Source organism: Ursus arctos, unplaced genomic scaffold, assembly GCF_023065955.2.
Source record: "Ursus arctos isolate Adak ecotype North America unplaced genomic scaffold, UrsArc2.0 scaffold_7, whole genome shotgun sequence".
In the NCBI taxonomy this organism is placed as follows: Eukaryota; Metazoa; Chordata; class Mammalia; order Carnivora; family Ursidae; genus Ursus; species Ursus arctos.
The window spans coordinates 71,824,379-71,896,467 of NW_026623089.1; positions in this window are offsets into that span (position 1 = coordinate 71,824,379).

Sequence of the window (72,089 nt, forward strand, 5' to 3'; positions counted from 1 at the left end):
ACACAGAAAATATGTAATAATCTAGATATTTCAAATTCCTTTGCAATATAGCTTTTTTCTCAGTTATAAATCAGGTACAATAATTACAAAATCGGGTGAAGTCACCTACAATCAGTGGCCAAAACCAAATACATATCATGAAGATTCTAAACTGGACACTTTTTTAATGTTTTTTATGCACATTATATATGCTGACTTTCACAATTTTTATCAAGAAGCCAAATGTAAGATACATATACGTATATAGGTATATATATACACATCACATACATATCATAGCTAAGAATAGTGTTGCTGGATACCATGCTATGTGGTTGATTACACAATGACTGAATGTGGAAAATTCTACTTTCATCTCCTGGCACTTTGAGGAGGAGGGAAGTAAAGGGTGGGGAAATAAACTTAAGCAATGTGACATTAAATTACATCCCAAAGTCATTCTGATATGCCACTTTTGAAAGATTTTTTTTTTTTCTATCGTGGCTGGCCATTTGGGAAGAAATGATGATACATACTACATCTACCCAGTAATGTAAGCAAAATTCTAAAAATAAAAATTCTGAAAAGCAAATGGTTATTATGAGGTATAAATAAGAAGAGAAAATAGCACAAAATGTCAATTGGATTTTGAGGTTTGTATAAAAGCCATCAAGCAGTGGGTGTCCAATGCTTTCTTGACATTTGTGCTTATGTTAATTGCAAGATAAATAAAATGTGAGCATTTTAAATACAGAAAGGAAAATGCTGTTAACCTTCTGTAGACTGAACTTTATAAAGCTGTTCTAATGTGTAAATATTGCTGAAATTAAAGGACAGAGTATATATCTTTTTTTAAGAGACAATGATTCCAGTCTGACCCAAATTCATTTTATGTCTTGGGAAAGAGTTTGCAGTGCTTATATGGACATATTAGCCCAGTGATAAAGAACCATGGGTGGGCGCACAGTGGCACTTCCCAAAAGAAATAAGAGGCTATTGTACAAAAAAAGTAAAAGAATCTTGGGGTGCCTGGGTGGGTCAGTCGGTTTAGTATCTGACTCCTTATTTGGGCTCAGATCATGATACAGGGTCATGAGATCGAGTCCTGCATCTAGCCCCATGCTCAGCCTCAGCGTGGAGTCTGCTTGAGATTCCCTCTCCTTCTTCCCCTCTCCCAACTCGTGCTTGCTCTGCCTCTCTCAAATAATAATTTAAAAAGAATAAAAGAATTTAATGTGGTTCTGTTTTTCTAAAGTGAGCCATCCAAGGACTCTCTTTATGAATAATATTAAATGTTCAATCTGTATCATTTTATAATGCAACAAACCAACCATCTTCTTAAAATATATAGCTTATACTTTCCTGCTTCTATCATTATCTTTTTAAAAAGTGCATTTGTCATTATAGACAAGGACCAAAAAAAGAATTCTGTACAAAAAATAAATACATTTAGGATAGGGATATAAAGAATCAAACAAAAGGCCAAAACACAAATCAAAATACTGAAGAAAAGCTACATAGATTGGCCTAAGCAACTGAAAGAAGTTGGAGGGGAATGTTTTAAGATGGTGGGAAGATTATCTACAGGGGAAGTTCAGGGGAAGATATTTATACTAGTGCCTACCTCATTCAAACTAAGTAATTAAAGATAGGGAACCTCTGTGTGACACATGATTATCAGTCCTTAGCAATAAATATGCCTTTTTAATTTTATTTTAAGATTTATTATTCACTTGAGAGAGAGAGAGAGAGAGATTGAGAACATGAGCAGGGGCAAGGGTCAGAGAGAAGGAGAAATAGACTCTCACCGAGCAGGGAGCCACGCAGGGCCCAATCCCAGGACCCTGGCATCATGACCTGAGCCAAAGGCAGAATTTTAACCATCTGAGCCCCCCAGGTACACCTAGTGGTTGCAGTAGAAGTTCATATGTCATATGCTGAGAAATATATTATCTTTTTTAAAGAAATCCAAAGTCTTGGTGAAGCTGCTGCCTCTAATAAGTTTAATAAAAAACATATTTAATGGGGCACCTGGGTGGCTCAGTCGTTAAGCATCTGCCTTCGGCTCAGGGTGTGATCCCGGAGTCCTGGGATCGAGCCCCACATCAGGCTCCTCTGCTGGGAGCCTGCTTCTTCCTCTCCCACTCCCCCGCCTGTGTTCCCTCTCTTGCTGGCTGTCTCTCTCTCTCTGTCAAAGAAATAAATAAAATCTTAAAAAAATAATAAAAAAATATAAAACATATTTAAGGTATAAAGGTGGAAAATTCTTTCGTGCTAAAGTGACATGAACTCCATATGGCTCTGTATTTCCTTTACCTTCTGACCAGAATGTCTGTATCATAAGGAAAAATAATACTGTTCCCTAGAGTCCTAGTTCACATACTACCCCCTCAGAGAATATTTCCAGTATCCTTAGAGAAGGATAATTTGTCTTCTGTGTTTCTGTGTGTTACATTATATTACCCCCTAATAATCTTCCCATGGCATTAAAAATACGTATATTGTCTTTTCTCTTTTATTAGATGGCATGTTACATGAAGGAAGATTTTATTCATTTTGCACTTTAGTTTTTATGTCCCACATATAATGAAAGCTCAAAGAACACAGAGGAAATAATGGATGTAGTTCCTGGCCTAATGATTTGGAGTTTGAAATATATTACCATTTACTTATTCTTCCGCCACTGTTCTGCCTTTCTGGATTTCATCATTGATGTAAGGCATAAAAAATGCTTAATGCAGTGCCTGGCACATAGTAAACACTTTTTAAATAATCACACTCCTATTATTAAGTCTGCCCATTTAAGTAATTCTTCTCTCCACTTCTTCAAACACCCAGATCTTCCTACTCTGATACTGAAACCTGAGCCTCCGCTCTACAGATAGCCTTCTCATCTCAAAGCCTGGATAGATCACATTAGCATTTGTAAGTAAAAGTTATACTTTTGGGATGAGGTCAATACCAAGTTATCATACTCTTAATCACTGGAAGACTTTCCTCCCTCCCTCCTCCAAAATATATCTCCTGACTTGCCATTTACTTACAGTGTAAATAAGTATAATAAGAGAGAAACATGGAATTTTCTATAATAAATATAAGCTATGCTAAAAGAATATAAAATGAAGACAAATTAATCCTGCCTGGACCACAAAGGAAGGCACTACAGAGTTAGATTTTTGCAAAGTCTTGAAAGATGAATAGACAAGTGAATAAAGAATGAATAAGCCAAAAAAGCGGAGGCAAGAAATTTCATGGATTATATAGAAAACCATGATTGAGTCTGAATGACCAAATCATGGGGTTGGTGGAGAGCAGGATGTGAGGGATATGAAACCTCCAAAGTTGAAAGGAGCCATATTGCAAGGGTATTAAATGTTATGTGAAGGAGTGATCTATTGTTGACAAAGCCTATGTGAAGAGATTTGTATTTTATAGCAGTAACTAAAGGGAGAAAATTGATGTCCAGGGGAAGAGAATTGGTGCAAATCTGTTGTAGTAGTGCATTAATGATGATGAGGGCAAGTAACCATGGGTATGGAACAGGATAGATAGATTTGAGCACCATATTATGGTGGATTGCAGAAGTTAGAGGAAGTGCAGTCCACAATAAATACCCTCAGGTTCAGTAAATCACAAAACTCACTGAGGCTGTTATACTCCGAGGGTATGGTTATTACAGGATATGGATTAAAGCCAGCCCCAAGGAAAGAAACTCAAAATGCAGAGAAACATGGAGTTTCCAGGTGTCCTCTACCCGTGGAGTCATGGAAAACTCAGTGTTGATACCCAAATATCAATAGGATGTGATTTTAATAGTGAAAGGATAACCAAATATTTTGAGGGCTCCAAAAGGATTTTCAGTTCCTAGCTTCCATGAAACTAGACAGTTACCTCCTTCCCCTTCTTTTTCCTCCTCCTTCTCTTTTTCTTCTTCTCCTTTTCCTCCTCTACTTCCTCCTCGTCCTCCTCCTTCTTCCTCTTCCTGTCCTCTTCTTTCTCTTCTTCTCCTCCTTCTCTTTATCGCTCTTCCTCTTCCACCTCTTCTTTTTTCAACAAGACATACTTTTATTTTTCAGAAGTGAAAATGACAAGTGGCAACTTACCTTTGGAAAGGACATTAAAGAATATCAGGGTAATAAGCTAGCTATCTCATAGAGATAGTAGCCTAAGAAAGAGTGTTATCATACAGCTTTCAAAAAAATTCTATCAAATAAATCTCAGAATAATATGCTTTTAACTAAAACAGCAAAACAAAACCACCACCACCAACAAAAAATTATATAGATCCATTAAATGGTATGTGAAGAAGTAAAATGGAAAACTTGGAAATCCACATACTGAGAGTGCTCTTTTAAAATCAAGGAAGCCCAAATCCTACATTGAAATAGGAATGGAAATCAGTTAGGCTTCTAAAACTCTACAGTGTAAAACTTTAACAAATGTAAGGCAGGGTATCCAAGGTAAGATCAGTCTGCCCCCAGCCATCCAAGGGAAAGAGCCAGTGCAACTGCCGCTTGATACAAATAGCCATTTGCATTTCAGCAAGACCTGGGCTTAAGAAAACCAACTCCATTTCCAGTAAAATGTGTTTCGTTGCCACCAAAAGCCTTACAAATTATGTTGGGTGTTGAAAAACAAGGAACAAGAGCTGTGTATCTTGTACAGTTAACTGGTTCTTGTGTAGTGTCATTTCTTTTTGAATCTTTACAATTATACTCCCCCTCTTTAAGGTTCTCACACTTGAGCATCTCCTTTCCATCATGATAGTGGTGGCAGCAGCTCCCCACGGTCCTGTGGTCACTGATGAACCATACGACACCCAGGAGCTGGGCAGCCATAGCCTCCAGAGCAGATGGCCACCCTTACGGGGACTGGCCCCTAGTTACCTTCTTAAAAATTTGAAGACAAATGGAAGAACAACCTAAGAGATTGTTAGGGTAGAGATAACAAGCTGGTTTTAAAAATTAATGAAGTCCAAAATTTACAACATGAAGTTTGTGATTCTTATTGGACAAACTGAAAATATGAATGGCAAAATAGGAAAATGAGACCTACAGCAGAGATAGATGGATAGAAAGAGAACAAGAGAAAGAATAGTTGAACATAGTTGCCACTATACAATAGAAACTGTCTTATCTATTTTATGACTGACACACATTAGTATTATTCAGAGCAATAATATTGTTAATGATAATAAGAGTACAGTCTTCTAATTCATCTAGATCTAATGGCAAATAGCACAAACTTACTCCTCCATGTTACCTATGTAAACCAGCAGTATCATTCTATAATCATGAGGAAATCTATCATCTATATTCTTTAATAATCTAAGAGATATTTAAACAAATATACATTATCACCAGTTTTTAAATTTGAGCCCAGTTATCTTAAAGGAATCATACTTAGCAAGTTTAATTCTTACTTTTTAAGGTGAAGTGACAGCATTTGGATACATACTTGGAAAAAGAGATATAGCAATACCAAGTATGTTAGCTAAAGCCTGGATAAATTAATAGGTAGGTAGGTCTTGCTTTGTATAGTTAAGGAAGAAAGAAAACCAACCATGTTTTTTGAACTTTATTACAAGATACATAATTAATCAAGTACTATTTATTAATGTGCTTCAAGGCATTAAAAGCTTACTCTGGGGAATATGAAAGTATGAGCCATCAAACTTACTTTTAATGATTTTGAATTATGAGTACCATGTCTTATTAATAAACACAGTGAACAAGAAAAAAATTAAAGATTGTTTATAAATAAATTACATGATTTGTGACCAGCTGAGATGCAAGCAATATCTATTACAATCCATTGGGACTTCATTCCCTTTTCTCCCTAACAATATGGGACAATTGCCCCCACCCTTCTCTCACTGAAGTTGCCCTTGTCCCCCCTAATTAAAGCTGAATGCTTTTCCCTATCAAAACAAATGTCTCCTGTTGTTCTTCACTCCCTGTTAACCAGATCAGTCTAATAACTTGGTAGCATTATAAACCTCAGTATTTATTTTTTATTAATCTCTGTTAAGTAAAATATTTTACTTATTGCACTGATCTTATGCTTTTAATAAACTTTATTAAGACATGATTTTCCTAACTGTATAGTTCAGTTGGTCTCCGCAAATGTATTCTTCTAATGTCCTCCACAGTCAAAATACAGAATATGTCCATTACTTTAAAAAGTTTTCTCCTGTCCCTTTGAGGTCAATCTCTGCTCCCAGATCCAGGCAACTATTGAATTACTTTCTCTCATTGTAGTTACATTTTTTGATTTCTAGAATTTCAAATAAATGAAATACGAGAAATATTCTCATTCATTCTTAGTCTCTCTTACTTTTTAATGGTATTGAATGTATCAATAGTTCATTCTTTTTATTGCTGAATGATATTCCACTATATAGATATTGCAAATTATGTAGTCTTTTAAATTTTAGTGCTCTTTTTAAGTAGCCTCCGTGCCCAACGTGGGGCTTGAACTCACAACCCTGAGATCAAGAGTCACATGCTCTACTGACTGAGCCAGCCAGTTGCCCCTTAAATATTAGTACTTTTATAGTGATATCGCATCAAGATTTTAATATACATTTCCCTGGCTAATACGATATTAAAGATTTTTTCATATGATTAGAGAACATTTGAATATCTTCTTTCTTTTTTTTTAAGATTTATTTATTTATTTTAGAGAGAGACAGAGAGAGCAAGAGCACAAGTGGGAAGGGAAGAGGCAGAGGGAGAGAGAATCGCAAGCAGACTCCTCTTCTTCCTCCTCCTCCTCCACTGAGTGTGCATGGAGCCGAGGCAGGGCTCGATCTCACAACCGTGAGATCACAGCCTGACCCGAAACCAAAAGTCAGATGCTTAACTGCCTGTACCATCCAGGTGCCCCTCTAATATCGTCTTTCATAAAATATTTTCTAAACCTTTTGCCCTTTTACAAAAAGTGGCTGTTTGCCTTTATTATTGAGGCATAATTATTCTTTATATAATCTATCTAGATGCGTGTCTTCTGGCAGGTATAAATCTTGCAACTATTTTCTTCCAGTCTATACCATGCCTTTCATTTTCTCGATTGTGTTCTTCAGAGACCTGAAGATTTTTTAACTTTGAAGAAGCCCAATCTATAATTTTTATTCCTATGGTCCTAAGAAATCTTTGCCTACTCTGAGGGCATTAGGATTTTCTTCTTGAATTTCATAATTTCAGCTTTTATGTTTATGATCCATGTTGAATCTTTTTTAAATATATCATGTGAGATAAAAGCATATTTGAAATTTGGGTATGTGCTAGATATTTTATACTAGGAAATTATTGTTAATTTCCTTGGAAAAAATAATAGACTGAGATTATGTAGGAGAATGTTCTGATTTTTATATATGAAAGCTGAATTAGTTTGGAGTAAATATTACTATTTTCTGCAAATTATTCTGTTCACTCAGAAAAAGAAAAACAAAGAGTAAAACCCTGTATGTCTAGCTACCTAGATAGATAAATAAAGCAAATATTATTGAATCTAGGTAGGTACATTTATGTGCACAATACATGTTCAGATTTTTCTGCTTGAAAATTACCAAAATTAAAAATTAAAGAAATAAAAATAATGTTACAAAAGATTATATTCTGCCTTACTAGGATATACAAAATAGCATATTTCATGTAGGCTTAAGGATAATAATATTTAATATTAATAATAATAATTCTTTCAAAGGTCAAGAATTGGAGGAGCAGTGTGGGCAAGCAATTTAAGTAATTCTATTAGTTAACATATCTGAAGTCCAAGGTTCAGAGGTTTCTGTTCAGGAAACTCACCTTTGAAGAAGTAACATTGAATTTCTGTGACCTTCAGAATAAGATGTGAATATATTATCTAAAGTCTACTACTGAATCAAGATACTTTTCTAATTTGGGTTTATTAGGACTATTACAATAAATAATTTCTTTTTTTTATATTATGTATTCACACATATATAGTATTTCATTTGCCATTATTTCCTATTTTTACTGACTCTGCAGTACATTTGACCACCAAGATTTGCTTCCCCAAAACTGTAGCTATGGACTTTCTTTACACATTGGGAAAGAAATGTCTGTTAGTTTGCTACATACACTATGAAGTGTGAATGGTTTATATAGCTTTACTTTTTGCTCAAATCCTTGAGCACAGATCTTACTGGGATGCCTGCTGAGATCCCTGTCAAAATTTCACATCGTTTATTAATTTTTGATGCCTTCTGTAAGTCTTGCAATTTTGTATTTCTGGGAGATTGGATAATTTCAGAAACTTGCCCTGCTTTTTGTAAATGAATGAGCAGAGTTGTAATTATTATAACCCTTTATCCTTAGAAGAAAAAAATTCTCTGTGTGATATAAATAGAAAAACGTCATGTGTGTATCAGTGTGTATGTGTTTAATTCCTTTTAGAAATTGGAAATAATTTTTTAGAATGCTTTCTCTCCTCTCTCATTTAACTTAGGAAAAAAAAGTTGAAGTTCTTTTAGCACTGCTATTGATGTTTGTTTGATGAAATAGGAAGTCCTATACTTTTTAAAAACAAACTAGGCATTACTTATCCAGATTAAAGCAAACGAAGAAACATACACTTTGATATAATGTTACCACTTCAAAAATATAACCTAAGTTTTAAAAAGTGATTAAATTCTTTGTCAAACATGTACTAATTGCAGTATGGCAGACACTTGGGAAATATAGTAAAATTTTAACAATAGAAGATTATTACAAAAGACTGTTTATAGCCATTAAATTTTAATATTTTTTGCAACTAGCACGAGGTTTTCAGAACTATTTTATAGACCTATGAAGATAATGTTTAATATAAAAAATAGGGCGAAAAAATGTATATTCAATACGATTCCATCTTTTCCTCATACACATGAGCACAGAAATATCTGAAACTATATTAATTTAAATAACCATTATCTTGTAATAGAAGGATTATGAATAGTATAAATTTTCCACTTTATTTTTCTATAATTTTAAGCTATTTCAAAGATTTTGTAATGAGAAAATATACTTTTTACATATTTTTTTAGCAGGATTCATGTAGACTTACTGTCCACAGGTCCAACTAACCAGCTGCCTATTTTTGTAAATAAAGTTTTATTGGAACACAGCCACACTTATTATGTTAAAAATTGTCTATAACATCTTTCATACTACAAGGGCAGAGTTGAATAATTGCAACATCAAGAACTTATGGCCAGCCGGCACAGCCCAAAGTAAATACAAAATAATTATTTGTGTACCTTTACAGAAAAAGCTTTCAGTTTCATTAAGTTCATTAAGTTTCAAGTCAATCAAGATTTCTCAAAGTTTTACACACCACAAAGTGGATATAAAAACATTTATTATATAAATGACTTCATTTATCAGACAAATTTATTAAAATTCTATTTACCACTAAAATTATGACTTTATTTAATTACTATTTTAAAGTAGAAATTCACATTACTTGGAATGAAAACATATACAGGGGACTCCTTTAAACAAAATTAAAGCTTCAAATGCAAAAGCAAACTGTTTAAAAGTTTTCATTATCTTCACACTGTATCTCTTTAAAGAGATGACAGAGAACAGCCATAACAAATATTCTATCTTGAAAATGGCTAATACTTCAATTACGACCACTGTTTAAAGAACAGAGCTCGGCGAATATAAAAATAAACTAAAGATATAAAATATATATAAAATGAAATATTTTTTATTTTTATAAAAATTAAATATAAAATAAAGAATATAATAAAAAATAAAATAAAAGATAAAAATAAAATATAGAACATAAAAAGTATAATAAAGAACAAAATAAAAATAAAATAAAGGACATAGCTCAGGGCAGAGAACTTAGTGGCCTCTCTTTCCTTTTTACTATTATTCTGTCTCACTTTGAGTTCTGAGGTAATAGGAGAGATAGTAACTTCTCAACTATGTAAACCACAGGGTTCTTTGTGATTCACCATTCAGTTGTGCTCTTAAAAATTAAGGGGATGAAATCAATATATGTGCCAATGTGCAAAGGCCTAAAATCAGAGTTCTCAATTGAAAGTTCAGGATTCAATAAATGCTTCAGAAATTCCTTTCAATAAAGTGTTGCCTAGACATTACTATTGATTTTCTAAAGCGCTTTAGGAATCCTGATGGTTTGGAATATAATTCTCCAATTTTCCTAAATTCATGCTAGATTTCTTTTCCTCTTCTTCCCACTATAATTCTAGTATATTGACTTCCTATTTTATTCCTTCTCCCTCCTTAAGGAGGACTCAGCCCTCTTTGACAGAATGAAGGATCTGAAAGAACACTCTAATCAACAGGCTGCATGCTTGCTGCAGTCCCCAGATAATTCACATAGGTTACCAGGAGAGTAATTTCTGTTTTCTCAGGTCAGGTTTCTTTTCTTGTAACAGTGTTGACAGGCAAAATGGAGCCACAAGAATACATAAAACAGCTTGGCTAATTTTGAAGTGACCATGTTCAAATAAGTGAAAGAAATAATACATTTGTATTGCACCCAAGAAGTTCTCATCATGTTCAGAGGCTCAGTGTGATTTATTTTGCTAACTACTGGGTCTATGCTTTGTGATCCCATCCTTGGTCCACCTCACAAATCCCCCTCGAGCTCCTGTCCAGATCTTCAATCAGAGTGGAGCTAGCTAGATCACAAGATGATGAGCTGCTAATAACTCTTTTCTAAATGGACCTATTATTTATCTCATTATAATATCATTAGTATGTGAGAGTGGCCCTATTATCTGAACATCCAGTGCTTATGCAGTTTAATTTTTGTCTAGAACAGTTTTTAACTTAGTTGGGCTCCTACTGTGACCTTAGTCCATCTCATGGTTATGACCAGAAACATATAAATGTAATGTGTTTCTTATAATCTTGATTTGGAAGGTCAACCATGTAAATTTTTCCTCTTTATCTTACTGATCAGGTCAACTTAGCATAAAACTGAAAACATTTTCAGACACTCATATAACATGATTTACCGAGTTTAGAAGGCTTTTTATAGATATAAAATTGTAATGTATATAACTATATATGTACTTTAGGGGAGAAAAATTAATTTTTCCTCTGCCCTTCTGAGTTCTTGGCTGAGACCTCTCATGTAATGAAAGACAGATTAACAAAAGAAAAACAAACTGAAGTTTATTAACATGTATACTTCATGTATACATAGGAGATACCCAGGAAAGATAAGTAACCTGAAGAGGTGGCTTTAGAATTCAGGGTTAAATACCATCTTAACAGGGGAAGGGAGGGGGGAATGTAGGCCTCTTAGGGGAGATTAAGTGGTTTTTAGGAAAGATGAGTGAGTTCTTGGAAGAATAGATGGGAGGGGCACCTGGGTGGCTCAGTGGGCTGAGCATCCAACTCTTGCTTTCGGCTCAGGTCACCATCTCAGGGTCATGATCTCAGGGTCGTGAGATCAGGGCCTGGTGTTGGGCTCCACGCTGGGTGTGGAGCCTGCTTGGGATTCTCTCTCTCTCCCTCTCCCTCTGCCCCTCCCCCTTCTCAGAAAGAAAGAAAGAAAGAAAGAAAGAAAGAAAGAAAGAAAGAAAGAAAGAAAGGGAGGGAGAGAGAGAAAGAAAAGAAAAGAAAAGAAAGAAAAGAAAAGAAAAGAAAAGAGAAAAAAGAAAAAGAGGGAAAGAAGGAAATAAGGAAGTTGGGACGTCTGGTGGTTTGTGACACTGTCTGGTGTCTGGGTGTGATGTCTTCTTCAGGTGTCCTCTCTGGTGATGAAAATCAGTCCTCAGTCCTCCCTGGTGATAAAACTTCCAGGGAGGGGATCTATGACAATTAAGTTCGTTTTGAAGGATCTGTCTGTAGATGGGTGAGGAAGTTCAGAGAGAGTGTTGTTTCTCAAGTGCCTATAGCTCAAAATGATCAATAAGACAAACAGGCATGTTTTGAGTGGTATATTCTGTTGTCCTTCAGCATATATATACATTTAACAACATCATATTAGTATTTCATTTTGAATCATTAAGTTCTCTCATTCATATTTATCAGTTCCTATCAAACCAACTTAGATAAAATTAAAATGTACTTTTGTCTTTTGTGATAATTTTTTTGCTGTATTTAGTCCATGATCATCTTCCTTCTCCATATTTCTGTATCAAACTCTAAAAGTACCTTCTTCCTGCCCTCAGATTACCCATTAAAATGTACTATAATATTTTCTTTTCTTTGCAGCAGGACTTCCTAATCTGAATCAACATTTGTTCTTTCTCCCTCATCACAATATGTGTGTGCAGTATTGTATGCTGTATAACTTGGTTCACTCTTTTCTATTATAATTATTATTACAATTATTATTATAATCAATTAAGGCTAAGGTGTGTTTTGGAAATACAATTAAATGCAAAATTTCCTGTCAAACCAGAAAATCTCTTCACAAAGGTGGAAGAGAAAGAAAACAGTTATGTTATTGAATAAAAATTAAACCAGAATGTGATGCATATAAGATAGCTCATCCTTTTATTATAGGTAAGTAGGTAACACCCCGTGGCATACATGTTCTTAAGATAAACAATGACTAATCTGCAAGTAAGAAAGAGGACTAGACAACATTTATCCTGCAGAGTTCATCCTAAAAGCATCTAGCATTTGGGGTGACCATCTGTGCTAGTTAAATGGCTTTATCCAAAGGAAAAATAAACTTCTCAGGTCTTCATGACAGGGAGTAGTTTTGGAGCAAGGCACTGTAAGAGCTAAGTGCCTATAACTGGGAGATAGGAGCAGCATCTTTCTTGATTACATTTCAGAGAGATAGTTCCCAGGTCCTTGAGAAAGAGGCTTATTTAGCTTTTAAAAGATTCATATACATTTCAAAGAGACAGAAAAAGAATTACAATTGTAATTCTAAACCTGAAGCAAATGCTCTTAGAAAAAGGGGATACAGGGAATTTCTTTCCTTATTTTCAACAAGGAGAGGTTTTTGGTTTTTTTTTTTTTTTAATTTGTGTTTACCTATACAAGTGATAATGACTAATAATAATAAATATATAAGCTAATCCCTTTAGAATGTCTAGTTTCCGATTTGGGACAAGTGTAGATAGATACTTTTAAAATAAAGAACTGATACTGAATGTTAAAAATTGAAATTGTGATCTTTCAACAACATGGTAGCCTGGAAATGAGTATAAGCAAGATTTCTACTCCTAACTAGAAATGTTAAATAAAATTCAACAAATTTACTTTTCAAACACACCTACATTAAAACAAAATAGTACTTGTGCATGTGTCCACACACACATCCTTAAATGATGGTAGAAATGCATTGAGAATTTAAATTCAAAGTAATTAGATTAAATTCTGATGTTATGGTAGCCCAGGGGGCTTTATATGAAATTTGGAGTTTTTGAAATACACCAAAAGAAAGAAGATGTATATGGCCTTAGGGACATACCAGGCAGTAATCTAGAACTGAGACCCCAGCATGAAGTCCATATGCTGAAAATAATCCCCCAAAACACACACACACGCACACACACACACACACACACACACACACACACTCCATGAGTAGGCCATAGGGAAATTTGGCACAAGTGCCCCCAAAATATTCTACTATGAGGGAAAAAGTGTATTTGTATTAAAGAACCAATTATAATAAATATAAATGAAAAAAATATTTAATTTCCGTAAAAATATAAATATGTAAATTAGGTTAAGGGATGTAGAAAATATTGTGAGGTTGCTCAACATATAACTAAGTTTAATTTAGTAACAAGTAAAGAGATAGCTTCAGGAAAAAACTCAAGAGGAGACAGTTTTCTTTGATGAATACAGGAACAATGTTAAAATAAATTGTGCCCTTCTCTTGAACAGCACCAACAAAACTCTCATGGAGGTGGCAGAAAGCATTTAATGTTCAGGGTTCTGTAGTGTAAAACATATAGAAAGATTTTTTGTAAGATACAAAGTATAGCTCAATACTGGGTAAAGAGTTTCAGGAAGAATTTTCTTTCCTATAGTGAGTGTGCTATCTAACGTCTTCCACAAAGAACATATTCTAGAGAACATAATTTCCCACTCGATTATATTAAAATAGAAGAAAGGGCAAACAGGGAATTGAATGCATGCACTTTAGAAAAGAAACATAAAGAAGAACAAATTTTAACTTTATAGAGCAATTCTCATCTGTGGCATAATGTTTATTCAGTCATTTCCATTTTTACCACCTGCAAGACTGAGGTCACTTTATTTTAAAAGATTAGGAAATAAAGGATAATACAATATCAGGAGACCAAGTATATCTATTGAAACCAGAAAGGGAAGCACAGAGAAGTGTAAAAAGGAACCTTTAAAAGTCATTTTCTTTCTATGCCTTTTTTTTACCCCCTAATGGGATTCATCCTTTACAAAGATACTTTGGTTTGGCCTACATATCTGAATGGTATATAAAGTACTCCTAAATTCTAGGAACTGCCACAATTGCTGACTTGGTTTCTTAATTTTTCTGCTGTTCTGGAGTTATCCTAATGCTCTAGACCAACTGTTTTTCTTGCCTATATAATAGTGCTATAGTCTGTAATGGGTCTAGACCAACTTAAGTGACTGTGCGGACAAGGAAAAAGATTCCTTCTGACTATGAGGAATAGTCATAGAGGATGAGAAGTCCAGGATTTTGCAGTCTGTGATGAATAAAAAGGTCAGGAGGATTATAATATTATTTTGTTTCACTCTAAATGTGAAATGAAGAAAACCCATTTTCATGGGTATATACTCTTGTGCTGTCCAGCCCTGGAGTCTTAACTTACACAAAGAAAATCACTTTGAATATTCACCAGACCCATCCCCATTTCACCCACCTTTCAGCAAAACCCATACCCATCAGAAGACACAAAGGAGAACATTACAGACATGCACTTAGTTCTCTTTGGTCTAAAGGGGCATCTGTGAGGATGTTTGAGAACAAGTACAATAGACATATAGGATTCCTAGGGGTAGATGGGGTAAATTCTGCAATTTTATGTCACTCTGCCATGTTTGTTCTTTTTATTCCCCTCCGCTTGTCTGTGAAAATAGTAGTTGCTATAAAATAAATGTTAGAAAATAAAAGTTTCTGAAACTATGCAATAAACTAGAAAGTAAGATTCTGTAAAGGAAAGTATAGTGGCTTTCAAGTTGGCCAGATTTGAATCTCAGACTTTTCCAGGTAATGACTGTGTGACTTTCGCAAGTTAACTTCTCTGAACACTAACTTTATCACTATATATGTCATGTAGCACAGTGATTGACAGTGTTTCAAGAAATTGTCACTATATAAATACACTGCATTTAGCTTTGTCATTCTATCATTTGTTTTACCATATGAATAACAAGATGGGATATTCAGTTTACTTTAATGGTTTTAAAAGAATTTCAAACTAACACCAAACTAGAAATTGACATCTATTTTAATAACAATCCGCTTTCTATTCTGTATGAGATACTCTAGTGCACTGTCTCATGTCAACCTAACCTCATCTTTAATTACAGCTGTAGCTGCAGAGGACAACTCTCTCTGGGCCTTGACTAACAGTAACTACAGCACTTGATATATGGTTTCCAATCAGTAGAATGTTTTCTCTTCAATCCCACTTATGAAGGAAAATTAGTCCAATTCCCTTTTACATGAGAAGGAAAACAGTACATGTTTAGTGTCTTGTCCCAGGATGTGCTAACTGTCATGATTTCAGTCACAGTGTGGTCTAGAAGATCTTTATTTTCTTAATTTCTGAAGAATCTCATGCTAGTTCACTATATAATAACATGAAGTTGATTGGTTCTAGTGATCAAGCAATCCCATGTAAGATAGATACACGGCAGAATGTGGGAGAAAATTACTACAGAGATTAAAGTCCTGACTCATCAAAAAAGTGTTTAGGGGTTCAGTGGTTTGAAAGGTTATCAGGGCATTCCCTTAAAGGTAAAGAGCAAGTTGTAGCCCCCGCGCCTTTGCGGAAGAAGTTTAACAGTGGGTTTCTTTGGGTTTGGGAGATTGTATGTACTGTATTTGGATATACTGCTGAAAACTATTAGAGGGTGGAGGAAGATATTAGTTTTGAGTGGTACCTCACGACAGTGAGCTCTGCATTAGGTCCAGAATACAGTATAAGTGTTCTGGACTTAAACTTTTCTAAATGAGCTCAGTATCTTCCTCCAGGTATCCATGGTGGGTACAAGAGATTTGTGGAGTCTTCATCATGTCATTTGCAGCAGAAAATTACTTACTTTGTAGTAATTACTTACAAGATAGTTCTCTTGGTGAGCTATTGGTCCCTAATAGCATTCTGAAGTTATGATCATGTGACATTCGACTGTCGCTGCCTTTTAAAATGTTAGGAAACATCAGATATGCTAAGACTTAAGGGCACCAGATAGTTACAATAACAGTCTTTTGTATGGCAGAAATTGTCTGTTTTTTATTAGTCTGAACAGGTAACATGTTTACAAAGACATTCCATGAATAGGTAGTCCAGACTCTCATACCACCTGCCTCTTTTGCACTGATTGTTCACCCTTACCCACATCTGCGTCCTCAGAGGGAATCGTCTATGACTACATAACAGGAGTGGAAAATATCTTGGATCATGGATTTGTCTGGTATGTTGATGTGAGCTGTACACTGCATATCCTCTCAGAAGACACCCGAGAAGATAGAATGAATCTTTCCAATGAGCATTTCTGTGAGCAGTTTACTTGGTCTTTTCCATTGTCTAAGGTAAAGATACACATGGAATCAAGCAGAATCAAGCAGTGGTAAATGAATGTCAATCACGAGTGGCAGTGGGCAAGATAGAAAAATCAATAACAAGGATGTCAAGAAGTGGAATACACATAGACCTATGAGAGGGGGCTCAGAGCATGTAGATCTTGTGTTGCCTGCACATGCACACCACAGAGCATCTGCCGTCTGGCATTCCCTTGACAAATAGGTGGGCATAATGACAGCCAGCCTGCCTGTCCTTTTGATTACTCCTGGTGCAAAAATCCTGTGAATGCTGGGGTGGGGGGGAGGGCATGGTGGCAGGCAGGGTTATGTAATCCCTGCCCAAACAGCATAAGCACCTTCTCATTAAGAATGATGTAGGTAATGCCATGACTGATTGTCTGCCAAGAGCAACTACCGTTGATGAGCCTTCAATATGGTACCATAACTCGAGAAGACCAGCCAGCCATATATTGAGAAGTTAGTTACATCAGACCCATTTCATCCTGGAGGCTACAGGCATTCATTATTTTGGGATTTCCTTAATTTCTGTACCTCAGCTTGTACTACTTTCTAAGGGCTCACATATCTTCTTATGTATGTATCACATAACATCCTGCAGATCAAGGGGCTCATTTTATGATAAGGTATGACAGTGGGTGAGTTCATTGACTACCTATTATTCCATGTACTGTTTCATCCGAGAAAAGAAACAAAAACAGAAACAGGCCTAACAGAACAACGTAATGACCTATTAAGGGCTTTGTTAAACTACCATCTTGGAAACCACACCCAACTATATGCACTTTACATATACGAAGGCAATAGCCAACATATGGGTCTGTTTCCTCAATATCTAGAAGAAGAGATAAAAAGTTTGGTCCTTCTTAGCATTACCTCCAGAAACCTACTTGAAAATTTGTGCTTTCTACCTTGCAAACTTACGCTGTGCTGCATTTGAGGCTCTGTTTCTTAGCAAATGAGATATTCTTCCAACAGAAGATACAGTGAGATTTTTACTAGACCTGGAGTTATGACTACTACCTCGTTATTATGGACTCCCCATGCCAATGGGCCTCTGCCTTGGTGGGATAATCCAAGCTAAGGAATACTTTGTACTTAGTACAATGCAAAATATATCCTCCTCTTACAAATATTCATGTTTCAAGAACGCTTACAGATGCCAAATCTCATTAGAATCTGATGCAATTTCCACAATCAGACTTTAATAGCCATGTAATAAAGTAATTCTTTTGAAGTTAAAATACACTAATAAAACAGTAACAAATTCTAACTGACCAGATTACACTACAGATCTTACATGATTTTATCACTTATAAAGATAACATTAGATATAAGTGGAAGATTTAGTTAACCTAATACTAGTCAAGACAATTTTTTATTTTATCAGGTTGGTGTTAGGCTATTGTCATTCACAATTCTTATGGTAACACATTTTGCCAGTAAAACCTGTTGCTGTCCTAACAATCCAAATCTAAATTAGTGACTTTCTGCCATTTTGACTATAATCCACGACAGAAAATACATTTTACATCTTCAAAACACACACACACACGATAAATTTCCTCAAAATGCTTTATCTTTTCTGCTTTGCAATTAGCAGAAGTCAGCAATTGATTGCTGTCCTGTCAGGGACATCTGTTGTGATACCAAATCTGAAATTGTCAAGCAGAATGCTTCCCCCTGTAAGGAGAATTCTGTATTGATCAGAAGATCAAGGAGAGCCATTCTGGTGACATGCTTCACTTACATGCTTCATTTCTGAAGACATGTGAAGCTTGTTAATGGAAAACTTGTGTAACTTCCCCCAGAACATATTTAATGATAACAAACTTTCGAAGCCAATGCCCCCTGTATGAGTCGGGATTCTCCAGAATGAGAAGCTTTGTGGGATTTATAATCTATAAAGTATAGGAATTGGCTCATGTGATTATGGTGGCTGGGAAATTCCACAGTTCTTCTGCAAGCTGGAGCACAAGGAATGCTAGCAGTATAATTCAGCCTGAGTGTGGAGGCCTAAGACTCAGGTGAGCAGATGTTTGAGGACAGGAAAAGGTGGATGCCCCAGCTCAAGCATAAAGAAGAAATTTGCCCTTCCCTCTGCCTTTTGCTCTATTCAGGCCCTCAGGATTGGATGATGCCCATCTCCACTGGTGAGAGCAATCTTCTTTACTCAGTGTACCCATTCAAAAATAGTCTTTTCCAGGTACACCATTACAGAAACACGCAGAAATAACATTTTACCAGCTATTTGGACATCACTTAGCTTAGTCAAATTGACACAGAAAATGAACCATCACACCCTCAAACTTTGAATATAGAAGGGAATGCCCTATGTCATAGTACTTAAGTCTTCTAATGGAAAAAAAAAAAATAACAGATAAGCTTTGGAGTGAGTACTTCCTTTTTGTTTCTTCAAAACTGTGATACCTTTATCTAGATATCCATACTTAAATTCCTTTTGAAGTGATAGGACACAGTGTGGCATCTGTGGCAAATCATACAAATAAATCTTTCTCTCTACCTTCTGTCCTGCTTTGTATGTAATACTCCTTGTGTAGAATAAATCTGTGATAGCCATGCAAAGCAGATTTTCTACACCTACTTTTCTGACAATTCATTTACAAGTCAACAATAAACAAAACATAAAAAGGTACGCTTTCCTTCTCGATTGCGTTCCTCCTAAGCTTTAATATTTAATCATACACTTATTGAATATATTCTTTCATTTGAAAGGCACTGGATAGATGCCATAAATTCTAATCAAATTAAAATTATGCTACAATGTAATTAAGACAATTTGAAAATGGTTAATTCTAGACAGCACTTTTGTGTAATGGGAGCAGTAATAAGTAGTCTGTTATAAATATGAACACCCCAAAAGAGATGAATTACTTGTATTTTGACAAAGCATTATTTTTAGAGGGTCCTCATTAATAACCTAGCAAACAATATCATTGACAATTTAATAAAAATGCTTCAGCAGATACTTAGGTAGAAATTATTAAGTCATTTATATGCATTTGTGTGTGTGTACTATGCTAATTTCACAAGAGACCTGAATGTCTATGAAAAGAATGTCTTTATAATGTGAAACTTTGTCAGCTACATGTATTATGAGCCTTTCAGCAGTGATCTGTTTGTAGTGTACATAGATCAGGCTAGTATGCTAATGTCTTTTCAAGGCGAATGAGTGGTCAAATTCCCTGTTTGGCCACATCTTCCCCAAAGAAGGTGCATGTACATTTTGGTTTATTTCCTGAAAAATCCCTCTCACTCACCACTCACAAGTACAAACAAGTATGCAAATTTCTCCCATAGTTTTTTTACATTTAATTTTCTACCCTGAGATTATTTTTGCTTTTTATCTTCCCAAATAAAATTTGATACATTGAATGTTTCACCATTACGTAATTTTTGTGCAGTTATCTATATATGAACTGGTAGCTATTATCTATTAGGTACTCAATAAGTATATTTTGAATAAATTGTTCAGGGAGTAAATGTGACAGAACTGGGTTATCTTATTTGCTCAACCCTAAATTCACAAAAAGTAACTCAATTGCCAAAAAACAAAGAGTAAAAAGCAAATTTACCAACTTTGAATAGCACTCTAAAAATAATTCACTTGATTGTACCATGACATGTACTCTGAGAAGTGTCACATCCTTCCTCCTACCCTCTCTTTGTTGCTCCTGCTCTCCATTCTTCTCCCCACTCGCTCCTGCAGGTAACTGATCTCATTAATTTCTGATTTACTCTTCCCATGTGTGTATGCATGGATGTATATACTTTCTCTTTATTTATACAAAAAGAGCATCATACAGATATCCCTTTGCATTTTGCTCATTTCACTTAACAACTTAGCTTGGAAATCATTCCATGTCAGCTCATAAAAATCTTCCTTTATTTTATAGCAGGACACTACTCCATTATGTGGATGCACCAAATCTTTTTCAACTATTATACATTTGAACATTTAAGTTGTTTACAACATGTTGAAATTATAAGCTTTACTGCTATGAATAACTTTGTGCAGATGTGTTTTTATGTTATTGGAGTTGCAACCTCATGGTAAATTTCTGGGTGGGGGTCAGAAGCTAAGCCCATATGTGTATTATATAATGCAAAATGTCCCTTCATAAGGGTTTTCTAATTTATATTACCATCAGAAATGTGTGAGAGTTCTTTTTCCCAATCTCACCCACAGTTTTAATCATTTTTATTTTTTTACCAATTTTAGAGATGAGAAATGACGTCTCTGTGGAATTGAAATTTGCATTTTTCTATTCATGTGATTGAAAATCTTTTCATAGGTTTGAGGGTCATATATGTATTTTTGTGAAATGTGTGGTTACCTTTCTAACATGTTTTTCTATCATGAACCCATTAAGTTTTTTTTTAAATGTTAACTTTATTGAGATATAAATTGTATATCACAAATCAGCCGTTTAAAGTGTACAATAGGAAAAAATAAATAAAGTGTACAATAAAGTGGGTTTTAGTATATTCATGAGCCTGTGTAACCATTTGCACAGTCCATTTTAGAATTTTCTTATAACTTCAGAAAGAAACCCTAAACCCATTAGTGTCATTCTCCATTTACCCTCGATCTCCCATCCCCTACCAGCCCTACCTGACCACTAATATACTTTCTGTCTCTACAGATTTGCCTTTTCTAGATATTTCATATAATTGGAATCATAGAATATGTATATTTTGTGACCTATTTCTTCTACTTGACATATGTTTTCAAGGCTCATCTATGCTGGAGCATGTACCAATACTTCCTTTTTATTGCCAAATAATATTCCAGCGTATGGATAGACCACATTTTATTTATCCATTCATCAGTTGAAGGATGCTTTAGCTGTTTCTACTTCTTCACTATTGTGAATAGTGGTGCTACAAACATACATTACTATTTTTTGTGGGGATGTATGTTTTGATTTTGCGGGGGTGGGTGGTTAAATACTTAGAAGTAGAATTGCTGGATCATATGAAAATTCTAAGTTTTTGAGGAACTATTTCCTCATAAAAAACTCAGACTGTTTTCCAAAGTGGCAGCCCTATTTTTTGTTCCCACCAGCAGTGTCTGAGGGTACCAATTTCTCCACATCCTCACCAACACTTATTCTCTCTCTTTTTTATTTTAGTCATCTCAGTAGGTATGAAATGGTACCTCATTATGGTTCTTATTTGCATTTCTCTTGTAACCAGTGATGTTGAACATCTTTTCATGTTGGCCATTTGCATATCTTCTTTAAAGGAATGTCTTTTCAGATCCTTTGCCCATTAAAATATAAATTAAAAGATTTTGTTATTTTAGAGATGTTTTATGTTCACAGCAAAATTGAGAGAAAGGTAGAAAGATTTCCCCTATATTCCCTGCCCCCACACATGAACAGCTTCACCCATAATCAACATCCCCCATCAGAGTGGGACACTTGTAATCCATGAGGCTACATTGATGCATTGTAATCATCCAAAGTTCACAGTTTACATTAGGGTTCACTCTTGGTTTTGTACATGCTGTGGGTTTGGACAAATGTATAATGATATTTACTCACAATTGCAGTATCATATAGAATTAGTTTCATTGCCCTAAAAATCCTCTGAGCTCTGCCTATTTTTCCCTTCTTTCTTGCTAACCCTTGGTATTTGAATTTTACTGTCTCCATAGTTTTGCCTTTTCCAGAATGTCCTATAGTGGAATCATACAGTATGTAGCCTTTTTCTATGTGCTTCTTTCACTTAGTAATATGCGTTTAAGTTTCCTCCATGTCTTTTAATGGCTTGATAGCATTTCTTTTTAACATTGAAAAATATTCCATAATCTGAATGTTACAGTTTATCCAGTCAACTGCCTGAGAGCATCTTGGTTGCTTCCAGGTTTTGGCAGTAGTCAGTAAAGCTGCTCTAAACATCATGTGCAGGTTTTTCATGTGGACATAAATTTTCAACAGTAAAATTGCTATTGTAAAAATCTGTTTAATTTTATAAGAAATTGCCAAACTGTCTTCCAAAGTGGCCACACCATTTTGCATTTCCAGCAGCCATGAAGGAGAGTTCCTGTTGCTCCGTATGCTTGCCTACATACATTAATGTTTAAAGAATAAAATATTTAATTATCCAAGTGGCTTCCTGTGGATATTTATTTTCTACAACTGAATGTCATTTATAGTTAATTTGCAAAAGTAATACAGTAATCTGAGAAAGGTTAGGTTTGTAGATTTTTCAGAAGTTATGTGAATTACCAGATGTCATTTGCACTACTGAGTAGAGCCCAAGAACACATTATGAGTCAATCTATATTCAAATTTAGAGCTTTTCCAAATATGAAATATTCATGTTGCAAACAAACATTCTTTGGGGAGACTAAGCTATTAATATATTATCTTTTTTAGATGGGCAATGAGACTTCCATGTCCCAGTAACTCTGTATATGAATTAATAGGTATAAATATATTAATGTGAAATTTGAGTAATTGTGTGCATGTTAGAGAATTCTAGCTGCATTATATAAATGAAATTCAGTATGTGATCAGAAAGTCCAATTATTTTTTGAACTATGCCACTTATGCATCATTCACAGCTTAACATTTTTATTAGTATTATAATCTCTGATTAATTTTTATTTTCTCCTTGTCTGTTTGCATACTCATAAAATGATGTGGATTTCTCCACTTACTGTCTTTTCCCATATGATATCCTAAGCTGATTTTCATTTTACTACCTCAAAGAGACAAAACTGAAAATGTGTGTTTTATGTCTGGAAACTTCTGATCCTTTCTGACATTAGTAAAGTTATATAGGTACATTTACCCCAAATTGAAATATTTGAAATACCAGAGCTATTTACAAAGACAAATTTCAGAGCTTCCTCAAGACTTGAGCAAATAATACTTCCAGAGGATAAATGTACATGTTTTTCTCCTATTAGAGAACAATTAAGCTTATTCCTTCATTACCGTATAGTGAAGAATGATACTTTTATTTTTGTAAAGGAGGCAGTTTGGTTTTCTGGGCACTGACTCTTATTGATGGTTGAGCTTCAACCAACAATCACTGTATTTAAAGTTATTAAATTTGATAGACTCATAATTCTGCTGATAAGAAACTGTGTTAAATTGTAGCAGTTTGACCAAGTCCTTAACTTTTAGACTGTCTTTCAGTATTTGAATATAGCGATGTGAACATTAACTTTGATTAATTTAACTTCATCACTTAACCACAATTATAGTTCCCAGAGAGTGGGATTTAAAATATAAGATTGTATAGAAAAATCAAGCTTACTTAATCTTTTTTATTTATTAGGTAAAAATATTATCATAGACTTCCTAGAGTTTTTCAAGTGATTACTGTATTTAATGTTTTAATGGCACACTGGGAAATAAATGGAAGTGGCTACTATTATTATTCTAATTATCAAAATCTTCATTGTAGTTTGTATGTTTTTAAGTAGTGCTTTATAAAGAATTTGGCCTTTATGAAAAAGCAAGCAAGATTTCTAGATCAGTAAATATTTATACTTAGTAATGTATATGTAATATATATGAATATGTATGTAATATCTGTCTTTGTGTGTGTGTATATATATAAAACCATGCCTATTTTTACCCTATAGTAAGTAATTCTCATGGAATCTGGGGTTTTTTGGTGGAATAGAGGAATAGGTATAAAGAATGGCTATAAATAGAAGTATACTATAAATAAATAAATAAATAAATAAATAAATAGTCATTATTCACAGCTCACAGATAGCTTTTGGTTTTCCCCCCAAAAGCCATCAAATTTATTTTCCAAATTTTAATGATCAGACAACTTTAAGTGGAGTTTACCTTATGAGGAAGCAGAGCTCTTCCAAATGTGTTCCTGAAGTGTGCTTAGGGCAGACAAGTGTGTTTAATCATACTTCTCTTGGGAAGTAAGTCTACAGAAAGTCTGTTGGTTGCCAAGAAGGCTGGGCTCTCACATGTGAGATGGGCAAGAGTTCCTGTGAGGAGTCCTCTGGGGCCACGCTGGTCTGAGGGTCTTTCTGGTCTAAGCAGTCTCTTAGTCACCATCTTTCTGGCCCTGCTCAACCTTTTTAAAGTGTTCACTTTCCTTTGAGCTGAGTGAGGTGGTGTCCTGGGGGATATTCAGAATTGCTTTCATTCCCTGGCTAGTGACCTGCCCTGTCTTTTGTAAGGCTCTCCTATTTTCCTCCCCATCTCCTTCTGACCCCGTTCACTCTCCGGTCCCATTTCAGTTGAGCATCTGGACTTGATACATAAATGGGTGACATTTCAGATTCAGATCTTATCTTTCTTCTGTTTTGTGGCTGTTGGTCAATGTAGCCACAGACAGGAGTGCTAGAGCCCAGGGGTGGGTTTTAGACACCACAAAAGGAGTCGAGGAGATAAGCTCCCTGTTGGACCCATTTGTAATGTGCCATCCACCCAACTATCCCTTTCTCCTCTTCCACCACATGCAAGCATTGTAAAAAGACTGTAAAAAAAAATGTAAAACAAACGGATAAAATTCTACATAAAAATATGTTAAAAAGTTAAATCTCTATACATATATTAGATATTGTATTGCACATCTGAAACTAATGTAATGTTATATGTCAACTATATCTCCATTTAAGAAATATTCAAAAATAGTTAAATGTAAAAGAAAGCATATGTATTAAGGTCTGTGAAGAAACTGGACATCTATGTTAACAATATTTTTTTGCTCAGATTTAGGGGAAAATTTTTACTATCAATATAGCAGTATGAACAATAATAGAAAAAAATGAAATTAAAAAACCACTCTTTCACAGGTATAGCAATCTCACACACTTATATGATTCCACCAAACTTAAAAATAAAATAGCCAATTACTTAACCAGCAAAAAATGAGTTTATTTGGGAATAGCAGAGGAATTGCCATTTGGGACATGCAAACTACGGCAAAGCGTGGGCAAGTCTGAAGAATGAAGGGAGACAGCTCCTTTATAGAGAAGAGGGGGAGGTTGGGAAAAGTTGGCTGGAGGAGAGCAGGAGTTGGGGCTTCTCATTGACAGAGCAGTGACACTTTCTCAATTTCTCATTGGCTGAGTCGTTACAATTCAGGAGGGGAAAGTCCTTCTTCTTCCTGGAACAGGTAGAGGAAGCTTTGAGAAGTGGTAAGGGAGAACTTCCCTGAGCCGTTTTGAGTAGGTTTCTTTTTTTCATTTTCACACTGACTCATGTTGTCTTCTGAGATACTTCTTTATGTTCTCATTTTAGATTTCCTAAGAGCAAGCCAAGGGCCAGAAAGGTCCTGAAAAGATGTGTCAATGTCAATCAAGAAGTGACCAGATTAACATTTGAGTCTAGGTTTTCTAAATTCAGTGGTATGAACTTTAACTCTGCCGAGTCTTCCTCCGTGAATGATGTAGAAGGCTAATATCTGGGACTTGATAAAGACTGGTTGAAAGCTGGACCACATTTATCTAAATGTGATTGAGGTGACCTTAGGCTTTCAATCTTCTCATAAGCATACTACACTCACCGATATGCAACTACACTCCAGAGCATGAAATACATTCTGGCAAGCAGCTGGGCTAGCACATCCAGAATCCCTGAGAACAGAGGCTGGACCTGTTACTGTTGGCTGTGCTTCTAGTTTCAGACTAGTTCAATTCCCAGACACCAGGCTAGTCACACCTGTTGACCTAGAGTGGCACACCACCTGCCAGATCTGGTCTTTTTGATCATGGTGTCCACCTAGATTATATGCGAACATGTCCTATGGCCCTGTTGTTGATGAACACAAACCAGTTTTCTCAGGGGATAACACCATTACCCAGGTTCTTTAGTTCTGATTCTAACTTTGGCCAATTTCCAACCAATACTTTGTCCTAAATCTCTTACAGTCAAGTCCCAATAGCTTATATCAGTATTCATTTTAAATATTTAATTACACATCACTTCTCTGTATAATGCATTTTAATGAGATGTAGGCATTATTGTGTTCCTGAAAAAAAAGTATATAGAATCATATCTTAAATGAATCTGTGAAGGCCATTTGTTAATCTTATGATAATGCTTGTTTGGTTTTGGTAAGTCATCATATCAAAATTATATCCAAAAAGAGTAAATTGGGTTTTCAGGTTAATTTTTAAATTTACATTTCAAAGTATCATGCTCTCCTTGGATACTCTTATGGTCCATGTGTCTGTCAAATGGCTGTGTTTAACTACTAAGGCTTCATGCTATTTTGTTTAAAAGATATTCAGGCTTTCAAATTTTTTAAAGATGGGACTTTATTTAAACCAGGGGTCGGAAAACTATTTCGATATAGGGCCAAATAGCAAATATTGCAGGCTTTGAAGGTTCTTAGGTCTCTGTTGTAACTGGTTTAAGATCTAACTCTGCCATTGTTGCTGGAAGTGGCCAGCAAGTTGGTTGTGTGCCAATAGAATTTTACTTACAAAAACAGCGGTGGGCCAGACTTGCTGATCCCTGATTTTAAAAGTTCTGCACTTTGTGGAAAACTGACCTCACTAAGCATTAAGCATAAGATGACATACCTAAGAAACTACATTTAAAAAATATCTTAGGAATAAATCAACCAATTCCTGTTTGAAATCATTATTTTCATCCTTCTTACTTAAAAGTTTTTAAGATTTAAAATCTTATTTAAAAATAATATAATTTGTTTAGAAATTTAGCAATCACCATGAAATAATATAGATTCTTCATTCATGATACTTTGAGGATTTGAGTCGGTTAGAGGATTTGTTCCCACACCTTCTGCCCAACGGTAAAGGTACAGAATAGCAATCATTCCTCTCGCATGCTCCAAGGCATAGCACAGTATCAACTCTGCCTCTCGGGATGATTTAGGGAGAGGGAGACCCTGAGAAAAATGGTGAAGTAACTGAATTTTCAGTTTGATTCTGACCACTTTTCCTTTCTCTCTTATGTCCCCATTTTTGGCACATGATCTTTCCTCCCAGGTACATGTTCCAATGTGACAAACAAGCCCCTGCCATCCTGAGGCGTTCCTCCAGTGTCCGGGAAGCATCTCTTTCTATATTCCCTTTCTATGTTTTAAAACTTTAATTTGCAACATCAATTTGTTGAAGTGAGCTTTCCAACAGAGCTGTTAGTTATGGGCTAATTATGTAACTTATTTGCATTTTAATAAGGGATTCCTTAAGTTTGAATGCTTGATTGAATAAATCAGTCTCTGTTCATTGGCTTTTACAGTACTATGAAAAGAAGGATCTGCAGGTGATTGCTCACAAACCATATACTTTTGCTAGTATCCTATTTTATTTACACTTTATGACAGTCCTATTAAGGTGTTTGTTTGAAATCAAAACATTTCCCAGGATTCCCCTAACATTCCAGTTCACAGGTAGAGGAGGATGTAAGATATTCATCAGTCTAAAAGCAATTTATTTGTTTGTTTAATATTGTATTTTCTGGTCACTTTATAAATGTTTAAACTTTGGGTCATTTGCTTGGACTCTGTCAGAGTTCCACATTGATTTACTTTAATTCCCAGAAAGAACTCTTTTTTCATCAGAATGTTGCCTAAAGAACATTTGAGACAGGAACAAGAAAAGAAGCAAAGGATAGACGCCATTCTTGGGCCTTAAAGGGAAACCCAAAGGGAGACGCCAGGAGAGGGTGGTGATATCAGTTCCTGTGCCCCTTAGACTTGGGCAGAACACTGAGGGAGATAAATACCAGAGCAGTACGCAGACGTTTGAGCAGCTGCGATGGAGAGAACAAGATTTCTGTATCTGCATTTACATCTGAAAGACTGATCCAGTCTAAGACTCAGAATCTGAGAATATGGTCAGACTCAGCACAATGGCAGTGTGAAGTGGATATAGACTGTTCCTAAGCAGGGGTCACTAGGCTAGCTTCTTCCAGCTAAGGGCCGAACAGCACCCTAGAGAAGGAGGATTTGTAGGTAACACCAGTATGTCACTATAGTTCTAAATCCACATTATCAATGTCTAGAACGAGCAAAATTCCGAATCTGTGACATTGTACTACTTGATTCACATATATGGATGATTCTTAAGTATCCACTGACCCCTCAAATCAAAATTGTTGTGGTTCATGCTTAAAATGCATATTCTTGCACACTAGCAAGACATTCTGAATTAGAATCTATGCAGTTGTAGCTCATACAGCCTGTATTTAAACATGCATGCCAAGTGATTCTTATGCATAATGAAGCTGGCATATCATAGGAGAGATAATATAGTTGCCCTACTACCATTCTATAAGTAAGAACTGGTACCAGTATTTGAACACAGGGCTGCCTATAGAAACGATCAAAAACTCTGTGACATATGGATGTTATTTGAATTGTATGTTGCTTAGATGGTGGATTACAAAACACATATTTGAATGTAAAAACAAAGATCTTGAATTTTAAAGGCTAATTTTAACTGAATTGTATATTTTCTGTTTATGCTTCACGTCAGTGTGTTTTTTTTATCACTAATTTTTGTATAATAATGTGTATTTTTATAACTCATCCTTTTGCTGACCTAATGAGTTTCAAGTTAAATCTGTCCAATCAGGTATATTTAAATAGATATTCTTAAAGAGGTCCAATTGACAAGGTACTCTTGACCCTCTAAGGCACACATTTCTCAAACTTATAAAAGCAGGTCAGAGATGGTAGCTACACTTGTGGTGAGCATTACACAATGTGAAGAGTTTTCAGATCACTCTTTTGTACACCTGAAATTAATGTAACATTGTGTGTCAACTATATATCAATAAAAAATATATTAAAGTGTAAAAAAAAAAAGTTAAAGTAGGTCAGAAGTCAAGCCTGCAATGTATATAAATCCACGGACAACAAAGCTTTTCATCTACATTTACCATCCTTAATATTTGATGTAGAGAGAAGACCAATTAATGCTTTGGAAAGACATGAAGTTAGTCTTGGAGTTATCTCCTTGATGCATCTGCCAAAATGCAACCACATCTGACAAAATAATGTTGGTGGCAACAGATACTTCCTTGCCTTGATTAGATAGAATGCCAAGTGGCAGTTGCACTTTTTGGCTAGAAAATGGGCAGGTTCTACCACCTCTGATCCTTTATGTTGATACTAGACAAGTGACACTGGGCAAGAAATTTATCATCTGCATATGATACAGGAGAGATGCTATTTATAAACTTGGGTTTAGACTCTAATAATATAAGGTTTGAGGCACTTAATTGGCAATTTATTTGATGCTATAGGATAGAGGAAAGGAAGTATGTTCATACCCCGAAATTTCCACCTCTCACATTGCAGAAGGCAAAGGTTTCAGACAAGGGAATAATTTCCTTTGTGCATGACCTTGTGACAGGTTCACAGATAGATCATAATTACGTGTAGAAGAGTAGTTTTCAGAATATGATTTTTTTTAAACTTCCCTAGCTTAAATGGAATAGTTAATGCTTTTTCTGAAGATAAGTAATCTGTGATAACATCTTCTAGATGGCTTGCACCCATTTTGTTTGCTTTCCAGTTTAGGGGGATATCAAGGAAATATTCTGTTTATTTGCAACATCACCTTTTTGCTGATAACATAAAGAATTAAATAGGGAGACAAGAGTTCTTTGGTTAAGCCTAATAATCATTGACTGAAATGTAAACTCAAATTAAAAAGATCTAGCAGAGAAGGGAAATGGCTCTTCAATATTAGTAACCATCAGACATGCAGAGCTGTATTCATATAAATGCTAATTATAGAAGTGAGCCCTTCCATAATCACTAAAGGAATATAGCTAGGATGAATCATTTTGATGCAGTAGATATTTTGGAAACTAACCCACTTGTTTCCCCCTTCTTTTCTTAATAATTGCATATTTTATTAAAACATTAAATATTAAGCATTAAACATCTAATGTTTAAATTGCATTTCATTAAATCTATTTCTAAAACTGTGCTCTTTACTTGCTAGTAAGTGTTCTTGTGGAGACATCTGCCCACCACTCTGGTCCAAATACAGAGCATTATTAGACGGAACATGAATACATAAAATTTAAAAGGTGGATAAGCAAATCAAGATAAATATCTCAATAGGCCATGGACTGGAAAACATGAAAAATGTAAAGTGCTAAAGCCACAGACTATTCTTTAATCTATGATGGGGAGAGGCTACCTTCTCAAGTATAGAGCATTACAGAAATATAAACAGTAATCTCTGATTTTTCTTTAAGACCTCTGTTCATTAATAGAGGCTCCTGTAGAATAAGAATGCCTCGTTCATTGTACACAGACCTGAGCAGGCTTCCTTCCTGAAACGGAGTTCAGGCTCACAGGTTGAAACAGCAGCTAGTATAGCTTCAGAACAATAGTCTGGTCCAAAGTGCCTATTGGCTCAAATACTGGCTTTTTCCTTCATCCACTATCCAGGGCTCGCTACATAATTTGCAGGACCTGGTATAAAATGAAAATGTGGGCTCCTTGTTCAAAACACAGGAAAAAGGTAATGTTAAATGCAGTAGAATAAAAACCTTTTCCTTTTATCTGTGGTCTCTCTTTCGACTTGTTATTTAATTTTTGCTATTTAATGTCCTAATTTTAAAAAGTTTAAAAGTTAAAAATTAAATTATTGAAATACACTTCCATAATTCATCTTTACATTGTGCATTGCCAATTTAAAATGCAAATATAAAAGCATTTAACTCCCACACAGAATTACTACACTTGCACAGTTCATGTTTCATAGTATATACTGCATATATAGTTTATTTCCAGCAGTGGAAACACTGCACAAAACTGACTCTACTGCTGTATTGGACTATTAATATGCACACATCTTGCCCACACTCCCTGGTGGTAAGGAAGGACTGAAAGGAAATGAGCCATGAGTTCCTGAGCTTTCCTCCCCCTCTGTGTCTTCACTGTCAGCTCAAGCACTTGGCTAATATAGAGAAGTGATACCCCAGTAAGAAAGGGGTGAGTGGGTTCCCTCATTGCTCAGGCCCTCAGAGCTCCCAGACCTTCCTTCTGCTTTGAGACAAGTTCTGGGTGGAGCAGAAGGTGTGGTCTCTCAACGCTGTCAGCAGGTCTGCTCACACAGAACACATTGACCTAATGCTCATGTTGCATTTTCTGGAACTCGCACTCACTTTGGATTCTTGGGCATCCCCAAAGCTCCATGAGAACGGGGCACAAGGGCAGGATGCATTCACACACAGCCTCCATCATCCCTTCAGATCTTCATGACAGTACGCTAGTTGTAAGATAAAATTACTAAGAACTTTAAGACTGGGACAGCAGAGCATTAAGTCTAGAGCGGGGCCCTTCTGAGTGAGCGAACGTGTATGACCTGACCACTTGCCCCAGAAGCCCACCCTGCCACTGCTGCTTGGGAACAGGCTTCATGCACCCTCAGCAGAAGACCTGGTCTGGATGGTGAGCCTCTGGGGGCAGCTCGGACGAAACTGCAAGACAACTAATAGGAGGAGAAGGAAGGCTGGGCATCAAGATCAGTGTGCAGCCTGGGAACCAAAATTCCAGTTACGTGAGAGAACAAAATACAGTTAGGGGCTGCAAATTCATTCACTCTAGAAGATGAAAATAATTGTGAAAATGTAAAATTAAATTGAAATCATTATATTTAGGCTAGCAAAAAATAAGACAAATCTGTTGATACGCAGAAATAATTAAAACAGAAAGAAAGAAAAGAATAGATGGATGCAAAAACCCAAATAATTGGAAATAACCAAAATGCAAAATAAAATCATTTTAAAAAACTAAGCTATGACATAAAAAACACTAGGCTATAAATAATCCAAGCACAAATTAGTGGATAGGATTATAATACTGAGAAATACACTAGATTGAAGCATTGTATTTATAAATACACATATGTGTATATACACATGTCCAAAATATTCACAGAATTTACCACACTGATTCAGACTAGTATTTTTCAGGAGTTGGTATATACACCACACTGATTCAGACTAGTATTTTTCGGGAGTTGGCATATATACATTGTGTCTCCAGTTAAGTTTTGACAGCTTTAACTCTTAATGATACTGAGTCCAAGCCATTGTGCAAAAAGAAATTCCCTAGCGAAGTTATGAAATAAGTTGGAATAATTGCCTCTATAAAACTCTAAGTCTCCTTTTTGACATTTGACATCCTGCAATGGATGATTTTCTAGCATATTTGGAAAAACAGTCTGACTTTGTTCTGCCTTTCCAGCTTGAACTGTAAGGCTCCACATCATTTATTTCTTTAATTACTTGATCATATAAGGAAAGTACAAACATAATCAAAGCTGTCCCTGGCGAGGCAGATTTTCCACATGCTCTGTCCCAGCAGGGTTCTTCATGTAGCTTATAAACCCACTCCATTATATAATTATTTTCTAGGTTTCAGCTGGACCTTTTAATAGAGCTCTAATTTTAAGCTTCATTTCATCCTCTTCTATTACTTTCCTTAATACTTACATCAAGGGACCTCTTATTTACCTGTGCCCTGTGAATATGTGAATTAGGAAACACTGGCCAGATTCTGAGCATTACTGAAAAGTGGTTCTCTTATGTGTGAATGCACAGGCATTTGGAAAGAGGTGGCAGCAGAGATGCTACCCAGTGAAGAGGAATAATTTGTACATGAATAAAACCAATGAGCTATTAAAATCTGTGCCACTACAATGATCAAATTCAATGGAATTGTTAAATATTAAAGAAAACATTTGTGCTCAGACCATAGCACCAAATACAAAGTAAAATACTCCCCTGAAAATCTAAGACTCTAGTAAAATGGATGCAATTTCTCAACTGAATGGATAAAAAAATACTCATTGTTATCCTTATTTAATTTCCATGCTTAAAATCATCTTAATAATATCGAAGGTGTTTTATGGAGGATGTCATTTTTAATATTATATTTGATTTTCCAACCAGCTTATTATTCATATTTAGCTGAATACTGGGTGGTGGTTGTTCTGTTGTGGTGAATATGTATTTCGCTCTGTATGTGTAGATGTATATTTGCCAAAACATTTGGTAGGCGTAGATATCTAGCAGGCATCTTTGATACCTCTTCTTCCTTTACCCCTGGCATCTCATCAATCACCAAAACCTGATAGTTTTGCCTCATAAATGTTTCTCAAGTTTGGACATTTATTTCCATTTCCACTTAAAACCCCCTTCTACGATCCACAATTATTTCATACCAGAAATACTAGAAGTCTCCACATTGATTGTTGATTGTGTGAAAACCACCTGGCTGACAGGCTGCAGGCTATGAGAGAGGAACTTAGAACTGAATGCAAACCCTGACCCGTGAAACATCCCGTGAGTCACAAAACAGGCAGACCACCCCGAACCAAGACAGGCAAGACACATTAAGCACAAACTCTTTTCTATTCCCATATATGAATGATAAGACCTCCGCGAAACCGACCTAATAGTAATTTGGCATGAGGTCTTGTGTTCTAAAGAAGACAAGACCTGCCAAAGCCCTGCTAGAATGGGGACTAACTGTACCTTCCAAGTTCTCTCAGTTGACTTTCCCATCTGTCCCCTTCAGAGAAGCCCATGACTCACTGGGCTGCTTCCTATCTTGTGAAACAAGCTAATAAATCTAACTGTATTTTGTTTCCAGTATGTCCCTGGTGGTCTTTCTTCAGTGGGCTCAAACAACTGGAGATAAAATAAAATTTGGCAAGATCCTCTATGGACCAGAACCCTTGATGTGGTAATAGTTTGTGCATCTGATAGTTTTTGAGTCTTTATTCCCCAAGGCCACTGTGACTGTGTGAGATGTGGTTATGGTTAACTGAACTATAGATATGAACTAAAGTAATAGAAATATTGGCTAACAATTACTGATCATATGACATATGTTAAACTCTGTCTTAGGGACTTTGCAGGTATGATACCTTTTTTTTTTTTTAAAGATTTAAGTAATTTATTTATTTAGAGAAAGCACACAAGCCGGGGGAGGGGCAGAAGGAAAGGGAGAGAGCAGACTGTGAGCTGAGCGCCCAACTGACACAGGGTTCCATCTCACCACCCTGAAATCAAGACCTGAGCCAAAACCAAGTCAGATGCTCAAATGAGCCACCCCGGCACCTTCACAGATACGATACCATTTAATCCTCACAATGACCTTACGAGGCAGATAACTTAACCCTGTTTTACAGAAAAAGGAAATGGAGCACAGAGAAATTAAGTAACCTGCTAGAAGTCATACATTATTTTGTCTCTTGACAAAGGAAAGGGACGCAAGTATGCATAATACCCATGAATATGGATGTACAGTTTACAGACCAGCCTTCTGTCTTGCTCCACCTCTTGGCATAGTCATCTTATTTATCAGAATTTTTCATTCATACCAGAAAGAAAGACACTTAAAGGAGAACATAGCTCTTATTTTTTGTTTGTTTGATTGGTTTTCGTTTTTGTTTTTAAAGATAGTCATTTTTCTACTCTGAAAACATCCTGAGACACTGGAAGTTTGGAGAGCCATAGATGAACAGACATACAGACACATGGGTGGCTGGATTAATAACTGAAAGTCATCTTTTTCTTTTCTTTTGATCTCTGTATAACTTATCTAATTGCTTAAGCAAGTATTTTAAAGAATCCATCCTGGGAGGGGCAAAATATTTACAAATAGTAAATAATCACTAGAATTTAATCTCAACTATTGAAGATCACATGGAGATTCTAGATGTTAAAAGTGTTATATGTAGTCTCTTTTGATCTCTTATTCCCTGTTTTCCCTCTCGTTTTTTCTTTCTCTAATCACCTTTCAAATAAAACTTGTATTTTTCCCTTATGTGCACTTTTCCATCAGTTGCTCCTATTCTTTACTTTTTACCAAAGAATAGCATCAAAAATTGAATTTTGTGAATACCCTTTATTCCTAGTTATAAATTAGATTTCATTTTGTGTGTTTCAAACTATTTTTGATGATTATTACTGAAGCTAGATCTATAACATATTGCAACCTTGCTTGAAATCAGTGTGAAAAACAAATTAGCTATTCTCTGCAGAACATATGTATGCCTATATGGTAGGCATGGTAATCCAGACATACATTTTCATTTATTTGGTCTTGAGTAAAAATTGTCAATAGATTGAGGAATGTGAGATTAACAAAAGAATATGAAGTATACTCAAATTAGAAAAATATAAAAAGAGACTATTATCTCTTCTTTTGAATTTATATATGTCCTGGTTTCAAGCATTCAGTCCTATATAGATTCAAGGTTATAGCTTGGGGACTGTGCCTGCCCATTGCAGAGAGCTAATTTATTTTTCCCCAGAAATGGATTTCATTTTCCTTTGTGCATCATCAGCACATTTTTAAAGTTCTGATGGTAAATTTTGTAGTGGCAATGTGCGGTAGAATTTCATTTAATTTTGAGTTCCCAGGTTGACTAGCAATGCTAGTGGGGGTTTTATTATTATTTTATTTTCAAAAATGCATTACTGTTTGAAAACAGAAAATATCCAAAACAACTTATTTCAGGGGAATGGAGTTGGAGAAAGAGTGGAAAAGAAAGTAGAAAATAGTAGTTTAAAGTTGTTGTTGTTGTTGTTGTCGTCGTTTTCTCATTTCTGAAGCATAGAGTGTCTGTAGATGTTTTGGATAAGTAGTGGGATAAAATTTAGGTATTAAGTCTCCATATTTTATAAGTAAATCAGACCAAGTTATTTCCCTTAACATTTTTCTTTGTTCCTTTACTGAAGGAACTCTATATACTATCTTGTTTTCCAAGGTTTGGGGAAGTTTATTTTTAATGTGATTTTTATACCCCAAAATTATTAGGATTCAAATTTAACAACTGTAACAAAAAAGAAAAACAAAGAATATTCTTTCCTCTAAAAAATAATATAGAAGAAAGTAAGAAGAAACATATACTACAGTGACAACAAATTTCTCCACTGATGAGAACCAAAAATCTGTCTCAACTCCAAAGTAATAAAATCATATTATATACTTCTATTTTCAAAACAAAGTGCAGAGAAAGATTCCTGTTGTGGGAATTTGAGACCCAGGAAAACCAAGGAGCTTGGTTAGTTCTGTATTTACAGACAGCCAAATATGTCATATGAATTAATAGCTAAATTAATACTGCTGCTTGCAATATTGATTGCATGATTTTACCAAGGTTTGTACAATGTATACTTTTTAAGTTATAACTTGAGATTGATGTATTTCCTATACAAGAAGCCTTGTTTTTAGGATGATGAATGAAAGTTTACTGAGGGAAAGAATATAAATTTTCACCCATTTAGTAGACTATCCAGTTTTCAGGGAGTGGATGTTCTTTCAAGAAGAACAAAAGTGGGGAATCCTTACAAGTTCAGTAAGAAAATCAAATCTATGGTTCTAGGGGATGACCTGAAAACCCAAAAAGGGCACCTTGTTCTACTCTCTGGAACCTGTAACTATGTTAAATTGCATGGCAAAGGGAACTAAGTGTATGTACCTTGAGATGGGGACACTATCTTGGATCACTCGCATAGACCTAGTACAGTAACACAAATCCTTAAAAGCAGAAAGGGCAAGCAGAAATATTGGTTAGAGATACGGCATGAGAAGGATTCCCTTTCAATGTTGCCGTCTTTGAAGATGGAACCAAGGAGTGTGGTGGCCTCTAGAACCTGGGAACAACTCTTAGTTTATAGCCAGATAATAGGGGTCTTAGCTCTACAACCACAGGAAACTGAATTCTGCCAGCAATCTGAATGAGCAAGAAATGGATTTTTCTTTTCCTCCAGAAAGGAATCTAGGCTGCTGATGCCTTGATTTTAGCCTGGTGTTGAACTTCTCACCTATACCATTGTAAGATACAGTTTGTGTTGTTTTAAGCCACTAAATTTGTGGGTTTTGTTACTGCAGGAATAGAAAACTAATACACTGGGTGGCAAATATTTTACAGACATGAGATGGGAATGGGGAGAAGATAGAAAGCAGAAAAACAGAATTCAAAATCATGTTGTATTTGGTGTAACTGATGTCAAGCTTAATACAAACATTCAACATTATATGATGGATAAGTTATTTGGAAATAGATCCTGTGTTAACACTCAAGCCCAGCTACTTAGTTATTCATTAATTTTCCATATGCTTAGAGTCATAATTGCCTTCAGTGTACACATTACATGGAAAGACTCTCATTTGGATAAAATTAGAAAAGGCCTAGTGACCTTTCAAGTTGTAATGATTTTTTTTTTTACTCAAACATGAATCAACCTAGCCTGCTTCCAGGGAGGATTGACTCCAGGTCCAAGAAAACATGTCATGCTGGGGGTAAGATAGAGAATGCGTTTACAGTAAGGTTTAGGATATTTCACCAGCTGTACTGTGTCCTTCATTTCATATGAGTCAAACAATATCTGGACCAAAGAAAAGCTGTATTATAAAGGATTTTAGCAAATTAAAAAAAAAAAGAAATACTATTACAGTATCCTCTAAAGTCCTCAATTACTAGTTATATTTTCCAATTTTAAGCAGCAGTGCTTGTTGATGTTGGCAGGGAGTGGAGTGGAGGAGGGGGATGAAGACCATTAGAGAAGAAGATAGAACATGTGTTTGTAACTCAAATTCTTTGCTTTGAGAGGTCCAGTCTCATCCTTGTGAGCTGCTATTATTTGATGGCATTCAGGATGCCCATTAACAAACCTAAATTCAGGATTTACTAGAAAACATAGCACCCCAATCCAAACTTCAAAAGTGATATTGCATACTTTATTCAATTTTTATGACTATAGCCTTCTCCTAAGAAGACAGCTTTTGTATCAAGGTCTAGAAAATGATTTGTCTAGAACCATCCATCTAACATGGTTGCAAAATTTAAAAAAAAATAGGAAAGAAAGAGAAATAGATACAGAGAAACCATTATAAAATACAAGCTCATACTAAGGTCTGAAAGTTTGATACACTATCAGGTTAATGATAATTATATTTTAGTATTTGACTTCTATTTCATAATTCATATGAAAAGTAAGCCCTTAGGAGATAATTTATTTTATGCTGCTAAGATAACTTCTGCTAAGTGAATATTGACCTTTTATTGTACAAACATAGTATTTGACCATGAAATTTAAGAATTAAAGTTATGTGTAGGTATTTAAAAAAAATTTTTTTATTAACTGAAGTCCATATTTATTCAGATTAACTTAGTGTGTATTGTTTTAATTCAAGTATATATAATACACAGTGTTATATTAGTTTCAGGTATATAATGATTCAACAATTTATACATTTCTCAGTGCTCATCAAGATAAGCATACTCTTTTTTTTAAGGTTTTATTTAAATTCCAGTTAGTTAGCATACAATATTATATTAGTTTCAGGTGTATAATACAGTGATTCAGCACTTCCATACATCACCCTGTGCTCATCAGGACAAGTGCATTCCTTAATCCCCATCACCTATTTCACACATCCTCCCACCAACGTCCCCTCTGGTGTGTTCTCTATAGTTAAGTCTGTTTCTTGGTGCACCTCTCTCTCTCTCTCTCTCTTTTTTTCCCTTTGCTCATTTGTTTTCTTTTTTAAATTCCACATATTAGTGAAATCATATAGTAATTTGTCTTTCTCTGGCTGACTTATTTCACTTAGCATAATACTCTCTAGCTCCATCCATGTCATTGCAAATGGCAAGATTTCATTCTTTTTCTTGTGGATGAGTAATATTCCCTTGTATATATACACCATATCTTCTTTATGCACTCATTGGTACATGGGCATTAGGACAGTTTATAATTTGGCTATTGTAAATAATGTTGTTATAAACATTGGGACAACACCTGATGTTTCTTGTGTTGTTGATTTTAGTCATTCTGATGGGTATGAGGTGATATCTCATTGTAGCTTTGATTTGCATTTCCCTGATAATAAGTGATGTTGAGCATCTTTTCATGTGTCTTAGCCATTTGGATGTCTTCTTTGGAAAAATATCCATTCATGTCTTCTGTCCATTTTTTAAATTGTATTATTCATTTTTTGGTTGTTGACTTTCATAAGTTCTTTATATATTTTGGATACTAACCGTTAATTGGGTATATCATTTGCAAATGTCTTCTCCTATCCTATAGGTTGCCTGTTAGATTTGTTGATTGTTTCCTTTGTTGTGCAGAAGCTTTTTATTTTTATGTAGTCACAATGGTTTATTTTTGCTTTTGTTTCCTTTACCTCATGAAACATATCTAGAAATAAATTGCTATGGCGATGTTAAAGAAGTTACTGTGTGTGTTCTCCTCTAGGAGTTTTATGGTTTCAAGTATCACATTTAGGCCTTTAATCCATTTTGAATTTATTTTTGTGTATGGAATAAGAATGTGGTCCAGTTTCGTTCTTTAGTATGTAACTATTCCGTTTTCCCAACACCATTTGTTGAACAGTCTTTTTCCCAAGATTAATTAACCATATAATAGTGGGTTCATTTCTGGGTTTTCTATTCTGTTCTGTTGATCTATGTGTCTATTTTTGTGCCAGTACCATGCTTTTTTGATTGTTTTGTAATATATAACTGGAAGTCCAGAATTGTGATGCCTCCAGCTTTGCTTTTCTTTTTCAAGATGCTTTGGCTAGTCCAGGTCATTTGTGGTTCCATAGAAATTTTAGGCTAGTTTGTTCTAGCTCTGTGAAAAATGCTATTGGTACTTTGATAGGGATTACATTAGATGTGTAGATTGCTTTAGGTAGTATGGATGTTTTAACATTATTTGTTTTTCCAATCCATGAGCATGGAAGCTCTTTCCATTTTTTTTCTGTCATCTTCAATTTCTTTCATCAGTTTTTTGTCCATTCTGACACCTTTGTCTTTTTATGGGAGCATTTACTCCATATACAGTCAAAGTAATTATTGATAGATATGTACTTTTTCTCATGTTAGTACTTGTCCTTTTCTTTGTGAGCTCTTTGACCGACTGTTTACAGCAGAAATGTTCATGTTTGCTGCTTTTGTGTTTCCTGTCTTTATAGTGTCACTTTTGGTCTTTTTTTCCTTTCAGAGTGTCCCCTTTGATACCTCTTGCAGGGCTGGTTTAGTAGTCATGAACTCCTTTAGTTTTTATCTGTCTGTGAAACTCTTTATCTCTCCTTCTATTCTGAATGATAGCTTTGTTGGATAGCATATTCTTGGCTGCAAATTGTTCCCTTTCTGCACTTTGAATATATCATGCCGCTGCCTTCTGGCTTGCCAAGTTTCTGTTAAGAAATCTCCAGCTAGCTTTATGAGTTTTCCTTTGTAAGTTGCTACTTTCCCCTTGCTGCTTTTAGGAATATATGCCTTGCTACTCCAGCTTTCTTTTGACATCCATTTGCATGATAGACGTTTCTCTATCCCCTCACTCTCAATCTATAGGTATCTTTAGGTCTAAAATGAATCTCTTGTAGGCAGCATATAGATGGGTCTTGTTTTTTGTCCGTTCTGACACCTACATCTTTTTATGGGAGTGTTTACTCCATTCACAGTCAAAGTAATTGTTGATAGATATGTACTTTTTCTCATGTTAGTACTTGTCTTGTGGTTTTTCTTTATCTCCATATTTTGCAAATTTAATTACAGTATGTCTTGGTGTGAGCCTCCTTTTGTTGATGATGATGGGAGTTCTCTGTGCCTTTGGATCTGGATATCTGTCTCCTTCCCCAGATTAGGGAAGTTTTCAGCTATTATTCCTTCATAGAAATTTTCTCCCCCTTTCTCTCTCCTCTTCTCCTGGGACTCCTGTAATATGAGTGTTAGTATGTTTGATGGAGTCACGGAGTTCCCTACGTCTATTCTTGTGTTGCATAATTCTTTCTCTCTTTTGGCAGCTCATTGCTTTTCATTACTTTGTCTTCTAGGTCACTAATTAATTCCTCCACCTGTTCCAATCTGTTGTTCATTGCATTAAGTATATGTTAATCTCATTTATTGTATTCTTCATTTCTGATTAATCTTTTTTAACTCTTTTATCTCTGTGGTAAGATGTCTCTGATCGCTTCTTTTTTCAAGCCCAGTGAGTATCCTCATGACCTTTGCTTTGAATGCTCCATCAAGTGTGTTCTTATATCTGTTTTGCTTAGCTCTCTGGCAGTGGCCTTATCTTTTCTTTCTTTTGGGATAAGTTTGTCCATCTTGGCTTTTTGTGTATGTCTCTGCCTTCTACATGCTAGAAGTGCCAGTTATGTCTTCTGCTTCTGAAATGACCTTATGAAGAAGAGGTCATATAGTAGCCAGGGTCTGGTGCTTCAGGGAGTATCTCCAGTATGTGCTGCTTGTGTTATGCTATTGTGTTTTGGCTGCTCTGTCTTCAGGCCAGTCATGTGCAGAGGCTCTCATTGCCTGCTATGGGCATTGTTTGGGCCCTAACCTGAATGTGACTACTTTTAACTAAGTGTGTTCTGGTATGCTTGTGAAAGGAAACCTGTCACCACCTCCACCAGAAGTGAGGCTCTGAAAAACTCTCTGTTTGGGATATGTGGTATGGGTAGGGTTGCTGGTCTTCTGGGTGAAGAGCCTGCCACTGTGGGACCGATGTAAACATTTGTGAGAAAGGGCAGTTCCACTTGATCACATAGAGGTGGGGTTTAGTGTAGGCAAGTTAGGCAGCCAGTGTCCATTTTGTGCTGTTTCCTGCAGGTTGCTCTGTGTTTATCCTGAGGGGTAGGGGAGTAAAATGGTGCCATCCAGCTCCTTTGTTCCCTGAGAGGTATGTCTGTGAATTCGGCCCCTCAGAAACAAGCTCAAAGAAGAGCAATACTCTTCCCACTGTGTGCCGCTGGCATTTTTCAGATTACTGTTTCTATGACATCTGCCCCTCTCCTGTTAGCCTGCCTTGTCTCCAGAAGCAGTGCAGTGCCTTCTGAGCTCTATCCTAGCCAAGACTGCTGACCTTACAACTCCAGGCTTTAAGCCCCACTGGTTGCAATAACTCACAAAATTCTGTGTCTCTCACTTTCCAAGCCACTGGCTATGGTGAAGTGTCTTTGTGCATTCCCCTGTTGTGCTCTGTTCTCTCTTACCCTCTCCATGACCATGGCTCCCTTCCCTCCACAACAGCCAGGATCCATTTCTCCCCTAAATCATGTCTCCTCACTTGCTACCTTCTTCAGTGTGGCCTCTTCTCTCTCTGTTGTTGTGGAGTTTCTTCTGTCTTCAGGTCAATTTCTGGGGTATTTATGATAATTATCTAGTGGTATTCATGGGAGGAAATGGGCCTAGTGTCCTCCTACTCTAATGCCGTCTTCTTCCCTCTGCCAAGATAAGCATACTCTTAATCCCCTTTATCTGTTTCATTCATCCTCTACCCACCTCCCTTCTGGCAAACACTCTTAATCCCCTTTACTTATTTCATTCATCCACTACCCACCTCCCTTCTGGCAACCAACCCAGTTTGTTCTCTGTATTTAAGAGTCTTTTTTTTTTGTTTGTCTCTTTTGTTTGTTTGTTTTTGTTTTGTTTCTTAAATTCCACACATGAGTAAAGAAAAAAAATTCCACATCTGAGTGAAATCATATCATATTTGTCTTTTTCTGACTGACCAATTTTACTTAGCATTGTACCATCCAGGTTCATTCCTGTTCTTGCAATGGCAGGATTTCATGCTTTTTTCATGGCTGAGTAATATTTCATCATATATACACATCCCATCTTCAAAATATGGCATAGGTTTTAGCATTCTGCCGTATTCAGCATAGCATTCTGAATGCCCCGTAACCAAGGTTTCCTTTGTAATCTTTGATTTTCAGTGAAACTATCCAAGTGGCACTTTGAATTAATGTATATAACCAAGTTATCATTACCCTGTGAGTTGAATCAAACATTGAGCAGCTTGCTTGCACATGAAACTTTTTATTAGAGCTATGGTTAAAAGAATGTATTATTTTTTTCTTTTTGGTTAAATAATTTTCCTGATCTGATAGAATTTGAAGACACTTTTTTAGGACCAATAGTATACAGCTTGCTCTTATGTTCATATAAATTAAAAAATAGTAATAAACATAATAATTTTATATGAATACAAAAACATTCCAGCTTATAGTTCAAGTACTGAAATTTAGATATAGCTGAATAATTGTTAGAAAAGACATCATGAAGGCCAGCATGGTGCTTAGATAGAGAGGTCAAACCAATGAGCAGATACTAAGGCCACTGACACATGCATCATTCATGATGATGCTACGTTAAAAAAAAAAAAAAGATAAAATTTTCCCTTTTGTAGCCAAATATTTTCATCCTTATAATTAGTAGAAAACTGATATTATGAACCAATACTTTCACAGAAAAGGAAAATGCTGAATTGATTTTTGTTTTGTGAATTCTAGATAGTCTAGAATATTAACTTAGATCTTTTTAAGCAGTGCAGAATTTTTACTGAATCTTAGAATTTCATGGAATGTGTAATGTCAGTAATGATGCATACAAATATATTTAATATAGAAGTACAAAATATGAAGCTAAGCAAACAATATGTATGGTCATGCTACAAGGTGCCATGGAAGGATTAAAATAAAAACGTGTGATGCCTGGTTTTGGAGAAGAAAGTTAACATGTGTAATGATAAATATACTACAAATAGCAAAAAGAATGCACTGTTTTCATTTGAGACAGAATCATTTAAAATAATATTAACAAATGAAAACATTTTTTTACTTAGACAGTCAATTCAAAAACTCATTTAAGGACAATGTGTTCCATATTCAAATAACCTGTCAGTTTCCTGACAAAAATTTGCCACCAACCAAGATTACAATGATTAATGGCAGGTGGCCTCAAGGATTTTTTATTTCATTTGTATTTATCTGCTGTAGGACTCGACTCTTGCTTATGAAAATGTATATAAATTAATATCATCATGGAGATGATAGAATGCTGTCATGCTTATCATAACACTTGATTGTACTTACCGTATCGGTTATATCCAACTTCTGTATGGTACATTACTATTACCTAACTTCATACTTTGTTCAGATTTCATTAGTTATTCCTTAATGTCCGTTTTCCTTCCAGCATCCCATCTAGTATACCAAATTACATGTAGTTGTCATATCTCCTTATGCTCCTCTTGACTATGACAGTTTCTCAGATTTTGTTTTTGATGGCTTTGACAGTTTCGACAATTGCTGGGATGCATTTTGTAGAATGTCTCTCAATTTGGATTTGTATGATTTTTTTTCTTCATGGTTAAACCAGAGTTATGGGTATTTGAGAGGAAGTCCACATCAGTGAAGTTCCATTTTCAACTCATCATATCAAAGGTACTTGCCAACAATATGACTTATCACTGGTGATGTTTACATGATCATTGGCTCAAGAGAGTGTTTGCCAGGTTCTTAACTATGAAGTATTTTTTCTCATCCTTTCTCTACTAAGGGCACTGTCAGTGGCACTATTGCAGCCCTGTGTGTCTTCCTCCTTGGGGCTGAGCTCTATGCCACTGGAGTGTGACCCTCCCAGTCAGAGTGAGTTGCCTGGTCTGCACTGCCATCCAGCTGTGTGGGGCCCATTGTTTCTATTCCCTTATAACTGGGGATGGCTGCACTGGCCACACTAATGGCTGACCACCTGGACACTGCTCTGACCTTGCACTTGAGGCAGTCACATGAGCAGCACATCTGTTTGTTGAGTTGTAGATATGGAAACAGTTTTTATGAGCCATTTGATTTAGGTGTTTTCTGCATAAGGAGAACACTTCATGAGCATGTCAACAGCCACCTTGGCCTAATAAATGCTTTTAGCAAGCAGAGTACAAGGTGAATTTTTAACATTCATAATCTTATTCAGAAAATAGCACTTTTGAAATTAAATATTCAAGGAGATTTTAACCTTAAGGGTTTTTTTTTTCCTTGTTTTTTTGTTTTGTTTCCATTTCATCATCATAAAATTCAGGTATAGAATTATTTTGTATTGGTTTTTAAATGGTGACATGTGGGGTTATTTTGCTCACTGTAAATATATATATATATTTATATATGTTAACATATATAATAACATATATATGTTAATCTCTAGATGTTATATAAGTATATAAATTTCTACTACATACTTTATCCATAAATATTCACTGAGAGAGAGAGAGAGAGAGAGAAAGATTTGCCCACCAGTGCTATCTAGAAAAGTACAGCTGGGATGAGGCTCAGCAAAATAATGCTTGTCAATAAAACTCAAAATGTTTGCTTATTAAGACTGAAAGCTTTGCTCTCAGCACTAATTTCAAAACACCACCTACTGCTTAATGTCTGCATTGTCTTAACCACATGCTTTCTCTTATTCTCAGCTTCTTTGTGTGTAAAACACAGTGACTACTCATGAGACTGCTGAGGAAATGAGACAAGATAGTCTTTGTAAAGCAGTGAACAGTGCCTGAAATAGACCCTGGTGAGGTTAGTTATTACTGTTAATTAGTGCCTGTATTATTGATCAATATTTTGCTGCAAGGAAATGCTTCTAACTCCTTAAGACCTCTGCTATCTTGGTCCTTTGTGGAAGAAGTTCACGGAGTGCAAGATAACTAATGTTTAATGCCGAGAGTAGCAATAACCTTCTAACATATCTCAGTCTCCAAATTCTGCGAAGTTTTCTTTCTGATCGGAGACAGCAAAACTCTTTCATCTCTAGATAGACACACTCACTGATAGTGAGGGGTGTGCTGGGCAGAGGGAGCCTTGAGCTCAGGAGAAGCTCTCTGTTTCTGTGAACCCCTTTGTTTCAAGAAGGGGAAACACCTCTCACAGCTCAGTGACTGCTGGTGCTCTTCACAAGCTTTCCTGGAATGAAGCAAACTGCCTCTATTAGCTTTTAAATGCTGTATTGCTAACTTTTTTCCTTAAATAGTTTCTTAGAAGCCAAATGGGGTTCTGTAACTCTATCTACCAGAAGTTAAAATATTTGTATTTGGTCTGAAAGTGCTTTCAAGTCTTCACCCTTCTTTCTACCTGGGGTTCTAGATTTGCATTTTCCAATATTGAAAAAGAGAGAACTGCAGTTGTCTGCTGTTGGCCAAATGTTGAAAATGTGTGAAGTAGATAGAATTTGCTTCAGGGTGTTTTCTAAAATTTTGCTCATATTTTTATCCTTAGTTATCCTGTATCTAATCCCTGACTGATCTTGTTATCAGCTAGATATGTACTGATTCACACTATGATGCCACATTGCAATTCCCATTTCAATAGTGTCTATAATCCCAAAGTAATGCATCCTTAATGGGACAAGAAAAATAGGGGGCAATGGTTAATGGGAGAAGACTCTTTCTAACACACTTCGGATTATATAGCGTGAGCAATTAGCATGTCTAACTACTCACACCCTCAACCCTTCCATGACTGATAAGGCATCAGAGCTCCTAGTTGGAGTAGTAGTGCACAGCAGCGGAGCTAGAATGTGAATGCTGACACACATGTGTGTGCCTCTGTGCAGGTCTCTTGAATTCAGTTTCATTATCTGAAAAATGGGGATAAAATTTTTTTCTATAATATCATTGTAAGGATTTAACTGGAAATATATATATGACATATCACAGTATCTGCAAAAATATATCAAAATGGAACTATGTGACAAAGATTATAATCATTTTGCCTTGAAGATGAGAAAATTATGGTCCAGAAAGTTTTGGATGAGTTGCCTAAGTTACACAATGAGTTTATTGAGGGGAAAAAATGGACTAGAATTTAGGTATTCTCACTTCTGGGACATAATAATCTACTGACAATAAGAAATCTTGAAAATGAATTAGAAAGGTATAACATGTTCTAATTGTCCAGAAGTATTATATGTTGTTAGAATTAACATATTCAGAAAAAGAAGTTAATTTGGTGAACATATTGAAGATCAGATTTACAAATTTATTTACTGATTTTTCAGCCTGTCAATCACCAGTCTTTTTTTTCTTTCTCATCCATGATATAATTAATAATAATAGTATAATTATCACTGACCTCTGATACAAAATTTTTCTCAGATGCTCTAGATATTTTATATTAACTTAATGCTAAAAATTCACAAAAGGAAAATAAATAATAAATATAGAGGAGACAACTTGCAGAAAATAAATAGAAAACTTCTATAACCCTGAAATAAGCTTTTTCTTATTGCCTCTGTGTGTTTCTTTTACAGTTGGTGTTTTGTTTTAAGGTCTTTCCTGTTCTCCTGCTCACATCCTTCCTTCTTCCCCTCTGGGTGCATCTCCTGTTTCTCAACCTTGGTTAGGCTTTAGTTTCTTTGTTTGTCTTGTTTATAAAGGCTCTACTTTAAGACTAATAATATGCATTCTTTCTAATGATTAAAAAACTGCCTATTTCTAGTGTTCTTTTGGAATGTGTGCATTTTCAAAATTTGGTACCACCAAATATAGTCTTGAGTTTATTAAAGACATCCTATTTAAGGGACCAGAAATACTTAGTAATGCAATATTATCTGCAAAGCCTGCCCTATAGATAAGTTTAGCTCATTTTCCATCCTGTTATCTTTCTGCTCTGTATTTGGAAAACTACCTCAACATCCACTTTCATCAGCTTCATTATCATCATCATCATCGTCGTCGTCGTCATCATCATCATCATCATCATCATCATCATCATTATTTTGGTATATCATGTTACATTTTGAAGAGATCATTCAATTTTTTTTGAAGAGATCACTTAATTTTTTAAATCACAATTTCCTTTTTTCTATTCATTTTCTGTTTGCTATTGAGGTTTTTGTTTTTTGGGAGGGAGGGGAGTGACTTCAATACCTCATATTAGAACAGATAGAACTTTCTAGATCTGTCTGTATATTTCTTAACTTTTGCTCTTATTTTCCATGTTTTTTGTCCCTATAGTTTGGAAATTTTCCTTAATTTGTCTTTTGGGTATCTTTTCAACCATTCCAACTTTTTTCCCTGTAGGTTTTTTTTTTTTGTTTGTTTTTTGTTTTTTTTTTTTTTACAAAATATCTTCTACTCTTCTGATTTTATTCTTTTTTTCTGTCTTTAAATAGTACCCCAGGTTTGCTTTAGGGATACAGTATATTCTTGAATCTTTCTAACATACAAATTTGAATTTGAAAAGGGCTAAAAATGCTTTTCCATTTCTAAATGAGGAGAGTAGTGTGGGAATATCCAACCGGAATAATAGCCTAGCTCCGTGTAAGCCAAGTGGGCTCTATGATTAATTTGAGTAAGGAAGATAGAGGAGACTGTGCAGTCGGGGAATGGCTCTGGAGTAGGATAAACAAGGCAGTGTATAAGCACTAATGAAAGGATCGATGAGGGCAAAGGGTCTTGGCATGGGTAGATGACCACCCTTGCAAATGGCATCAACCCAAACGTAACTTTTCTGGGAAGTGGAGTCTGCTCTGACAGTGTTTAGCCTGTGTCTAACAGTTTGAAGCATGAGTGGCTGTGTATTTTTATCCAAATATTTCCAATATGTTGGAGAGCTTAGTAGAGTCCCTCTTGCCAGGAGAAGCAAATTTCAGGAAACAAACAGAATACAATTCACTTATTTATGTAGGTATTTTTAAATTTATTTGTTTTCCTGCCAAGAATTTAAACTTCCAACTGTGGCTTTCTAGGCTACGAGTTCCAGTGTGGTATTTTCACACTAGATACTACATGATGTTTTTATGTAGTGTAGTTTTTAGAAATATCATTTCTAGAATTTAATGACCATTCCCATGCACTTTAGGTGATAGCCTTGCAAATGTCATGAAGAGAGAGAACTCTATATCAGTTATCTAGTGCATAATACAGAACTCTAAATCTCATTAACTTGAAACAATACGCATTTGTTTGGTCAGGGTCTGAGTCACTGATTGGTTCCTCTTGTTCTGGTGTGGATCAGTGTGTAATTGTCTGGTCCTCAGCAGGGGCGAGGGGGAGAGCGGACCTCCTGAATCTCATCTATTGGGCTAGCCTGGCTGTGATCTCACAGCACTGACAGGTGCTTCCACACCCAACTCAACAAGCCTTTCAAATCTCTGCTTAGTCACATTTGCTTACACTCCATTGGCCAAAGGAAGGCCTGTGGCTGAACTCAGAATTAAACGCATATATACCACCTCCTGGGAAGAAGAACTGTGAAGTCACAGGGAAAAGGATATAAACACAGGGAGGGCCCTCATTGCAGTCTATCCACAGCATGAACTTACTATTGATTAGTTACATGTGTATTAATTACAGTTTTTCAATCAAATATTTTGACCTCCCATTTGTAGATACAAATATCCTTTGTATGATAATTTAATATCTATATCTCTAAAGGCCCATTTTGCTATTTCTTCCTGTATGTATAGATCTGTGTGTATGTGTGCATGCAAACTTAAGACTTTTAAACGAGGCATGCATGGCAGGCTGTGGGAAATTCCAGGGAAATCAGCATGAAAGTTTTAGGATAAGGAATATCAAAGAACAAACAGTTTGGAGAAGAAGGATTAGAGCACAGTCTGGGATTTGTCTTTGGTGATTGGTAGATTTGTCATTCTATAAGAATTTTGAAGAACATTAAGTGTGTTGGTTTCTTTTTTCTTGCTTTAAGTTGTATACATTTTAAGTTGTTGAATTTGGGAATGAACTGCCCAGGCCTTGCAACTGTCATTGTCTGGAAACAATGTTGTCAGTGTGTCAAACTTATGGTTTCTCTTTTTTAGCTGTAGGTTTTTCTAGACCTGCCTTGCTGTCCCATCTAACTGTTGAAATCTGAAAGCTAAGGGAAAGTTTAGGTTAAATAGTCAAAGAATGTCATTCATTCCAGATAGTTTCTCTATTTTAGGCCTACGTCTAGCCTGGACATATTGAGGCTTCGATGTTTAATAGTCTGGCTGCTCTCTTTTTCACCTATACATTAAAAATGTTAATTTGTACTCATGAGGTCAAGATTTGCAGTTCTGTGACCAAGCAAATAAAGCACTGTTAAGAAATATGTGATAACATTTTATAATTCTATGCTTGAGTGTATCAATATACTGAACTTTTAAATCATTTATAACTGAAATTAAAATATCCAAAAATAATTTTCATGAGAAAATAAAATATTTCAAATCTTCACAGAAAAACTTGTTAAAGTCGCTGATGATGAGTGTTCTTTTCACTGTTCGGTTTGTCAGGAATTTAAAATTTTGAGTGAAACATGGCAGAACACAGCTTTGATGTGTGACATCCCCAGGGTCATCCAGAATCCTGCTAACTATGAAATGGAGACAGAAAACTGTCCATGACATATTCCTATCAGGCATAATTTTTTCAATATTTCATAAATGACTTACTATGTATGCAATACTGAATTCTTTATATCAAATTCTCCTCTTTTTTGGCCAAATTCACTACCTCTGAAAGTGGTTACAGTTTCTACACTAAATATTCAACTTTGTTTTAGTTTCAGTATCTTTAAAAGATTTTTTTCCATTTACAGGAAAGTAAATATTTTTAGTTTTGTGTTTTTAAAGTCCCCACTAGAATGCAGTTTACAGATTTCATGTAAGAGAATTTAATATCAAATAAATTACAGTATTCATAAAAAATTCAAAATTGTAGATGCATATATATTTCAATATATATAGTATAGTATTGTTCAATTTGCTCTTTATTTTAATCAAACTTATATATGAATATAGTTTAAAGTGTCGAATGGTTCCTGTGCTTTTTTGTGCAGCCCATTTCCTGTTGCACAGATGCAGCTGCTTTCAGCTATAGTAGCTGATTCTTTCGAGATCTCTCCATATCTCTAAATAACATGCTTATATCGCTGTTTTTTGATTATTTATTAATAGGCTTTATTTATTAGCTTCCCACTGTGGAACATAAAAATTTAGCTTTCTTTCATCTTCCAGCCCCTATCACACACGTGCACACTTTTGAGCTCTCATCCTCTTGAAATAGTATATCATAATTTTGATGAAATGAATATTCATGTCTCTCACATTATGACTAAATGAAAGCATTCGGAGCTCAGTCATGCACTATACAAGACTTCCAGGATTTTGTTTTCTCTTGTGTTAATAATGGCCTATTTTTGTTTATTTAGTGTGGTTTTTTGTTGTTGTTGTTCTGTACCTGATACTAAATCATGATTCCAGTCATATAATGCACCTCTAAATATTTGCAGGAATCTTATTATATATTGTACAAATTTTATCTTCTTTAAGAACTCTCTCCCAGGGGCTCCTGGCTGGCTCAGTCCATTGAGCATCTGACTCTCAGTCTCTGCTCAGGTTTATGATCTCATGGGTTGTGAGATCAAGCCCCACATTGGGCTACATGCTCCGCAAGGAGTCTGCTTGAGATTTGTTCCCTCTCCCTCTGCCCCTCTTCCTCACTTGCAGGTGCTTGTTTGCTCTCTCTCTCTCTCTCTCTCAAGTAAATAAATTAAAAAAAAAAAAAGGAAAAGGAAAGCAATCTCTCTTAGAGCTTTCTGACCAAATCCCACCAACAGGAAGGATTGAGGGTACTAACTTCTAACTCCATAATTATTGAAGGGTTCTCCAGTGGGAACCCCCAGGAGTGTGCTTTGATGGGGGCCCTATGGATGAGTGCCTGACTCACAGCAGAGAATTCAAAAATGGCTTCTGACTGAGGACTTTTGGGGCATTAACTGCATGCAAAAATGACAGAGCATGGAATACATGTCACATTGTTGACCAAATGTGGATTATGCAGGAAATAAGAACCTTAATAAGTCATTATTTTGAAGAGGATATTAGAATCCAAGTCTTCAGTATTATAGCTTATTTATTATGGTGAAGGCAGGGAGAGTTTTTGTTTGTTTTATTTTAATTTTAAATGATCTTTTACTTTGCCTATTAAAAAAAGGTAACAGAAGAAGCAGGTCTGAAAGAGATTCCACCCCTTCCTTACCCACTTGTAGGACTGCATTTACAACTGGCAGCTCTGTTCTCACATGCCACAGGAAAAAATCCACCCCCTTGAGACAATTTAGATCTTAGTCAAAAGAAGGACTGATGGGGCCTTTGCCCTCCCTGTCTCATCTCTGTATTGCCACTGTCCACGTCACAGAGAGGATTGGAGACAGCCACTGACTGTGTAAGATTGTGTTGCATAAGCGCAACTGAATTCCATTTTATTTCCAAGGTCATATTAAAATTTTCTTATTGGGATTAGTCCTTTTCCCTACCTTGTCTCACTCCAGTGGTTCCATCACCCTTATAGAAAGGCCACTTTGGTAAGATTTCTTGAATGTTGTGCTGCCTCAGTTGGTCGTCTAATTTTCTAATCTTTGTTCTCCCAATTTCCAAGCCTGCCTTTGGCGCTGTATTTTGGATGAGTTGCTCACATTTATCTTCCCACTCTTCAATTTATTGTTTCACTTATGCTTTATAATTAAATTCTAAGAACTCCTTTTATAATCCAAGTGTACTTTTAAACTGGTCAGTTTCTGTAAAAAGAAAAATTTTGAAAATTCCTAGTTGGAAAATCTGGATTCTAGATGTTTATAGCATATCATTAATAATTTTCTGTTTTGGTGTTTCGATTGGCCTTGTGAAAGAGAATGTCTATGTCATGGGAAAAAGTAATAGGGTAGGAGTTCAGGAGTGTTCAGGAGTAATAGGGCAACATATCTTCAATTTACTCTGAAATGGTTCCAGAAAACAAAGGTTTTTTTTTTTTCTGCCCTTAAAATTTTCAGTAAATTTGAAATTATTTCAAAGAACTAACACACAGCAAAATGTTTTCACCTCCTAGCAAATAATGGTTTAAAAGGAACAGGGATCTGAAGTAAAAATTTGATTTTTGTAGAGCTGTGCTCTATGAATTAAATTGCTGTGGAGTAGAAAGAGAGAATGGACTCCTAGTAGAACTTGCTAGAGATTATAGTTTCTCATGCATGTTTTCATTTCATGGTTTGTTTAAAAAAAAAAAAGCAGAGACAGGAGTAAATATAACTCTCTTCTGTCATAGTCAGTTGGTTATAAAAGTTGGAGTTAATCACCTTTTATTTGACAAATGCTCCAGATTTTCTATTTGAAAATGTATGGGAAGGCTCAACCTACACTAGCTCTTAGCACAGAGTAGACACAAATGTTTGTTGAATAAATGAATATTATATGCAAAGTCCCTAGCACAGTATCCTGGCCCTTTAATTATTAAATAATGATAGATGCTATTCTTACCTTTTTTAAAAGATAAAGAGAATGTACATATATAATGGAATATTTCATGCATAAAAAATAAAGAAATCTTGCCATTTCTAAGAACATGAATGAAACTGGATGGAAGTATATAAAGTGAAATAAGCTGGACAGAGAAAGACAGACACTATGTGGTATTACTTATATATGGAATCTGAAAAAGTTTGTACTCAGCGAAACAGGGAATAGAATGGTGATTGCCAGAGCCTGGGGTTGGGGAAAATAAAGAGAAGTTGTTCAAAGGGTACAAAGTTGTAAGATGAATAAGTTTGGGGGGTCTAATGTACAGCATGGTGACTATAGTTAATAATACTGTATTCTATATGTGAAATTTGCTACGAGAGTAGAGGTTAATTATTCTCTTCACACACACATAGTGGTAATTATGTGAGATGATGGATGTGTTAATGAGCTTGATTTTGGTAATCAATTCACAGTGTATACATATATCAAACCACACTGTACATCTTAAATATATAAAATTTTATTTGTCGGTTATGCATTATTAAAGTGGGGGGGGGAGACAATGTTAAAATATGCAAACTGTTAGCAAATATGCTGCATAATGAAGTGCTCATTTGGACTAACCAGTTTTACTTATTACAGTAAGATGTTTGGTTTTCTTGTTTTTTTGGGGGGGAGCTTTTTAAGTTTTCATTTAATTCTAGTTAGTTAACATACAGTGTTTATATTAGTTTCAGGTGCACAATATAGTGATTCAGCACTTCCATACATCACCCCGTGCTCACCTCCACAAGTGCACTCCTTCAGCCCCATCACCTGTTTAATTAATCTCCCACCTACTTCCCATTTGGTGACCATCAGTGTGTTCTCTAGAGTTTAGAGTCTGGTTTTTGGATTTCCTCTCTCTTTTTTTTTTTTTTTCCCTCTGCTGGATTGGTTTGTTTCTTAAATTCCGCATATGTGTGAAATCATATGGTATTTGTCTTTCTCTGACTTATTTCACCTTAATATTATACTCTCTAGCTCCATCCATGCCATTGCAAATGGCAAGATTTCATCCTTTTTCATGGCTGAATAATATTCCATTATGTCTATACACATACCATATCTTTATCCATTCATCTATCAGTGGACACTTGGGTTACTTCCATATCTTAGCTATTATAAATAATTCTATTATAAATGAAGGGGTGCATGTATCCCTTTGAATTATTATATTTATATATGTATTTTAAATTTTTAAAAAGGATTTTATTTAGGGGCGCCTGGGTGGCGCAGTCGTTAAGTGTCTGCCTCAGCTCAGGGCGTGATCCCAGTGTTCTGGGTTCGAGCCCCACATCGGGCTCCTCTGCTAGGAGCCTGGTTCTTCCCCTCCCACTCCCCCTGCTTGTGTTCCCTCTCTCGCTGACTGTCTCTCTCTCTGTCAAATAAATAAATAAATAAAATCTTTAAAAAAAGAAGATTTTATTTATTTATTCGACAGAGAGACAGCCAGCAAGAGAAGGAACACAGCAGGGGCAGTGGGAGAGGAAGAAGCAGGCTCCCAGGGAGCAGGGAGCCTGATGCAGGGCTCAATCCCAGGACCTGGGATCATGCCGTGAGCCGAAGGCAGATGCTTAACGACTGAGCCACCCAGGCACCCCTATATTTATATTTTTTGAGTAAATACCTAATAGTGTGATTACTAGATTGTATGGTATTTCTATTTTTAACTTTTTGAGGAAACTCCATTCTGTTTTCCAGAGTGGTTGCACCAGTTTACATTCCCACCAACAGAGCACAAGAGTTCCCTTTTCTCCACCTCCTCACCAACACCTGTGGCTTCTTGTGTTGTTGATTTTAGCCATTCTGACTGATGCGAGGTGATATCTCAATGTGGTTTTGATTTGTATTTCCCTGATGATGAGTAATGTTGAGTATCATTTCATGTCTGTTAGCCATCAGTATGTCTTCTTTGGAAAAATATCTATTCATGTCTTCTGTCCATTTTTAAAAATTATATTATTCATATTTTGGGTGTTGAGTGTTATAAGTTCTTTATATATTTTGGATACTAATCATTTATCAGATATGTCATTTGCAAATATCCTCTCCCATTCTGTAGGCTTTCTGATAATTTTACTAATAAATTCCTTCACTGTGCAGAACCTTTTTATTTTGATATACTTCCAATAGTTTATTTTTGCTTTTGTTTCCCTTGCCTTAGGAGACATATCTAGAAAGAAGTTGCTCCCCCCCCAAAAAAAACAAAACGAAAGAAGGAAGTTGCTATAGCCAGTGTCAAAGTTACTGCCTGTATTCTCTTCTAGGATTTTTATGGTTGCAGGTCACACATTTAGGTCTTTAATCCATTTTGATTTTATTTTTGTGTATCGTGTAAGAAAGTGGTCCGGTTTCATTCTTTTGCATGTTGCTGTCAGGTTTTCCCAGCACCATTTGTTGAAAGACTATCTTTTTCCCATTGGAGATTCTTTCCTGCTTTGTTGAAGATTAATTAACCATATAATAGTATGTTCATTTCTGGGTCTTCTGTTCCATTGATGTATGTGTCTATTTTTGTGCCAGTACCACAGTGTTTTGATTACTACAGCTTTGTAATATAACTTGAAGTCCAAATTGTGATGCTGCCAGCTTTTTTTTTCTTTTTCAGTGTTGCTTTGGCTATTCAGGGTCTTCTTTTTTTTTTTTTTTTAAGATTTTATTCATTCATTTGACAGAGAGAGAGACAGCAAGCGAGAGAGGGAACACAAGCAGGGGGAGTGGGGGAGGAAGAAGCAGGCTCCCAGCATATGAGCCTGATGTGGGGCTCGATCCCAGGACCCTAGGATCACGCCCAGAGCTGAAGGCAGACGCTTAATGACTGAGCCACCCAGGCGCCCCTGACTATTCAGGGTCTTCTGTGGTTCCATACAAATTTTAGGATTGTTCTAGCTCTGTGAAAACTGTTGTTGGTATTCTTACCTCATTCCTGACCGTAGGGGAAAATTTCTGGTTTTCCCCATTGTGTACTATGTAAACTGTGGGTTTTTCATACAAGGCCTTTTTTATGTTGAGCTATGCTCCCTCTAAACTTACTTTGTTGAGGATTTGTATCATGAATGGATGTTGTACTTTGTCAAATGCTTTTTCTGCATCTATTGAAGTGATCATATGGTTGTTATCTTTTCCCTTATTGATGTGATGTATCACACTGATTTGGAATGTTGAAGCACCCTTGCAGCTTGAGAATATTTTCCACTTGATCATGGTGAATGTTTTTTTAATGTATTGTTGGATTCAGTTTGCTAGTATTTTATTGAGTATTTCTGCATCTGTGTTCATCAGAGAAATTGGCCTGTAGTTCTTTGTTTTTAGTGGTGTCTTTGATTTTGGTATCAGGGTAATGCTGGCCTCAGAATAAGTTTGAAAGTTTTCCTCCCTTTTCTACTTTTTGGAATACTTTGAGAAGAATAGGTATTAACTCCTCTTTAAATGTTTGGTAGGGGTAAAGGGTATTAAGGAAGGAGCATATTGCATGGAGCACTGGGTATTATATGCAAACAATGAATCATGGAACACTACATCAAAAGCTAATGATGTTCTGTATGGTGACTAACATATCATAATATAAATGAATGAATGAATGAATGAATGAATGAATGAATGTATGTTTGGTAGCATTCTCCTGTGAACCCGCCTGTTCCTGGACCATTGTTTTTTGGGAGTTTTCTGATTACTGATTCAGTTTCTCTGCTCTTCAAGTTTTCTATTTCTTCCTATTTCCATATTGGTAGCTTATATGTTTCTAGGAATTTAACCATTTCTTCCAGGTTGTCCAATTTGTTGGCATATAGTTTTTCATAATATTCTCTTAAAATTGGTTGTATTTCTGTGGTATTGGTTGTTATTACTCCTCTCTCATTTGTGATTTCATTTATTTGGGTCCTTTTTTTTTTTTCCTTGATAAGTCTGGTGAGAGGCTTATCAATTCTGTAGATTTTTTCAGAGAACCAGCTCCTGGTTTCATTGAACTGTTCTACTGTTCTTTTAGTTTCTAGATCATTTATTTTTGCTCTAATCTTTATTATTTTCCTCCTTCTTGTATTAGGCTGTATTTGTTATTTTTCTAGCTCCTTTAAGTGTCAGTTAGCTTGTTTATTTGAGATATTTCTGACTTCTTGATGTAGGCCTGTATTGCTATATACTTCCCTCTTAGAACTGCCTTTGCTGCATCGGAGAGGTTTTGTGTTTTCATTTTTATTTGCTTCTGTGTACTCTTTAATTTCGTCTTTTATTTCCTGGTTGACCCATTCATTTTTAGTAGCATGTTATTTAACATGCAAAACCTTTCCAGATTTTTTCTTGTGGTTGACTTCAAATTTCATAGCACAGTGTCAATTTTGAATTTGTTAAGATTTGTTTTGTGGGCTAATATGTGATCTATTCTGGAGAATGTTTCATGTGCACTTGAAAACAATGTGTATGCTGCAGTTTTATGTTGCAGGAGTGTTCTGAATATATCTGTTAAATCCATCTGGTCCAGTATGCCATTTAAAGGCACTGCTTCCTTGTGATTTTCTGCTTTGATGTGTTGTCAATGTAAGTGGGTTATTAAAGTCCCCTACTATTATTGTATTACCATTGATTAGTTCCTTTATGTTTGTTATTAACTATTTTATATATTTGGGTGCTCCCATGCTGTGTGCATAAACATTTACAATTGTTATATCTTCCTGTTGGATTGCCCCCTTTATGATTATGTAGTGCCCTTCTTTGTCTCTTGCTACAGTCTTTGTTTCAAAGTCTAGCTTATCCAATATTTGCATTACTACTCCAGCTTTCTTTTGACATCCATTTGCATTATAGACGTTTCTCTATCCCCTCACTCTCAGTCTATAGGTATCTTTAGGTCTAAAATGAATCTCTTGTAGGCAGCATATAGATGGGTCTTGTTTTTTGTCCATTCTGACACCTTTATCTTTTTATGGGAGCATTTACTCCATATACAGTCAAAGTAATTATTGATAGATATGTGCTTTTTCTCATGTTAGTACTTGTCTTACAGTTATTTTTGAAGATTTGCTCTGATGTTTTCTTTCTGTCTCTTACGTATTGCGGATTTTCTTTAGTGATATATTTGGATTTAATTCTCTTTATTCTTTGCATGTTTATTACTTGTTTTTGATTTGTGGGTACTGTTAGGTTTATGTAACCTCTTTTGCAAATAGCCGTCGATATTAAGCTGATGGTCCTTTAGGTTTGAACCCATTCTTTTCTCCTCTTCTCCCCATGTTTAGGCATATGTTATTATATTTATATCCTTTTCTTTGTGAGCTCTTTGACTGACTGTTTACAGCAGAAATGTTCATGTTTGCTGCTTTTGTGTTCCCTGTCTTTATAGTGTCACTTTTGGTCTTTTTTTCCTTTCAGAGTGTCCCCTTTGATACCTCTTGCAGGGCTGGTTTAGTAGTCATGAACTCCTTTAATTTTTATCTGTCTGTGAAACTCTTTATCTCTCTTTCTATTCTGAATGATAACTTTGTTGGATAGCATATTCTTGGCTGCAGATTTTTCCCTTTCTGCACTTTGAATATATCATGCCGCTGCCTTCTGGCTTACCAAGTTTCTGTTAAGAAATCTCCAGCTAGCCTTACAAGTTTTCCCTTGTAAATTACTGACTTCTTTTTCCTTGCTGCTTTTAAGATTTGTTCTTTTTCACTATATTTTGCAAATTTAATTACAATATGTCTTGGTGTGAGCCTGCTTTTGTTGATTTTGATAGGATTTCTCTGTGCTTCCTGGATCTGGATGTCTGTTTCCTTCTGCAGATTAGGGATGGTTTCAGTTATGATTTCTTAAAATAAATATTCTGTCCCCTTTTCTCTCTTCTTCTTCTGGGACGCCTATAAGAATGTTACTATGTTTGATGGAGTCACTGAGTTTCCTACATGTATTCTCATTTTGCATGATTATTTATTCTCCCTTTCGTTCAGCCTGATTACTTTCCATTACTCTGTCTTCTAGATCACTAATGTATTCCTCTGCTTCTTCTAGCCTCCTCTTCATTCCATCAAATGTGTTTCTTATTTTGTCTGTTGAGCCCTTTATCTGTGCTATGTTATTCCTTATCTCTGGTTAAGGATCTCACTCATGTCTTCCACTCTTTTCTCAAATCCAGTGGGTAACTTTATGATCATTGCTTTAAATTCTCTATCAGGTATGTTATTTACATCTGTTTCACTTAGATTTGTGGCCATGTCCTTGTCCTGTTTTTTCATTTGGGATAAATTTCTCTGTCTTCTCATTTTGTCTAAATCTATATGTGTGTCTCTCTTTGTGTTAGGAAAGTCAGCTATGTCTCTTGTTCTTGAGGGTAATAGCCTTATGAAGAATAGGTCCTGTAGTGCCTTTCTGTGTAGTGTCCTCTTTTCCCCAGGGCCTGTTTATTCTGTGAGTGTCTCTAATGTGTGCTGCATATGCTCTACTGTTTTGTCCTGGCCACTTTATCCTTCAAGCCAGTTTTCTGCAAAGGCTTTCATGCCTATTATGGGTAGTATTTCGTCCCTGGCCTGAATGAGGCACGTTTTAACTAGATATGCTCTGGTCTGTTTGTGAAATCCAGAAATTGACCACAACTGCCAGAACTGAGGCTCTGCAAAACTCCCTCACTGGGAGATGTGGTCTGAGCATGGATTTGGGCTTGTCTTCTGGGGGAGGGGGCCTGCCACACTGGGACTGAGGCAAACAGGACTGTAAGGGGTGGTGCCACTGGAGCATGGAAGGGGTATAGTGTTGGTGTGAGCAAGTTAGGTAGTGAGTGTTGACTCTGCACTGGTTCCCGCAGGTGGCTCTGTGTTTATGCTGAAGGGTAAGAACGGAAAAGGATACTTGCCAGTTCCTTTGTTCCTGGAGGGGTCACTTCATGAATGCTGCCCCTCTGTGACATGCTCTGAGATGAGCAACTAACCTCCCTACTGTGTGCCCTAGGTGGTCCTCAGATCACTGTTTCCTCACTGCCCACAGGCTGTTTGCCCTGTCTTTTCTCCAAGAGCAGCACAGTGTCCTCTGAGCTTTCCCAGAATGAAGCATGCTGACCTCTAATTCTCCAGGCTTTAATCCCCTCTCACTTTCCAAGCCAATTACTATGGAGATTCCTTTTCCCCATCTACTCCCTTGTGTGCTAGTCTGTCCCTTGAGCCCTTCTCCACAACCAAGCTCCCTCCCCACCACAGCAGACCATTATCTCTTCCAAACCCCATCTCTGCATTTCCTACTTTATTCAGTGTGGCCTCTTCCCTACCTTTAGTTGTGGAGTCTGCTAGTCATCAGGTCAATTTCTGGAATGAGTTGATAGTTATCTAGTATCTAGTTAGTATTCATGGAACAGGTGAGACTAGGGTTCTTCTACTCTACTGCCATCTTCCAACCCCACCTACATTAAGATATGTGAATCCCAATTTTTTCAAATAATTGATTTATGGAATAAAGTAGGAAGTAACTCAACTGCAAGCCTGCATATGGCAATGACCTGTGTGTATGTGTGTGTGTGTGTGTGTGTGTGTGTGTGTGTGTGCATGTGCATGTGCATACAAATGCTATAGTACTTAACTACCAAGGAGGAGACGAAGCCTGAACTTGAGCAAAAGTGTTAGAGACACTTAGAAGTCCCCTTATTCTGGCCATTTATTCAACTGGAGGAGATGACTAAAACATTTAACAATTTTAAATTTCCTTTATTGCCATTGTGCATCTAGAACCCCACCTCATCAATATGCTTTATATCAGTGGATGACCAACAGGGATTTTGGATCATTTTACTAGGATTTGAATAGTCAAAAACAAACAAGAGCACTGATAACAAGATTCCCTAATCCTCCAGAAAATTGCCATGCACCTCATATTTGATTCTTCTTTGTTTCGAATGTTTAATCTGAAGATTATTTCTACAAAACAGTTGCAAGTCTCAGACACTGTTGTTGAAAATATCCTCCTGGCACTTAATGGCATGATCAGCAGCAGCAATGAACTTGATATTGCTGAGCTCTGTCAGCATTAGAGATCCTGAGATGGGTTTCCACTCATAATACTGATGTGTCCTACTGAATGCACAGGAATAGGGGACACATCTGAAGCTGGTCCCATGGGGTTAGATTTCTACTGTCATCATTTTGCTTTCTTTCTTTTTAAGTTATCATTAATTTATTTATTTGTTCAAGTTATCATTAATTTATTTATTTGTTCACCCTGTCTAAAATATCTCCAGTGCTAGAGAGAGGCCCAAACAATTAATAGGCAATCATTTTACTTTCCATTTTTTCACCTGAACTAAATTAGTTTGAATATTCCTGCTAAGTAATTTATACTGACAGTTGACTTTACTTTTTTCATTTGGACAGATTGTGTAAAAGCTTTTTTGAAAATGATTTGTTTGATTGTTCACAGTTTCAAAGACAGAATCATCCATTTAGATTGTTTAGAACAACAGAGAATTATAGGTTTGAGAAATGCTATCTACTTAAGAAAGTTTTTCCTGGTACCATGTGAGATACTTTATTAAAGCCATTTTGGTTTTAGTATAAACTAGTCATTTAAATGAAATCATATCTCAACTTCTCGAACTTTCAGTTCTACATATGAAAATTGGCAAATCTCACACCATCTGCTCCATCTTTGCATATCCCCCCTTTTTATTTGCTTGAACCCATGCAAATTAAGAAAAACATGTAAATCCAGAATCTGTAATATAACAGCCAGGAGTCCAGCTATTGTGAGTTATTTTCTCTTCTGATGACATTTTATTACATGTAATTTCCCCCTACACTTTAATATGTCTTTTTTCATTTCATATCAATATGTGAATTTTTTTTTCCATAAGGAAAAGAGATACTTAAAAAATTTTAAGTCCCTCAATTTTGCAGAGGCAGTTTTTCAAAATAAAGTGGTTTGCTTGCTCAATGTTTTTCATAAATGATATATATATATACATAATTTACGTTTGACCCCTGATTGTTATCTGAGTTCTTATATGAAAAGTACTAGTCTTCTTGATTCCCATTTTTCTATCTTTATAGAGGCATTTGCTGTTTATAAAATAAAACAAAAACATTGCTCAAATGGAGGAAATGCTGCCTGTTCATTCAGAAAGTCTGAGTGGGAGAGAGAGGCTAATATCACTTTTCCAGGCTATCTCCCAGAGTCTAATTTCACAAGCCATCAACACTTTGAAAGGGGAAATTAATTTGAATGTCTGTCATATTCTAGAAAGTGGGATGAAGTATTGGTAAATATTGTCAAGTTGCCTCAGAAAGAATAGATTGGTGAAAGATGGATCCATATTGTTGTTAAAAAGGAGGAGACTATCCAGCAAAAGAAGACATTTTCTTCTTTCAATATTTATCAATAATTTCAATGTTTTCCTAATTGTCCTTGGGGAATTACTAAGATAAATTTTAAAAATAATGTGGTTGTACAGAGAGAGTTCTAATGAACTCAGGGATAAATTAGAATATGTACAAAATGTGGAATGAGATGCACGTAAGAAAGATGAGCTGTAGAGGGGTACATAATTGTGGAATTAGCATCAGTGATGCTAAAGTACAGAAGGGAATGTACTCAAGAATGCCCTTGAGTATCTTTTCCAAGACCATAAACTAGACTTTTACATGCATCCATCAAATAAAAATAACCACTCGATGCTACTAGTGATTACTGAATAGATGATAAAGACAAAATATAATGTTAGGTTTAATTTTGCTGAGTGTGTGTACAATGAGAGCCTTATTGTAATAAGCTGGTTAACTTTATGTTCCATTCTACATAAACACCCTTGAAAGATTGTTTGGAACAAAAGGTCAGTTGGTGCCTCTCCTCTAAGATAACAAAAATGATAAAGACCAACAGAGAAGTATCTCCCAATTATCTGTGAGGTTTAAATTAGCGACACACATTTCATCATAGTACATATGTTTTGGGGTTCTTTTGGCCACTCCAGAATGCCAAGCCTTTTTCTGACTACAGGACCCATTAATTCACTTTCCTTTGTCTGCATTGCTCTTCCTCACCTCTTGAGTATCTGGACCTTCTCACTGCTCAGGTCTGTGGTTAATTGTCAACTTCAGGAAATAGTGCATGCATTTCTGCTGCTCTCTGTCATGCCTCTATGTTTATTTTTATTTCAAAATAGTTATAACAAATTTTTAATCTCTTTGAGTGTAGTAATACACAAATTGAAATATAAACTCAGTGAATGCAGAGTTCTGGTCATTCTTGTTTCTATTGTATCTGCATTATACAGTACCTTGTACATAAGATGTTAACAAAAACCAATCCACTTGTTAAAGGGTTGTTGAAGTAGTCCAAATAAAGGGCAACATTATGGGCAACATAAGATAGAAAATTGTGGGGAGGAGTTAAGATGGCGGAGGAGTAGGGGACCCCTTTTTCAGCCGGTCCCCTGAGTCAAGCTGGATAGGTACCACCAGCCTAAATAACCACGGAATCAGCCTGAGACGCAGGAAGATACATCTGGATCTCTACAAATGAACATCTCCAGCGCTGAGTATTGAGGTATGAAGCGGGGAGCCATGAAACCGCGCACAGATATTGGAAGATAAACGGAAGGGGGAGGGAGCCACTGCATTCGGGCGCCGGGAAGCGGCAGCCACCTGCACGGCGGAGCAGGTGGACTCACGGACACGGCACCCGCGAGAGAGCGGACTGAGACTGGTGAGCTGGGAGTGCGTGCCACCAGGCATCTCATGGAACACCGGAATCCCGGTGTGCTCACGGGATCCAGATTGAGACCGGGAGCTCCCGGAGCGTGCAGGGGACGGCTGGCGGCTGGCGGGCCACCTGCACGGAGGAGCGGGCGGACTCGCGGTCGGCACCCGCGAAACAGCAGACTGAGACCCTGAACTGGGTGCGCGCGCCACCAGGCTTCTCATGGAACTCCGGAATCCCGGTGTGCTCACCGGGCATAGACTGAGACCGGGAGATCCGGGAGCGCGCGGGGCGGCTGGCAGCTGGCGGCATTAGAAACACAAAGGACAGAGACGCGCAGGCCCTGGAAGTGAGGGCTGGGACGCCGGGTGTGGGGCACACATCCCGGGACTCTGCAGGGTTGAGCAGCACCAACAGAAACAGAGTTAAAGTGGCCAGAACATCAGTGGAGAATGGGCCGCAATCCCTCTGTTCTGTGACAATCCAGCCTCTGCTGCTCTGACTCTCAGAAGAGGCATAGCAAACCGCCAGGGAAAGCCGCCAGAGAGCAAAAGTCTGGAAATACCAGCTCACAGCATGCCCATCCCCATCCCCCCTTGCAGGGGACACGGAGACTCTACCCAAACAGGGTTGCCTGAGTATCGGCGCGGCAGGCCTCTCCCCCAGAACACAGAAGGCAGGCTGAAAAATCAAGAAGCCCACAACCTGGGGCACCTGGGTGGCGCAGTCATTGAGCGCCTGTTTCCGGCTTAGGGCGTGATCCCGGCGTTCCGAAAAGGAGTCCCTCATCGGGCTCCTCCGCTGGGAGCCTGCTTCTTCCTCTCCCACTCCCCTGCTTCTGTTCCCGTTCTTGCTGACTGTCTCTCTCTCTCAGATAAATAAATAAATAAAATCTTTAAAGAAGAAGCCCACATCCCCAAGATCCCTATAAAACAAGGGGCACGGCCTGGGACCCAGTCAATAATTTGGGCTCTGGACAACCCCGCAACCTCTCCTCATCAGAATGACAAGGAGAAGCCCCACCCCCCAGCAAAGAAAAGACAGTGAGTCTGTGGCCTCTGCCACAGAAATAATGGATATGGATGTAACCAAATTATCAGAAATGGAATTCAGAGTAACGATGGTCAAAATGATGAGTAGAATTGAAAAAAGTATTAACGAAAAAGTTACTGAGAATATAGAATCCCTAAGGACAGAAATGAGAACGAATCTGACAGAAATTAAAAATTCTATGAGCCAAATGCAGGCAAAACTAGAGGCTCTGACGGCCAGGGTCGCAGAAGCAGAGGGACGGTTTAGTGAATTGGAGGATGGGTTAATAGAGGAAAAAACCAAAATAGAAGCTGCTCATAAAAAAATCCACGCCCACGAATGTAGGTTACGGGAGATTACTGACTCAATGAAACGATCCAATGTCAGAATCATCGGCATCCCCAAGGGGGTGGAGAAAAACAGAGGTCTAGAAGAGATATTTGAACAAATTGTAGCTGAAAACTTCCCTAATCTAGCGAGGGAAACAAACATTCGTGTCCAAGAGGCAGAGAGAACCCCTCCCAGGCTCAACCACGACAAACCTACGCCACGTCACGTCATAGTGCAATTCGCAAATATTAGATCCAAGGATACAGTATTGAAAGCAGCCAGGGCAAAGAAATTTCTCACGTACCAAGGCAAAGGCATCAGAATTACGTCAGACCTGTCTACACAGACCTGGAATGAGAGAAAGGGTTGGGGGAGCATATTTAAAGCTCTTTCAGAGAAAAACATGCAGCCAAGGATCCTTTATCCGTCAAGGCTGTCATTCAGAATTGATGGAGAAATAAAGACATTTCAGAATCGCCAGTCATTAACCAATTTCGTAACCACGAAACCAGCCCTACAGGAGATATTACGGGGGGTTCTATAAAAGTAAAAAGGCCCCAAGAGTGATACAGAACAGAAAGTCACAGCCAATACAAACAAAGTCTTTACTGGCAACATGGCATCATTAAAATCATATCTTTAAGTACTCAGTCTTAATGTGAATGGCTTGAACCTTCCCATAAAACACCACAGGGTTGCAGATTGTATAAAAAGAAATGACCCATCCATTTGCTGTCTACAAGAGACTCATTTTGAACCCAAAGATGCATTCAGACTGAGAGTAAGGGGATGGAGTACCATCTTTCACGCAAATGGACCTCAAAAGAAAGCTGGGGTAGCAATTCTCATATCAGATAAATTGGATTTTAAACTACAGACTATAGTTAGAGACGCAGAAGGGCACTATATTATTCTTAAAGGAAGTATTCAACAAGTGGATACAACAATTATAAATATATATGCCCCCAACAGGGGAGCAGCAAGATACACAAGCCAACTCTTAACCAGAATAAAGAGACATATAAATAAAAATACATTAATAGTAGGGGACCTCAACACTCCGCTCTCAGAAATAGACAGAACACCCTGGCAAAAACTAAGCAAAGAATCAAAGGCTTTGAATGCCATATTCGACAAGTTGGACCTCATAGATATATATAGAACACTACACCCCAGAACCAAAGAATACTCATTCTATTCTAATGCCCATGGAACATTCTCAAGAATAGACCATGTTCTGGGGCACAAAACAGGTCTCAACTGATACCAAAAGATTGAAATTATCCCCTGCATATTCTCAGACCACAACGCTCTGAAATTGGAACTCAACCACAAGGAAAAATTTGGAAGAAACTCAAACACTTGGAGACTAAGAACCATCCTGCTCAGGAATGACTCGATAAACCAGGAAATCAAAAATCAAATTAAACAATTTATGGAGACCAATGAGAATGAAAATACAACAGTCCAAAACCTATGGGATACTGCAAAGGCAGTCCTAAGGGGGAAATACATAACCATCCAAGCCTCACTCAAAAGAATAGAAAAATCTAAAATGCAGTTTTTATATTCTTACCTCAAGAAGCTGGAACAGCAACAGAGGGACAGGCCTAATCCACGCACGAGGAAGCAGTTGACCAAAATTAGAGCTGAAATCAATCAAGCAGAAACCAGAAGTACAGTAGAGCAGATCAACAGGACTAGAAGCTGGTTCTTTGAGAGAATCAATAAAATTGACAGACCCCTGGCAACACTTATCCAAAAGAAAAGAGAAAGGACCCAGATTATTAAAATTATGAATGAAAAAGGGGAGGTCACGACGAACACCATTGAAATTGGAAGGATTATTAGAAATTTTTATCAACAGCTGTATGCCAATAAACTAAGCAATCTGGAAGAGATGGAATCCTTCCTGGAAACCTATAAACTACCAAGATTGAAACAGGAAGAAATTGATTTCTTAAACAGGCCAATTAATTATGAAGAAATTGAGTCAGTGATAAACAACCTTCCAAATAACAAAACTCGGCCCAGATGGTTTTCCTGGGGAATTCTACCAAACATTCAAAGAAGAAATAATACCTATTCTCCTAAAGCTATTTCAAAAAATAGAAACAGAAGGAAATGAGGCCAATATTGCCTTGATCCCCAAACCAGGCAAAGACCCCCTCAAAAAGGAGAATTACAGACCGATTTCCCTAATGAATATGGATGCCAAAATCCCCAACAAGATACTTGCTAGTAGAATCCAACAGTACATTAAAAGGATTATCCATCACGATCAAGTGGGATTCATGCCTGGGATGCAAGCGTGGTTCAATATTCGCAAACTGATCAGCGTGATACATCATATCAACAAGAAAAGACTCAGGAACCATATGATCCTCTCAATCGATGCCGAAAAAGCATTTGACAAAATATAGCATCCTTTCCTGATTAAAACCCTTCAGAGTGTAGGAATAGAAGGTACATTTCTCAATCTCATAAAAGCCATCTATGAAAAGCCTACTGCAAATATTATTCTCAATGGGGAAAAGCTGGAAGCCTTTCCCTTAAGATCAGGAACTCGACAAGGATGCCCACTCTCGCCACTATTATTTAACATAGTACTAGAAGTCCTTGCAACAGCAATCAGACGACAAAAAGGGATCAAAGGTATTCAAATTGGCAAAGAAGGAGTCAAAATGTCTCTCTTCGCAGATGACATGATACTCTATATGGAAAACCCAAAAGAAACCACTCCCAAACTATTAGAAGTTATAGAGCAATTCAGTAATGTGGCGGGATACAAAATCAATGCTCAGAAATCAGTTGCATTTCTATACACGAATAACGAGACCAAAGAAAGAGAAATTAGGGAATCCGTCCCATTTACAATAGCACCAAAAATCATACGTTACCTTGGAATTAACTTAACCAGAGACATAAAGGACCTATATTCTAGAAACTATAAATCACTCTTGAAAGATATTGAGGAAGACATAAAAAGATGGAAAGATATTCCATGCTAATGGATCAGAAGAATTAACATAGTTAAAATGTCCATGCTACCCAGAGCAATCTACACTTTCAATGCTATCCCGATCAAAATACCGAGGACATTTTTCAAAGAACTGGAACAAATAGTCCTTAAATTTGTATGGAAACAGAAAAGGCCCCGAATCTCCAAGGAACTGTTGAAAAGGAAAAACAAAGCTGGGGGCATCACAATGCCGGATTTCAAGCTGTACTACAAAGGTGTGATCACAAAGACAGCATGGTACTGGCACAAAAACAGACACATAGACCAATGGAACAGAATAGAGAACCCAGAAATGGACCCTCGGCTCTTTGGGCAACTAATATTTGATAAAGCAGGAAAAAACATCCGGTGGGAAAAAGACAGTCTCTTCAATAAATGGTGCTGGGAAAATTGCACAGCTACATGCAAAAGAATGAAACTTGACCAGTCTCTCACACCATACAAAAAATAAACTCCAAATGGGTGAAGACCTCGATGTGAGACAGGAATCCATCAAAATTCTAGAGGAGAACATAGGCAGCAACCTCTACGACATTGGCCAAAGCAACCTTTTTCAGGATACATCCCCAAAGGCAAGAGAAACAAAAGATAAAATGAATTTATGGGACTTCATCAAGATTAAAAATTTCTGCACAGCCAAGGAAACAGTCAGAAAAACTAAGAGGCAGCCCACGGAATGGGAGAAGATATTTGCAAATGACACTACAGATAAAGGACTGGTATCCAAGATCTACAAAGAACTTCTCAAACTCAATACACGAGAAACAAATAAACAAATCAAAAAATGGGCAGAAGATATGAACAGACACTTTTCCAATGAAGACATACAAATGGCTAACAGACACATGAAAAAATGTTCAAAATCATTAGCCATCAAGGAAATTCAAATCAAAACCACACTGAGATACCACCTTACGCCAGTTAGAATGGCAGAAATAGACAAGGCAAGAGACAACAATTGTTGGAGAGGATGTGGAGAAAGGGGATCCCTCCTACATTGTTGGTGGGAATGCAAGTTGGTACAGCCACTCTGGAAAACAGTGTGGAGGTCCCTTAAAAAGTTAAAAATTGAGCTACCCTTTGATCCAGCCATTGCACTACTGGGTGTTTACCCCAAAGATACAGCATAGTAAAGAGAAGGGCCATATGCACCCCAATATTCATAACAGCAATGTCCACAATAGCTAAATTGTGGAAGGAGCCGAGATGCCCTTCAACAGATGACTGGATTAAGAAGTTGTGGTCCTTATATACTGTGGTCCTTATATAATGGAATATTACTCAGCTATCAGAAAGAACGAGTTCTCAACATTTGCTACAACATGGACGGCACTGGAGGAGATAATGCTAAGTGAAATAAGTCAAGCAGAGAAAGACAACTATCATATGATTTCTCTCATCTATGGAACATAAAAACTAGGAAGATCGGTAGGAGAAGAAAGGGATAAAGAAAGGGGGGGTAATCAGAAGGGGTAATGAAACATGAGAGACTATGAGAAACAAACTGAGAAAACAAACTGAGGGCCTCAGAGGGGAGGGGGATGGGGGAATGGGATAGACCGGTGATGGGTAGTAAGGAGGGCACGTATTGCATGGTGCACTGGGTGTTATACACAACTAATGAATCATCGAGCCTTACATCGGAAACCGGGGATGTACTGTATGGTGACTAACATAATATAATAAAAAATCATTTAAAAAAAAAGATAGAAAATTGTGGCTATAGACTGGATAAAGTGACTAAAAGAGGCAATCTGGGCAATATTCAGAATACACGAAATAACAAAACATTTTTAGAACCCAAAATATAGCAATCATTATCCTCCCTAACAATTATCATAAATTTTCAAAAACAGTTCTTAATTTCTTTGAAAAAATACTGCATCATTTTAACTTAATTCAAATACAGATATAGTTTGAAACATCTCAAGCGGAACCATTTTCCATCAGCACAAACCCACAAATTTTTTTGTAAAAAGCAAAGTATATGAAACAAGGGACTATGTCTATAGCACTCTTTTTTCTTCTTCTTTTTAATTTCCAACCTGTATCCCAATGTCTGGAACATAATACATTATTTAATCAACAGAGTATTGGAAAGGAATTATTTAGCCAGATAGGACCATAGTGGCCGACTAAATGCTTCAAATGCTGGCTCATCGGAATACTGCCCAAACAAACTGACCAATTTCCCAATAGTTTAGTAAGTAATACATAAATTGTAAGTTGTGTTCTAGCGATTAAAGTATAAATCACTTTTAGAGTAAGGTTGATGGTTTATCTAATAGTTTCTCCAAGGCTTGCCTAAAGTTAAGTTGAATTCTGGTGTTGTGACCATTAGCTTCCCAGGGACTCTCTCTGGGCTTCAGCACCCCAGAAATCCTGGGGATACTTATGGCCTCCTTTCCCAAAGAGCAACTGATGTCCCAAAAATTTTAACTAATGTGGCTTGAAGTATGACTACCCTGAGATCTGTGTTACAAGATTTCCAAAGCAAAATAAGTAAAAGAAATAGTCAGGGCTCATGGAGAGAAAAATTATTACAGGGGTATTTAAACTTGAAACACACATGAGATAGGACTTAGGGACCAAGAAGATCCACTGTTTCTAAAAACTACATTATTTAAGTGATAATTTATTCCATCCACATGTAAATCAAACTTGGCCTAGGAATCAGGTGTATCTGCCCAAAGGTGTGATAGGGACGTCAAATACTTTGGATTGACATTTCCTTTTTCTTCATTTAATTGATAAGTCCATATTTTTGAAAAATGAGTCAGACTAGTCCCATTGCTTAGCCCTGCAAGCTGTTGCTGTTGAGTAGATTTCCTATTGTAACATGATGCCTTTGAAATTTTGGATGATTGACTCATCGCCTGCTTTCCTCACTCACCAGCTCTTCACTGTAAAGAAAAAAAAATGCTTTCACACAAAAAGGAAATGGTAAGTATGAACAGAGGGGATGTGACTTCATTGTAATAATCCAGTGACATGTGAACCAAATAAGAACTTGTTACAGTTCTTGAGAACAAGAAAAACATATGCTGCAAATCTCCTGTTCTAAAGGTTTTTGGTGAGATTTGTAAAACTCTTTCTTCCAGTCAAGTAAAAATTGCTGAAATTGGCTTTATATACTTCAGCCTTTATGGTTTCACAGCTGTTTTAAACGTGAAAAAGCAGAACTCTTTAGATAAAAATTTAAATAATGTGAAAATAAACTATCAAGCTTTGAATTATAAACAGCATGACAGTTCC